General features: G+C 44.9%; 2 protein-coding genes across 4 annotated transcripts; one reads left to right on the top strand and one right to left on the bottom strand.

The window, feature by feature from the left end:
- Positions 1–29832: 29832 nt before the first annotated feature.
- LOC136940446 (phosphoribosyl pyrophosphate synthase-associated protein 1) lies at positions 29833–54113 on the bottom strand. Of its 3 annotated transcripts, none has more exons than XM_067232596.1 (10): positions 54007–54113; positions 47766–47818; positions 47602–47627; positions 46934–47106; positions 44020–44135; positions 42078–42133; positions 38232–38377; positions 33475–33545; positions 31541–31687; positions 29833–31158 (listed from the first exon to the last, which is right to left on the bottom strand). In XM_067232596.1, the coding sequence occupies exons 4-10, from the start codon at positions 47085–47087 to the stop codon at positions 31000–31002; spliced, it is 849 nt and encodes a 282-aa protein (XP_067088697.1). In that variant the 5' UTR covers positions 47088–47106; positions 47602–47627; positions 47766–47818; positions 54007–54113; the 3' UTR covers positions 29833–30999. The 3 variants fall into 3 exon arrangements, with proteins under 3 accessions (XP_067088697.1, XP_067088696.1, XP_067088695.1); XM_067232595.1 differs by having other exon boundaries at positions 47561–47627; positions 54007–54106; XM_067232594.1 differs by lacking the exon at positions 54007–54113 and adding an exon at positions 48490–48747 and having other exon boundaries at positions 47561–47627.
- Positions 51738–56144, top strand: LOC136940447 (cytoglobin-1-like). The gene is made up of 3 exons (XM_067232598.1): positions 51738–51865; positions 54754–54985; positions 55475–56144. The coding sequence occupies exons 1-3, from the start codon at positions 51738–51740 to the stop codon at positions 55619–55621; spliced, it is 507 nt and encodes a 168-aa protein (XP_067088699.1). The 3' UTR covers positions 55622–56144.
- Positions 56145–60948: the final 4804 nt, after the last annotated feature.

Consider the following 60948-nt stretch of genomic DNA (forward strand, 5'->3'; position numbering starts at 1 on the left):
ATCACAGTCCCCTCTACGGGAGTGTTTTGGACAGGATTTTGATATTTTTTACCATATTTTTTAAATGCACCCCCCTTTATTGTCTGTTCTGTATATCCCAGCATCAAATGATTCTTACTGTACACTGAGGGCACTAGTATGAGTGACCACAGTAAGTTTAAAGTATGTGACACTTTCCTAGTCAGAGTTAGCAGGGGGTGCATTTCATGGCAAGAAGGAATACAACAAGCCTGTCGTGAAATGCACCAAACTTGGTCTGGTCTGCTCATCAGAGTCCTCTCTACGGGCGTGTTTTGGATCGGATTTTAAGATTTTTGACCATATTTGTCTTCCCTTTTTGTCCGGCCCATAACTCTGCCTAGAAAGGCCCTACATGCCCCAAACTTGGTCTGGTCTGCTCATCAGAGTCCCCTCTACGGGAGTGTTTTGGACAGGATTTTGATATTTTTTACCATATTTTTTAAATGCACCCCCCTTTATTGTCTGTTCTGTATATCCCAGCATCAAATGATTCTTACTGTACACTGAGGGCACTAGTATGAGTGACCACAGTAAGTTTCAGGTATGTGACACTTTCCTAGTCAGAGTTAGCAGGGGGTGCATTTCATGGCAAGAAGGAATACAACAAGCCTGTCGTGAAATGCACCAAACTTGGTCTGGTCTGCTCATCAGAGTCCTCTCTACGGGCGTGTTTTGGATTGGATTTTAAGATTTTTGACCATATTTGTCTTCCCTTTTTGTCCGGCCCATAACTCTGCCTAGAAAGGCCCTACATGCCCCAAACTTGGTCTGGTCTCCTCATCAGAGTCCCCTGTACGGGAGTGTTTTGGATTGGATTTTAAGATTTTTGACCATATTTGACTTCCCTTTTTGTCCGGCCCATAACTCTGCCTAGAAAGGCCCTACATGCCCCAAACTTGGTCTGGTCTGCTCATCAGAGTCCCCTCTATGGGTGTGTTTTGGATTGGATTTCAAGATTTTTGACCATATTTGTCTTCCCTTTTTGTCCGGCCCATAACTCTGCCTAGAAAGGCCCTACATGCCCCAAACTTGGTCTGGTCTGCTCATCAGAGTCCCGTCTACGGGCGTGTTTTGGATTGGATTTTAAGATTTTTGACCATATTTGACTTCCCTTTTTGTCCGGCCCATAACTCTGCCTAGAAAGGCCCTACATGCCCCAAACTTGGTCTGGTCTGCTCATCACAGTCCCCTCTACGGGAGTGTTTTGGACAGGATTTTGATATTTTTTACCATATTTTTTAAATGCACCCCCCTTTATTGTCTGTTCTGTATATCCCAGCATCAAATGATTCTTACTGTACACTGAGGGCACTAGTATGAGTGACCACAGTAAGTTTAAGGTATGTGACACTTTCCTAGTCAGAGTTAGCAGGGGGTGCATTTCATGGCAAGAAGGAATACAACAAGCCTGTCGTGAAATGCACCAAACTTGGTCTGGTCTGCTCATCAGAGTCCTCTCTACGGGCGTGTTTTGGATTGGATTTTAAGATTTTTGACCATATTTGTCTTCCCTTTTTGTCCGGCCCATAACTCTGCCTAGAAAGGCCCTACATGCCCCAAACTTGGTCTGGTCTGCTCATCACAGTCCCCTCTACGGGAGTGTTTTGGATTTCAAGATTTTTGACCATATTTGTCTTCCCTTTTTGTCCGGCCCATAACTCTGCCTAGAAAGGCCCTACATGCCCCAAACTTGGTCTGGTCTGCTCATCAGAGTCCTCTCTACGGGCGTGTTTTGGACAGGATTTTGATATTTTTTACCATATTTTTTAAATGCACCCCCCTTTATTGTCTGTTCTGTATATCCCAGCATCAAATGATTCTTACTGTACACTGAGGGCACTAGTATGAGTGACCACAGTACGGGCGTGTTTTGGATTGGATTTCAAGATTTTTGACCATATTTGTCTTCCCTTTTTGTCCGGCCCATAACTCTTTCTAGAAAGGCCCTACATGCCCCAAACTTGGTCTGGTCTGCTCATCAGAGTCACCTCTACGGGCGTGTTTTGGATTGGATTTCAAGATTTTTGACCATATTTGTCTTCCCTTTTTGTCCGGCCCATAACTCTGCCTAAAAAGGCCCTACATGCCCCAAACTTGGTCTGGTCTGCTCATCAGAGTCCCCTCTACGGGAGTGTTTTGGACAGGATTTTGATATTTTTTACCATATTTTTTAAATGCACCCCCCTTTATTGTCTGTTCTGTATATCCCAGCATCAAATGATTCTTACTGTACACTGAAGGCACTAGTATGAGTGACCACAGTAAGTTTCAGGTATGTGACACTTTCCTAGTCAGAGTTAGCAGGGGGTGCATTTCATGGCAAGAAGGAATACAACAAGCCTGTCATGAAATGCACCAAACTTGGTCTGGTCTGCTCATCAGAGTCCTCTCTACGGGCGTGTTTTGGATTGGATTTTAAGATTTTTGACCATATTTGTCTTCCCTTATTGTCCGGCCCATAACTCTGCCTAGAAAGGCCCTACATGCCCCAAACTTGGTCTGGTCTGCTCATCAGAGTCCCCTGTACGGGAGTGTTTTGGATTGGATTTTAAGATTTTTGACCATATTTGTCTTCCCTTTTTGTCCGGCCCATAACTCTGCCTAGAAAGGCCCTACATGCCCCAAACTTGGTCTGGTCTGCTCATCAGAGTCCTGTCTACGGGCGTGTTTTGGATTGGATTTTAAGATTTTTGACCATATTTGACTTCCCTTTTTGTCCGGCCCATAACTCTGCCTAGAAAGGCCCTACATGCCCCAAACTTGGTCTGGTCTGCTCATCACAGTCCCCTCTACGGGAGTGTTTTGGACAGGATTTTGATATTTTTTACCATATTTTTTAAATGCACCCCCCTTTATTGTCTGTTCTGTATATCCCAGCATCAAATGATTCTTACTGTACACTGAGGGCACTAGTATGAGTGACCACAGTAAGTTTAAAGTATGTGACACTTTCCTAGTCAGAGTTAGCAGGGGGTGCATTTCATGGCAAGAAGGAATACAACAAGCCTGTCGTGAAATGCACCAAACTTGGTCTGGTCTGCTCATCAGAGTCCTCTCTACGGGCGTGTTTTGGATCGGATTTTAAGATTTTTGACCATATTTGTCTTCCCTTTTTGTCCGGCCCATAACTCTGCCTAGAAAGGCCCTACATGCCCCAAACTTGGTCTGGTCTGCTCATCAGAGTCCCCTCTACGGGAGTGTTTTGGACAGGATTTTGATATTTTTTACCATATTTTTTAAATGCACCCCCCTTTATTGTCTGTTCTGTATATCCCAGCATCAAATGATTCTTACTGTACACTGAGGGCACTAGTATGAGTGACCACAGTAAGTTTCAGGTATGTGACACTTTCCTAGTCAGAGTTAGCAGGGGGTGCATTTCATGGCAAGAAGGAATACAACAAGCCTGTCATGAAATGCACCAAAGTTGGTCTGGTCTGCTCATCAGAATCCCCTCTACGGGCGTGTTTTGGATTGGATTTCAAGATTTTTGACCATATTTGTCTTCCCTTTCTGTCCGGCCCATAACTCTGCCTAGAAAGGCCCTACATGCCCCAAACTTGGTCTGGTCTGCTCATCAGAGTCCTCTCTACGGGCGTGTTTTGGATTGGATTTTAAGATTTTCTACCATATTTGTCTTCCCTTTTTGTCCAGCCCATAACTCTGCCTAGAAAGGCCCTACATGCCCCAAAGTTGGTCTGGTCTGCTCATCAGAGTCCCCTCTACGGGCGTGTTTTGGATTGGATTTAAAGATTTTTTACCATATTTGTCTTCCCTTTTTGTCCGGCCCATAACTCTGCCTAGAAAGGCCCTACATGCCCCAAACTTGGTCTGGTCTGTTCATCAGAGTCCCCTCTACGGGCGTGTTTTGGATTGGATTTCAAGATTTTTGACCATATTTGTCTTCCCTTTTTGTCCGGCCCATAACTCTGCCTAGAAAGGCCCTACATGCCCCAAACTTGGTCTGGTCTGCTCATCAGAGTCCTCTCTACGGGAGTGTTTTGGACAGGATTTTGATATTTTTTACCATATTTTTTAAATGCACCCCCCTTTATTGTCTGTTCTGTATATCCCAGCATCAAATGATTCTTACTGTACACTGAGGGCACTAGTATGAGTGACCACAGTAAGTTTCAGGTATGTGACACTTTCCTAGTCAGAGTTAGCAGGGGGTGCATTTCATGGCAAGAAGGAATACAACAAGCCTGTCATGAAATGCACCAAAGTTGGTCTGGTCTGCTCATCAGAGTCCCCTCTACGGGCGTGTTTTGTATTGGATTTCAAGATTTTTGACCATATTTGTCTTCCCTTTTTGTCCGGCCCATAACTCTGCCTAGAAAGGCCCTACATGCCCCAAACTTGGTCTGGTCTGCTCATCAGAGTCCTCTCTACGGGCGTGTTTTGGATTGGATTTTAAGATTTTTGACCATATTTGTCTTCCCTTTTTGTCCGGCCCATAACTCTGCCTAGAAAGGCCCTACATGCCCCAAACTTGGTCTGGTCTGCTCATCAGAGTCCCCTCTACGGGCGTGTTTTGGATTGGATTTCAAGATTTTTGACCATATTTGTCTTCCCTTTTTGTCCGGCCCATAACTCTGCCTAGAAAGGCCCTACATGCCCCAAACTTGGTCTGGTCTGCTCATCAGAGTCCTCTCTACGGGAGTGTTTTGGACAGGATTTTGATATTTTTTACCATATTTTTTAAATGCACCCCCCTTTATTGTCTGTTCTGTATATCCCAGCATCAAATGATTCTTACTGTACACTGAGGGCACTAGTATGAGTGACCACAGTAAGTTTCAGGTATGTGACACTTTCCTAGTCAGAGTTAGCAGGGGGTGCATTTCATGGCAAGAAGGAATACAACAAGCCTGTCATGAAATGCACCAAAGTTGGTCTGGTCTGCTCATCAGAGTCCCCTCTACGGGCGTGTTTTGTATTGGATTTCAAGATTTTTGACCATATTTGTCTTCCCTTTTTGTCCGGCCCATAACTCTGCCTAGAAAGGCCCTACATGCCCCAAACTTGGTCTGGTCTGCTCATCAGAGTCCTCTCTACGGGCGTGTTTTGGATTGGATTTTAAGATTTTTGACCATATTTGTCTTCCCTTTTTGTCCGGCCCATAACTCTGCCTAGAAAGGCCCTACATGCCCCAAACTTGGTCTGGTCTGCTCATCAGAGTCCCCTCTACGGGCGTGTTTTGGATTGGATTTCAAGATTTTTGACCATATTTGTCTTCCCTTTTTGTCCGGCCCATAACTCTGCCTAGAAAGGCCCTACATGCCCCAAACTTGGTCTGGTCTGCTCATCAGAGTCCTCTCTACGGGAGTGTTTTGGACAGGATTTTGATATTTTTTACCATATTTTTTAAATGCACCCCCCTTTATTGTCTGTTCTGTATATCCCAGCATCAAATGATTCTTACTGTACACTGAGGGCACTAGTATGAGTGACCACAGTAAGTTTCAGGTATGTGACACTTTCCTAGTCAGAGTTAGCAGGGGGTGCATTTCATGGCAAGAAGGAATACAACAAGCCTGTCATGAAATGCACCAAAGTTGGTCTGGTCTGCTCATCAGAGTCCCCTCTACGGGCGTGTTTTGTATTGGATTTCAAGATTTTTGACCATATTTGTCTTCCCTTTTTGTCCGGCCCATAACTCTGCCTAGAAAGGCCCTACATGCCCCAAACTTGGTCTGGTCTGCTCATCAGAGTCCTCTCTACGGGCGTGTTTTGGATTGGATTTTAAGATTTTTGACCATATTTGTCTTCCCTTTTTGTCCGGCCCATAACTCTGCCTAGAAAGGCCCTACATGCCCCAAACTTGGTCTGGTCTGCTCATCAGAGTCCCCTCTACGGGCGTGTTTTGGATTGGATTTCAAGATTTTTGACCATATTTGTCTTCCCTTTTTGTCCGGCCCATAACTCTGCCTAGAAAGGCCCTACATGCCCCAAACTTGGTCTGGTCTGCTCATCAGAGTCCTCTCTACGGGAGTGTTTTGGACTGGATTTTGATATTTTTTACCATATTTTTTAAATGCACCCCCCTTTATTGTCTGTTCTGTATATCCCAGCATCAAATGATTCTTACTGTACACTGAGGGCACTAGTATGAGTGACCACAGTAAGTTTCAGGTATGTGACACTTTCCTAGTCAGAGTTAGCAGGGGGTGCATTTCATGGCAAGAAGGAATACAACAAGCCTGTCATGAAATGCACCAAAGTTGGTCTGGTCTGCTCATCAGAGTCCCCTCTACGGGCGTGTTTTGTATTGGATTTCAAGATTTTTGACCATATTTGTCTTCCCTTTTTGTCCGGCCCATAACTCTGCCTAGAAAGGCCCTACATGCCCCAAACTTGGTCTGGTCTGCTCATCAGAGTCCTCTCTACGGGCGTGTTTTGGATTGGATTTTAAGATTTTTGACCATATTTGTCTTCCCTTTTTGTCCGGCCCATAACTCTGCCTAGAAAGGCCCTACATGCCCCAAACTTGGTCTGGTCTGCTCATCAGAGTCCCCTCTACGGGCGTGTTTTGGATTGGATTTCAAGATTTTTGACCATATTTGTCTTCCCTTTTTGTCCGGCCCATAACTCTGCCTAGAAAGGCCCTACATGCCCCAAACTTGGTCTGGTCTGCTCATCAGAGTCCTCTCTACGGGAGTGTTTTGGACAGGATTTTGATATTTTTTACCATATTTTTTAAATGCACCCCCCTTTATTGTCTGTTCTGTATATCCCAGCATCAAATGATTCTTACTGTACACTGAGGGCACTAGTATGAGTGACCACAGTAAGTTTCAGGTATGTGACACTTTCCTAGTCAGAGTTAGCAGGGGGTGCATTTCATGGCAAGAAGGAATACAACAAGCCTGTCATGAAAAGCACCAAAGTTGGTCTGGTCTGCTCATCAGAGTCCCCTCTACGGGCGTGTTTTGGATTGGATTTCAAGATTTTTGACCATATTTGTCTTCCCTTTTTGTCCGGCCCATAACTCTGCCTAGAAAGGCCCTACATGCCACAAACTTGGTCTGGTCTGCTCATCAGAGTCCTCTCTACAGGCGTGTTTTGGATTGGATTTCAAGATTTTTGACCATATTTGTCTTCCCTTTTTGTCCGGCCCATAACTCTGCCTAGAAAGGCCCTACATGCCCCAAACTTGGTCTGGTCTGCTCATCAGAGTCCTCTCTACGGGAGTGTTTTGGACAGGATTTTGATATTTTTTACCATATTTTTTAAATGCACCCCCCTTTATTGTCTGTTCTGTATATCCCAGCATCAAATGATTCTTACTGTACACTGAGGGCACTAGTATGAGTGACCACAGTAAGTTTCAGGTATGTGACACTTTCCTAGTCAGAGTTAGCAGGGGGTGCATTTCATGGCAAGAAGGAATACAACAAGCCTGTCATGAAATGCACCAAAGTTGGTCTGGTCTGCTCATCAGAGTCCCCTCTACGGGCGTGTTTTGTATTGGATTTCAAGATTTTTGACCATATTTGTCTTCCCTTTTTGTCCGGCCCATAACTCTGCCTAGAAAGGCCCTACATGCCCCAAACTTGGTCTGGTCTGCTCATCAGAGTCCTCTCTACGGGCGTGTTTTGGATTGGATTTCAAGATTTTTGACCATATTTGTCTTCCCTTTTTGTCCGGCCCATAACTCTGCCTAGAAAGGCCCTACATGCCCCAAACTTGGTCTGGTCTCCTCATCAGAGTCCCCTGTATGGGAGTGTTTTGGATTGGATTTTAAGATTTTTGACCATATTTGACTTCCCTTTTTGTCCGGCCCATAACTCTGCCTAGAAAGGCCCTACATGCCCCAAACTTGGTCTGGTCTGCTCATCAGAGTCCTCTCTACGGGCGTGTTTTGGATTGGATTTTAAGATTTTTGACCATATTTGTCTTCCCTTTTTGTCCGGCCCATAACTCTGCCTAGAAAGGCCCTACATGCCCCAAACTTGGTCTGGTCTGCTCATCAGAGTCCCCTCTACGGGCGTGTTTTGGATTGGATTTCAAGATTTTTTACCATATTTGTCTTCCCTTTTTGTCCGGCCCATAACTCTGCCTAGAAAGGCCCTACATGCCCCAAACTTGGTCTGGTCTGCTCATCAGAGTCCTCTCTACGGGAGTGTTTTGGACAGGATTTTGATATTTTTTACCATATTTTTTAAATGCACCCCCCTTTATTGTCTGTTCTGTATATCCCAGCATCAAATGATTCTTACTGTACACTGAGGGCACTAGTATGAGTGACCACAGTAAGTTTCAGGTATGTGACACTTTCCTAGTCAGAGTTAGCAGGGGGTGCATTTCATGGCAAGAAGGAATACAACAAGCCTGTCATGAAATGCACCAAAGTTGGTCTGGTCTGCTCATCAGAGTCCCCTCTACGGGCGTGTTTTGGATTGGATTTCAAGATTTTTGACCATATTTGTCTTCCCTTTTTGTCCGGCCCATAACTCTGCCTAGAAAGGCCCTACATGCCCCAAACTTGGTCTGGTCTGCTCATCAGAGTCCTCTCTACGGGCGTGTTTTGGATTGGATTTCAAGATTTTTGACCATATTTGTCTTCCCTTTTTGTCCGGCCCATAACTCTGCCTAGAAAGGCCCTACATGCCCCAAACTTGGTCTGGTCTGCTCATCAGAGTCCTCTCTACGGGAGTGTTTTGGACAGGATTTTGATATTTTTTACCATATTTTTTAAATGCACCCCCCTTTATTGTCTGTTCTGTATATCCCAGCATCAAATGATTCTTACTGTACACTGAGGGCACTAGTATGAGTGACCACAGTAAGTTTCAGGTATGTGACACTTTCCTAGTCAGAGTTAGCAGGGGGTGCATTTCATGGCAAGAAGGAATACAACAAGCCTGTCATGAAATGCACCAAAGTTGGTCTGGTCTGCTCATCAGAGTCCCCTCTACGGGCGTGTTTTGTATTGGATTTCAAGATTTTTGACCATATTTGTCTTCCCTTTTTGTCCAGCCCATAACTCTGCCTAGAAAGGCCCTACATGCCCCAAACTTGGTCTGGTCTGCTCATCAGAGTCCCCTCTACGGGCGTGTTTTGGATTGGATTTCAAGATTTTTGACCATATTTGTCTTCCCTTTTTGTCCGGCCCATAACTCTGCCTAGAAAGGCCCTACATGCCCCAAACTTGGTCTGGTCTCCTCATCAGAGTCCCCTGTACGGGAGTGTTTTGGATTGGATTTTAAGATTTTTGACCATATTTGACTTCCCTTTTTGTCCGGCCCATAACTCTGCCTAGAAAGGCCCTACATGCCCCAAACTTGGTCTGGTCTGCTCATCAGAGTCCCCTCTACGGGAGTGTTTTGGACAGGATTTTGATATTTTTTACCATATTTTTTAAATGCACCCCCCTTTATTGTCTGTTCTGTATATCCCAGCATCAAATGATTCTTACTGTACACTGAGGGCACTAGTATGAGTGACCACAGTAAGTTTCAGGTATGTGACACTTTCCTAGTCAGAGTTAGCAGGGGGTGCATTTCATGGCAAGAAGGAATACAACAAGCCTGTCGTGAAATGCACCAAACTTGGTCTGGTCTGCTCATCAGAGTCCCCTCTACGGGCGTGTTTTGGATTGGATTTTAAGATTTTTGACCATATTTGACTTCCCTTTTTGTCCGGCCCATAACTCTGCCTAGAAAGGCCCTACATGCCCCAAACTTGGTCTGGTCTGCTCATCAGAGTCCTCTCTACGGGCGTGTTTTGGATTGGATTTTAAGATTTTTGACCATATTTGTCTTCCCTTTTTGTCCGGCCCATAACTCTGCCTAGAAAGGCCCTACATGCCCCAAACTTGGTCTGGTCTGCTCATCAGAGTCCCCTCTACGGGCGTGTTTTGGATTGGATTTCAAGATTTTTTACCATATTTGTCTTCCCTTTTTGTCCGGCCCATAACTCTGCCTAGAAAGGCCCTACATGCCCCAAACTTGGTCTGGTCTGCTCATCAGAGTCCTCTCTACGGGAGTGTTTTGGACAGGATTTTGATATTTTTTACCATATTTTTTAAATGCACCCCCCTTTATTGTCTGTTCTGTATATCCCAGCATCAAATGATTCTTACTGTACACTGAGGGCACTAGTATGAGTGACCACAGTAAGTTTCAGGTATGTGACACTTTCCTAGTCAGAGTTAGCAGGGGGTGCATTTCATGGCAAGAAGGAATACAACAAGCCTGTCATGAAATGCACCAAAGTTGGTCTGGTCTGCTCATCAGAGTCCCCTCTACGGGCGTGTTTTGGATTGGATTTCAAGATTTTTGACCATATTTGTCTTCCCTTTTTGTCCGGCCCATAACTCTGCCTAGAAAGGCCCTACATGCCCCAAACTTGGTCTGGTCTGCTCATCAGAGTCCTCTCTACGGGCGTGTTTTGGATTGGATTTCAAGATTTTTGACCATATTTGTCTTCCCTTTTTGTCCGGCCCATAACTCTGCCTAGAAAGGCCCTACATGCCCCAAACTTGGTCTGGTCTGCTCATCAGAGTCCTCTCTACGGGAGTGTTTTGGACAGGATTTTGATATTTTTTACCATATTTTTTAAATGCACCCCCCTTTATTGTCTGTTCTGTATATCCCAGCATCAAATGATTCTTACTGTACACTGAGGGCACTAGTATGAGTGACCACAGTAAGTTTCAGGTATGTGACACTTTCCTAGTCAGAGTTAGCAGGGGGTGCATTTCATGGCAAGAAGGAATACAACAAGCCTGTCATGAAATGCACCAAAGTTGGTCTGGTCTGCTCATCAGAGTCCCCTCTACGGGCGTGTTTTGTATTGGATTTCAAGATTTTTGACCATATTTGTCTTCCCTTTTTGTCCAGCCCATAACTCTGCCTAGAAAGGCCCTACATGCCCCAAACTTGGTCTGGTCTGCTCATCAGAGTCCCCTCTACGGGCGTGTTTTGGATTGGATTTCAAGATTTTTGACCATATTTGTCTTCCCTTTTTGTCCGGCCCATAACTCTGCCTAGAAAGGCCCTACATGCCCCAAACTTGGTCTGGTCTCCTCATCAGAGTCCCCTGTACGGGAGTGTTTTGGATTGGATTTTAAGATTTTTGACCATATTTGACTTCCCTTTTTGTCCGGCCCATAACTCTGCCTAGAAAGGCCCTACATGCCCCAAACTTGGTCTGGTCTGCTCATCAGAGTCCCCTCTACGGGAGTGTTTTGGACAGGATTTTGATATTTTTTACCATATTTTTTAAATGCACCCCCCTTTATTGTCTGTTCTGTATATCCCAGCATCAAATGATTCTTACTGTACACTGAGGGCACTAGTATGAGTGACCACAGTAAGTTTCAGGTATGTGACACTTTCCTAGTCAGAGTTAGCAGGGGGTGCATTTCATGGCAAGAAGGAATACAACAAGCCTGTCGTGAAATGCACCAAACTTGGTCTGGTCTGCTCATCAGAGTCCCCTCTACGGGCGTGTTTTGGATTGGATTTCAAGATTTTTGACCATATTTGTCTTCCCTTTTTGTCCGGCCCATAATTCTGCCTAGAAAGGCCCTACATGCCCCAAACTTGGTCTGGTCTGCTCATCAGAGTCCTCTCTACGGGCGTGTTTTGGATTGGATTTTAAGATTTTTGACCATATTTGTCTTCCCTTTTTGTCCGGCCCATAACTCTGCCTAGAAAGGCCCTACATGCCCCAAACTTGGTCTGGTCTGCTCATCAGAGTCCCCTCTACGGGCGTGTTTTGGATTGGATTTCAAGATTTTTTACCATATTTGTCTTCCCTTTTTGTCCGGCCCATAACTCTGCCTAGAAAGGCCCTACATGCCCCAAACTTGGTCTGGTCTGCTCATCAGAGTCCTCTCTACGGGAGTGTTTTGGACAGGATTTTGATATTTTTTACCATATTTTTTAAATGCACCCCCCTTTATTGTCTGTTCTGTATATCCCAGCATCAAATGATTCTTACTGTACACTGAGGGCACTAGTATGAGTGACCACAGTAAGTTTCAGGTATGTGACACTTTCCTAGTCAGAGTTAGCAGGGGGTGCATTTCATGGCAAGAAGGAATACAACAAGCCTGTCATGAAATGCACCAAAGTTGGTCTGGTCTGCTCATCAGAGTCCCCTCTACGGGCGTGTTTTGGATTGGATTTCAAGATTTTTGACCATATTTGTCTTCCCTTTTTGTCCGGCCCATAACTCTGCCTAGAAAGGCCCTACATGCACCAAACTTGGTCTGGTCTGCTCATCAGAGTCCTCTCTACGGGCATGTTTTGGATTGGATTTTAAGATTTTTGACCATATTTGTCTTCCCTTTTTGTCCAGCCCATAACTCTGCCTAGAAAGGCCCTACATGCCCCAAAGTTGGTCTGGTCTGCTCATCAGAGTCCCCTCTACGGGCGTGTTTTGGATTTGATTTCAAGATTTTTGACCATATTTGTCTTCCCTTTTTGTCCGGCCCATAACTCTGCCTAGAAAGGCCCTACATGCCCCAAACTTGGTCTGGTCTGCTCATCAGAGTCCTCTCTACGGGCGTGTTTTGGATTGGATTTCAAGATTTTTGACCATATTTGTCTTCCCTTTTTGTCCGGCCCATAACTCTGCCTAGAAAGGCCCTACATGCCCCAAACTTGGTCTGGTCTGCTCATCAGAGTCCTCTCTACGGGAGTGTTTTGGACAGGATTTTGATATTTTTTACCATATTTTTTAAATGCACCCCCCTTTATTGTCTGTTCTGTATATCCCAGCATCAAATGATTCTTACTGTACACTGAGGGCACTAGTATGAGTGACCACAGTAAGTTTCAGGTATGTGACACTTTCCTAGTCAGAGTTAGCAGGGGGTGCATTTCATGGCAAGAAGGAATACAACAAGCCTGTCGTGAAATGCACCAAACTTGGTCTGGTCTGCTCATCAGAGTCCCCTCTACCGGCATGTTTCGGATTGTATTATTTTTTTAATGACCATATTTGACTTCCCTTTTTGTCCGGCCCATAACTCTGCCTAGAAAGGCCCTACATGCCCCAAACTTGGTCTGGTCTGCTCATCAGAGTCCTCTCTACGGGCGTGTTTTGGATTGGATTAGAAGATTTTTGACCATATTTTTTAAATGCACCCCCCTTTATTGTCTGTTCTGTATATCCCAGCATCAAATGATTCTTACTGTACACTGAGGGCACTAGTATGAGTGACCACAGTAAGTTTCAGGTATGTGACACTTTCCTAGTCAGAGTTAGCAGGGGGTGCATTTCATGGCAAGAAGGAATACAACAAGCCTGTCGTGAAATGCACCAAACTTGGTCTGGTCTGCTCATCAGAGTCCCCTCTACCGGCGTGTTTCGGATTTTTTTTTTTTTTTAATTGACCATATTTGTCTTCCCTTTTTGTCCGGCCCATAACTCTGCCTAGAAAGGCCCTACATGCCCCAAACTTGGTCTGGTCTCCTCATCAGAGTCCCCTGTATGGGAGTGTTTTGGATTGGATTTCAAGATTTTTGACCATATTTGACTTCCCTTTTTGTCCGGCCCATAACTCTGCCTAGAAAGGCCCTACATGCCCCAACTTGGTCTGGTCTGCTCATCAGAGTCCTCTCTACGGGCGTGTTTTGGATTGGATTTGAAGATTTTTGACCATATTTTTTAAATGCACCCCCCTTTATTGTCTGTTCTGTATATCCCAGCATCAAATGATTCTTACTGTACACTGAGGGCACTAGTATGAGTGACCACAGTAAGTTTCAGGTATGTGACACTTTCGTAGTCAGAGTTAGCAGGGGGTGCATTTCACGGCAAGAAGGAATACAACAAGCCTGTCGTGAAATGCACCAAACTTGGTCTGGTCTGCTCATCAGAGTCCCCTCTACCGGCATGTTTCGGATTGTATTTTTTTTTTTACTGACCATATTTCACTTCCCTTTTTGTCAGGCCCATAACTATGCCTAGAAAGGCCCTACATGCCCCAAACTTGGTCTGGTCTCCTCATCAGAGTCCCCTGTATGGGAGTGTTTTGGATTGGATTAAAAGATTTTTGACCATATTTGACTTCCCTTTTTGTCCGGCCCATAACTCTGCCTAGAAAGGCCCTACATGCCCCAACTTGGTCTGGTCTGCTCATCAGATTCCTCTCTACGGGCGTGTTTTGGATTGGATTTGAAGATTTTTGACCATATTTTTTAAATGCACCCCCCTTTATTGTCTGTTCTGTATATCCCAGCATCAAATGATTCTTACTGTACACTGAGGGCACTAGTATGAGTGACCACAGTAAGTTTCAGGTATGTGACACTTTCCTAGTCAGAGTTAGCAGGGGGTGCAATTCATGGCAAGAAGGAATACAACAAGCCTGTCGTGAAATGCACCAATCTTGGTCTGGTCTCCTCATCAGAGTCCCCTGTATGGGAGTGTTTTGGATTGGATTAAAAGATTTTTGACCATATTTGACTTCCCTTTTTGTCCGGCCCATAACTCTGCCTAGAAAGGCCCTACATGCCCCAACTTGGTCTGGTCTGCTCATCAGATTCCTCTCTACGGGCGTGTTTTGGATTGGATTTGAAGATTTTTGACCATATTTTTTAAATGCACCCCCCTTTATTGTCTGTTCTGTATATCCCAGCATCAAATGATTCTTACTGTACACTGAGGGCACTAGTATGAGTGACCACAGTAAGTTTCAGGTATGTGACACTTTCCTAGTCAGAGTTAGCAGGGGGTGCAATTCATGGCAAGAAGGAATACAACAAGCCTGTCGTGAAATGCACCAAACTTGGTCTGGTCTGCTCATCAGAGTCCCCTCTACCGGCGTGTTTCGGATTGTATTTTTTTTTTTATTGACCAAATTTCACTTCCCTTTTTGTCCGGCCCATAACTCTGCCTAGAAAGGCCCTACATGCCCCAAACTTGGTCTGGTCTCCTCATCAGAGTCCCCTGTACGGGAGTGTTTTGGATTGGATTTTAAGATTTTTGACCATGTTTGACTTCCCTTTTTGTCCGGCCCATAACTCTGCCTAGAAAGGCCCTACATGCCCCAAAGTTGGTCTGGTCTGCTCATCAGAGTCCCCTCTACGGGCATGTTTTGGATTGGATTTCAAGATTTTTGACCATATTTGTCTTCCCTTTTTGTCCGGCCCATAACTCTGCCTAGAAAGGCCCTACATGCCCCAAAGTTGGTCTGGTCTGCTCATCAGAGTCCTCTCTACGGGCATGTTTTGGATTGGATTTTAAGATTTTTGACCATATTTGTCTTCCCTTTTTGTCCGGCCCATAACTCTGCCTAGAAAGGCCCTACATGCCCCAAACTTGGTCTGGTCTCCTCATCAGAGTCCCCTGTACGGGAGTGTTTTGGATTGGATTTTAAGATTTTTGACCATGTTTGACTTCCCTTTTTGTCCGGCCCATAACTCTGCCTAGAAAGGCCCTACATGCCCCAAACTTGGTCTGGTCTGCTCATCAGAGTCCTCTCTACGGACGTGTTTTGGATTGGATTTGAAGATTTTTGACCATATTTTTTAAATGCACCCCCCTTTATTGTCAGTTCTGTATATCCCAGCATCAAATGATTCTTACTGTACACTGAGGGCACTAGTATGAGTGACCACAGTAAGTTTCAGGTATGTGACACTTTCCTAGTCAGAGTTAGCAGGGGGTGCATTTCATGGCAAGAAGGAATACAACAAGCCTGTCGTGAAATGCACCAAACTTGGTCTGGTCTGCTCATCAGAGTCCCCTCTACCGGCGTGTTTCGGATGTTTTTTTTTTTTTAATTGACCATATTTGTCTTCCCTTTTTGTCCGGCCCATAACTCTGCCTAGAAAGGCCCTACATGCCCCAAACTTGGTCTGGTCTCCTCATCAGAGTCCCCTGTATGGGAGTGTTTTGGATTGGATTAAAAGATTTTTGACCATATTTGACTTCCCTTTTTGTCCGGCCCATAACTCTGCCTAGAAAGGCCCTACATGCCCCAACTTGGTCTGGTCTGCTCATCAGAGTCCTCTCTACGGGCGTGTTTTGGATTGGATTTGAAGATTTTTGACCATATTTTTTAAATGCACCCCCCTTTATTGTCTGTTCTGTATATCCCAGCATCAAATGATTCTTACTGTACACTGAGGGCACTAGTATGAGTGACCACAGTAAGTTTCAGGTATGTGACACTTTCGTAGTCAGAGTTAGCAGGGGGTGCATTTCACGGCAAGAAGGAATACAACAAGCCTGTCGTGAAATGCACCAAACTTGGTCTGGTCTGCTCATCAGAGTCCCCTCTACCGGCATGTTTCGGATTGTATTTTTTTTTTTACTGACCATATTTCACTTCCCTTTTTGTCCGGCCCATAACTATGCCTAGAAAGGCCCTACATGCCCCAAACTTGGTCTGGTCTGCTCATCAGAGTCCCCTCTACGGGCGTACTTTGGATTGGATTTCAAGATTTTTGACCATATTTGTCTTCCCTTTTTGTCCGGCCCATAACTCTGCCTAGAAAGCCCCTACATGCCCCAAACTTGGTCTGGTCTGCTCATCAGAGTCCTCTCTACGGGCGTGTTTTGGATTGGATTTGAAGATTTTTGACCATATTTTTTAAATGCACCCCCCTTTATTGTCTGTTCTGTATATCCCAGCATCAAATGATTCTTACTGTACACTGAGGGCACTAGTATGAGTGACCACAGTAAGTTTCAGGTATGTGACACTTTCCTAGTCAGAGTTAGCAGGGGGTGCAATTCATGGCAAGAAGGAATACAACAAGCCTGTCGTGAAATGCACCAAACTTGGTCTGGTCTGCTCATCAGAGTCCCCTCTACCGGCGTGTTTCGGATTGTATTTTTGTTTTTTATTGACCAAATTTCACTTCCCTTTTTGTCCGGCCCATAACTCTGCCTAGAAAGGCCCTACATGCCCCAAACTTGGTCTGGTCTCCTCATCAGAGTCCCCTGTACGGGAGTGTTTTGGATTTGATTTCAAGATTTTTGACCATATTTGTCTTCCCTTTTTGTCCGGCCCATAACTCTGCCTAGAAAGGCCCTACATGCCCCAAACTTGGTCTGGTCTGCTCATCAGAGTCCTCTCTACGGGCGTGTTTTGGATTGGATTTCAAGATTTTTGACCATATTTGTCTTCCCTTTTTGTCCGGCCCATAACTCTGCCTAGAAAGGCCCTACATGCCCCAAACTTGGTCTGGTCTGCTCATCAGAGTCCTCTCTACGGGAGTGTTTTGGACAGGATTTTGATATTTTTTACCATATTTTTTAAATGCACCCCCCTTTATTGTCTGTTCTGTATATCCCAGCATCAAATGATTCTTACTGTACACTGAGGGCACTAGTATGAGTGACCACAGTAAGTTTCAGGTATGTGACACTTTCCTAGTCAGAGTTAGCAGGGGGTGCATTTCATGGCAAGAAGGAATACAACAAGCCTGTCGTGAAATGCACCAAACTTGGTCTGGTCTGCTCATCAGAGTCCCCTCTACCGGCATGTTTCGGATTGTATTATTTTTTTAATGACCATATTTGACTTCCCTTTTTGTCCGGCCCATAACTCTGCCTAGAAAGGCCCTACATGCCCCAAACTTGGTCTGGTCTGCTCATCAGAGTCCTCTCTACGGGCGTGTTTTGGATTGGATTAGAAGATTTTTGACCATATTTTTTAAATGCACCCCCCTTTATTGTCTGTTCTGTATATCCCAGCATCAAATGATTCTTACTGTACACTGAGGGCACTAGTATGAGTGACCACAGTAAGTTTCAGGTATGTGACACTTTCCTAGTCAGAGTTAGCAGGGGGTGCATTTCATGGCAAGAAGGAATACAACAAGCCTGTCGTGAAATGCACCAAACTTGGTCTGGTCTGCTCATCAGAGTCCCCTCTACCGGCGTGTTTCGGATTTTTTTTTTTTTTTAATTGACCATATTTGTCTTCCCTTTTTGTCCGGCCCATAACTCTGCCTAGAAAGGCCCTACATGCCCCAAACTTGGTCTGGTCTCCTCATCAGAGTCCCCTGTATGGGAGTGTTTTGGATTGGATTTCAAGATTTTTGACCATATTTGACTTCCCTTTTTGTCCGGCCCATAACTCTGCCTAGAAAGGCCCTACATGCCCCAACTTGGTCTGGTCTGCTCATCAGAGTCCTCTCTACGGGCGTGTTTTGGATTGGATTTGAAGATTTTTGACCATATTTTTTAAATGCACCCCCCTTTATTGTCTGTTCTGTATATCCCAGCATCAAATGATTCTTACTGTACACTGAGGGCACTAGTATGAGTGACCACAGTAAGTTTCAGGTATGTGACACTTTCGTAGTCAGAGTTAGCAGGGGGTGCATTTCACGGCAAGAAGGAATACAACAAGCCTGTCGTGAAATGCACCAAACTTGGTCTGGTCTGCTCATCAGAGTCCCCTCTACCGGCATGTTTCGGATTGTATTTTTTTTTTTACTGACCATATTTCACTTCCCTTTTTGTCAGGCCCATAACTATGCCTAGAAAGGCCCTACATGCCCCAAACTTGGTCTGGTCTCCTCATCAGAGTCCCCTGTATGGGAGTGTTTTGGATTGGATTAAAAGATTTTTGACCATATTTGACTTCCCTTTTTGTCCGGCCCATAACTCTGCCTAGAAAGGCCCTACATGCCCCAACTTGGTCTGGTCTGCTCATCAGATTCCTCTCTACGGGCGTGTTTTGGATTGGATTTGAAGATTTTTGACCATATTTTTTAAATGCACCCCCCTTTATTGTCTGTTCTGTATATCCCAGCATCAAATGATTCTTACTGTACACTGAGGGCACTAGTATGAGTGACCACAGTAAGTTTCAGGTATGTGACACTTTCCTAGTCAGAGTTAGCAGGGGGTGCAATTCATGGCAAGAAGGAATACAACAAGCCTGTCGTGAAATGCACCAATCTTGGTCTGGTCTCCTCATCAGAGTCCCCTGTATGGGAGTGTTTTGGATTGGATTAAAAGATTTTTGACCATATTTGACTTCCCTTTTTGTCCGGCCCATAACTCTGCCTAGAAAGGCCCTACATGCCCCAACTTGGTCTGGTCTGCTCATCAGATTCCTCTCTACGGGCGTGTTTTGGATTGGATTTGAAGATTTTTGACCATATTTTTTAAATGCACCCCCCTTTATTGTCTGTTCTGTATATCCCAGCATCAAATGATTCTTACTGTACACTGAGGGCACTAGTATGAGTGACCACAGTAAGTTTCAGGTATGTGACACTTTCCTAGTCAGAGTTAGCAGGGGGTGCAATTCATGGCAAGAAGGAATACAACAAGCCTGTCGTGAAATGCACCAAACTTGGTCTGGTCTGCTCATCAGAGTCCCCTCTACCGGCGTGTTTCGGATTGTATTTTTTTTTTTATTGACCAAATTTCACTTCCCTTTTTGTCCGGCCCATAACTCTGCCTAGAAAGGCCCTACATGCCCCAAACTTGGTCTGGTCTCCTCATCAGAGTCCCCTGTACGGGAGTGTTTTGGATTGGATTTTAAGATTTTTGACCATGTTTGACTTCCCTTTTTGTCCGGCCCATAACTCTGCCTAGAAAGGCCCTACATGCCCCAAAGTTGGTCTGGTCTGCTCATCAGAGTCCCCTCTACGGGCATGTTTTGGATTGGATTTCAAGATTTTTGACCATATTTGTCTTCCCTTTTTGTCCGGCCCATAACTCTGCCTAGAAAGGCCCTACATGCCCCAAAGTTGGTCTGGTCTGCTCATCAGAGTCCTCTCTACGGGCATGTTTTGGATTGGATTTTAAGATTTTTGACCATATTTGTCTTCCCTTTTTGTCCGGCCCATAACTCTGCCTAGAAAGGCCCTACATGCCCCAAACTTGGTCTGGTCTCCTCATCAGAGTCCCCTGTACGGGAGTGTTTTGGATTGGATTTTAAGATTTTTGACCATGTTTGACTTCCCTTTTTGTCCGGCCCATAACTCTGCCTAGAAAGGCCCTACATGCCCCAAACTTGGTCTGGTCTGCTCATCAGAGTCCTCTCTACGGACGTGTTTTGGATTGGATTTGAAGATTTTTGACCATATTTTTTAAATGCACCCCCCTTTATTGTCAGTTCTGTATATCCCAGCATCAAATGATTCTTACTGTACACTGAGGGCACTAGTATGAGTGACCACAGTAAGTTTCAGGTATGTGACACTTTCCTAGTCAGAGTTAGCAGGGGGTGCATTTCATGGCAAGAAGGAATACAACAAGCCTGTCGTGAAATGCACCAAACTTGGTCTGGTCTGCTCATCAGAGTCCCCTCTACCGGCGTGTTTCGGATGTTTTTTTTTTTTTAATTGACCATATTTGTCTTCCCTTTTTGTCCGGCCCATAACTCTGCCTAGAAAGGCCCTACATGCCCCAAACTTGGTCTGGTCTCCTCATCAGAGTCCCCTGTATGGGAGTGTTTTGGATTGGATTAAAAGATTTTTGACCATATTTGACTTCCCTTTTTGTCCGGCCCATAACTCTGCCTAGAAAGGCCCTACATGCCCCAACTTGGTCTGGTCTGCTCATCAGAGTCCTCTCTACGGGCGTGTTTTGGATTGGATTTGAAGATTTTTGACCATATTTTTTAAATGCACCCCCCTTTATTGTCTGTTCTGTATATCCCAGCATCAAATGATTCTTACTGTACACTGAGGGCACTAGTATGAGTGACCACAGTAAGTTTCAGGTATGTGACACTTTCGTAGTCAGAGTTAGCAGGGGGTGCATTTCACGGCAAGAAGGAATACAACAAGCCTGTCGTGAAATGCACCAAACTTGGTCTGGTCTGCTCATCAGAGTCCCCTCTACCGGCATGTTTCGGATTGTATTTTTTTTTTTACTGACCATATTTCACTTCCCTTTTTGTCCGGCCCATAACTATGCCTAGAAAGGCCCTACATGCCCCAAACTTGGTCTGGTCTGCTCATCAGAGTCCCCTCTACGGGCGTACTTTGGATTGGATTTCAAGATTTTTGACCATATTTGTCTTCCCTTTTTGTCCGGCCCATAACTCTGCCTAGAAAGCCCCTACATGCCCCAAACTTGGTCTGGTCTGCTCATCAGAGTCCTCTCTACGGGCGTGTTTTGGATTGGATTTGAAGATTTTTGACCATATTTTTTAAATGCACCCCCCTTTATTGTCTGTTCTGTATATCCCAGCATCAAATGATTCTTACTGTACACTGAGGGCACTAGTATGAGTGACCACAGTAAGTTTCAGGTATGTGACACTTTCCTAGTCAGAGTTAGCAGGGGGTGCAATTCATGGCAAGAAGGAATACAACAAGCCTGTCGTGAAATGCACCAAACTTGGTCTGGTCTGCTCATCAGAGTCCCCTCTACCGGCGTGTTTCGGATTGTATTTTTGTTTTTTATTGACCAAATTTCACTTCCCTTTTTGTCCGGCCCATAACTCTGCCTAGAAAGGCCCTACATGCCCCAAACTTGGTCTGGTCTCCTCATCAGAGTCCCCTGTACGGGAGTGTTTTGGATTGGATTTTAAGATTTTTGACCATGTTTGACTTCCCTTTTTGTCCGGCCCATAACTCTGCCTAGAAAGGCCCTACATGACCCAAAGTTGGTCTGGTCTGCTCATCAGAGTCCCCTCTACGGGCATGTTTTGGATTGGATTTTAAGATTTTTGACCATATTTGACTTCCCTTTTTGTCCGGCCCATAACTCTGCCTAGAAAGGCCCTACATGCCCCAAAGTTGGTCTGGTCTGCTCATCAGAGTCCTCTCTACGGGCGTGTTTTGGATTGGATTTTAAGATTTTTGACCATATTTGTCTTCCCTTTTTGTCCGGCCCATAACTCTGCCTAGAAAGCCCCTACATGCCCCAAACTTGGTCTGGTCTCCTCATCAGAGTCCCCTGTACGGGAGTGTTTTGGATTGGATTTTAAGATTTTTGACCATGTTTGACTTCCCTTTTTGTCCGGCCCATAACTCTGCCTAGAAAGGCCCTACATGCCCCAAAGTTGGTCTGGTCTGCTCATCAGAGTCCCCTCTACGGGCATGTTTTGGATTGGATTTTAAGATTTTTTACCATATTTGACTTCCCTTTTTGTCCGGCCCATAACTCTGCCTAGAAAGGCCCTACATGCCCCAAAGTTGGTCTGGTCTGCTCATCAGAGTCCTCTCTACGGGCGTGTTTTGGATTGGATTTTAAGATTTTTGACCATATTTGTCTTCCCTTTTTGTCCGGCCCATAACTCTGCCTAGAAAGCCCCTACATGCCCCAAACTTGGTCTGGTCTGCTCATCAGAGTCCTCTCTACGGGCGTGTTTTGGGAGTGGATTTAAAAAAGAATTGACCATATTTGTCTTCCCTTTTTGTCCAGCCCATAACTCTGCCTAGAAACGCCCTACATGCCCCAAACTTGGTCTGGTCTGCTCATCAGAGTCCTCTCTACGGACGTGTTTTGGATTGGATTTGAAGATTTTTGACCATATTTTTTAAATGCACCCCCCTTTATTGTCAGTTCTGTATATCCCAGCATCAAATGATTCTTACTGTACACTGAGGGCACTAGTATGAGTGACCACAGTAAGTTTCAGGTATGTGACACTTTCCTAGTCAGAGTTAGCAGGGGGTGCATTTCATGGCAAGAAGGAATACAACAAGCCTGTCGTGAAATGCACCAAACTTGGTCTGGTCTGCTCATCAGAGTCCCCTCTACCGGCGTGTTTCGGATGTTTTTTTTTTTTTTTAATTGACCATATTTGTCTTCCCTTTTTGTCCGGCCCATAACTCTGCCTAGAAAGGCCCTACATGCCCCAAACTTGGTCTGGTCTCCTCATCAGAGTCCCCTGTATGGGAGTGTTTTGGATTGGATTAAAAGATTTTTGACCATATTTGACTTCCCTTTTTGTCCGGCCCATAACTCTGCCTAGAAAGGCCCTACATGCCCCAACTTGGTCTGGTCTGCTCATCAGAGTCCTCTCTACGGGCGTGTTTTGGATTGGATTTGAAGATTTTTGACCATATTTTTTAAATGCACCCCCCTTTATTGTCTGTTCTGTATATCCCAGCATCAAATGATTCTTACTGTACACTGAGGGCACTAGTATGAGTGACCACAGTAAGTTTCAGGTATGTGACACTTTCGTAGTCAGAGTTAGCAGGGGGTGCATTTCACGGCAAGAAGGAATACAACAAGCCTGTCGTGAAATGCACCAAACTTGGTCTGGTCTGCTCATCAGAGTCCCCTCTACCGGCATGTTTCGGATTGTATTTTTTTTTTTACTGACCATATTTCACTTCCCTTTTTGTCCGGCCCATAACTATGCCTAGAAAGGCCCTACATGCCCCAAACATGGTCTGGTCTGCTCATCAGAGTCCCCTCTACGGGCGTACTTTGGATTGGATTTCAAGATTTTTGACCATATTTGTCTTCCCTTTTTGTCCGGCCCATAACTCTGCCTAGAAAGCCCCTACATGCCCCAAACTTGGTCTGGTCTGCTCATCAGAGTCCTCTCTACGGGCGTGTTTTGGATTGGATTTGAAGATTTTTGACCATATTTTTTAAATGCACCCCCCTTTATTGTCTGTTCTGTATATCCCAGCATCAAATGATTCTTACTGTACACTGAGGGCACTAGTATGAGTGACCACAGTAAGTTTCAGGTATGTGACACTTTCCTAGTCAGAGTTAGCAGGGGGTGCAATTCATGGCAAGAAGGAATACAACAAGCCTGTCGTGAAATGCACCAAACTTGGTCTGGTCTGCTCATCAGAGTCCCCTCTACCGGCGTGTTTCGGATTGTATTTTTGTTTTTTATTGACCAAATTTCACTTCCCTTTTTGTCCGGCCCATAACTCTGCCTAGAAAGGCCCTACATGCCCCAAACTTGGTCTGGTCTCCTCATCAGAGTCCCCTGTACGGGAGTGTTTTGGATTGGATTTTAAGATTTTTGACCATGTTTGACTTCCCTTTTTGTCCGGCCCATAACTCTGCCTAGAAAGGCCCTACATGCCCCAAAGTTGGTCTGGTCTGCTCATCAGAGTCCCCTCTACGGGCATGTTTTGGATTGGATTTTAAGATTTTTGACCATATTTGACTTCCCTTTTTGTCCGGCCCATAACTCTGCCTAGAAAGGCCCTACATGCCCCAAAGTTGGTCTGGTCTGCTCATCAGAGTCCTCTCTACGGGCGTGTTTTGGATTGGATTTGAAGATTTTTGACCATATTTGTCTTCCCTTTTTGTCCGGCCCATAACTCTGCCTAGAAAGCCCCTACATGCCCCAAACTTGGTCTGGTCTGCTCATCAGAGTCCTCTCTACGGGCGTGTTTTGGGAGTGGATTTAAAAAAGAATTGACCATATTTGTCTTCCCTTTTTGTCCAGCCCATAACTCTGCCTAGAAACGCCCTACATGCCCCAAACTTGGTCTGGTCTGCTCATCAGAGTCCCCTCTACGGGCATGTTTTGTATTGGATTTTAAGATTTTTGACCATATTTGTCTTCCCTTTTTGTCCGGCCCATAACTCTGCCTAGAAAGGCCCTAAAAAATAAATATTTTTTGCAGTTATTGCTTAAGACATTTGCAAACAAATTTCTGGCTACACAAACAAATCGTCTTTTCACAACATGGTATAATCCCAGGCCCTTGAGTGGTCCGTACCATGATGCTTGGGAAGAGTGGGTTTACTGGATCACAGTAAACCCACTGCCATGCCATGCATTTCACCCCTAGGCCTTCAGTGACATTATAGTCCTACCTAAATAATACAACTCATAATACCATCAATATGACACCACGGCTCGAGAATCCATACAGACTCACACTTACACATTACATAACCTTAAAATAAGCTAGTCGAGCAACACTTAAATTCCGGAGCATTTAAATTCAATAAGCTTGCATTCACAATTAAGGGTAGGAAACTAAGATCACTGATACTGTCAAAACTCAAAAATAAAAGGAGATTTTAAGAGACGAGTCAAGAAGTTTGTCCACCAAAGTCCACCAAAAGTAAAATGTGCTTTGTCGCCGTTTCATATAAGTCATCAACGAGACGATAACAAAACAAACTGTTCATTGAAAATCTAAGTAAACTGATTATTTGCATTTGTTTCTGAGAATATGCAACAGCAAAACAATTGAACATGTTATGCACCACATTATTTACATTATAAATTGCAGACAATCCCAATATTAGTCGCCTAACTCTTGCTAACGGATTGCCCTCTTTCAGGCAGATTTCATAGAACCTGACAACACAAGCTAGCTGGATAAAAACTCTACCATAATATACAAGTAAGTAAGTAAGTAAAGTTTATTTGTACAGCACCTCTCGCAGATAAAATCACAAAGTGCTTCACAACAAAATGCAATATAACACTACAAATAAAGAATACAGAACATTTAAATAGAAACATAAGACAACCATAAAGACCCCTCAACTAACTAAAAGCCTGCTTGAATAGTAAAGTCTTGAGTTGCTTTTTAAAAGCTTCGACAGAATTTGCACACCGTAAAAAGGGACGCAAGGCATTCCACAACCTAGGGGCCACTGCTCGGAAAGATCGATCCCCTCTAGTTTTAAAATGGGTACAGGGAACCACTAAAAGCTTCTGACCCAATGATCTCAAATTACGGGTGGAGGTATGAAGCTGTATGAAATCAGAAATGTAGGGAGGAACTTCTCCATTCAGGGCTCTGAAGGTGAGGACCAGGATTTTAACAACAACACTGTCAGCAGCTCAAACAAGTGGATATAATATGACATGAAGAGAACAGACTATGGAGAATATTTTTTGTTATTTATGTCAGTGTATTTATTGAATGACATTAAGATGGGGGGGGGAATTATGAAGAAAAAATATATAACAAATATGTAACAATTGAACAACCTGCTTGACCCCAACCAATCGGGCTTCAAGACTGGCCACTCGATAATGTGTGCTTCATGTTTTGGCTACTCGCAATGTTTTTGTGGCTATCTTGTTGTTATGATCAGTGACCTATGCACTTTGTAAAGCTCTCTCTTGGAAGGCGCTTTGGATAAAAGCGTCTGCTAAATGAATAAATGTAAATGTCCATAGAAACTGCCCTCCTGTCAGTCACCACGGCCCTCCAGTCTGCCAGACCGGCTTCAAGGTCATCCGTCATCATTCTGCTGGACCTTTCTGCAGCATTTGATACTGTTAAACATCAAATCCTACTCGGCAGACTTTCTGAGATGGGCATCACTGGCACTGCACTTCAGTGGATCTCATCCTACCTGTCGGGAAGATCCTACCAGGTCTCCTGGGGAGGCAAAGTGTCAGGCCCCCGCCAGCTCTCCACTGGTGTCCCACAGGGCTCCGTCCTTGGACCCCTCATCTTCTCCCTGTACACCACCTCACTTGGACCGATCATCACCTCCCATGGCTTCTCCTACCACTGCTACGCTAACGACACCCAGCTGTACCTGTAGTTCCCCCAGACTGATCCAGGGACCTCAGCTAGGATCGAGGCCTGCCTCACAGACATCTCCGCCTGGATGACCAAGCACCACCTCCAGCTGAACCTTGCCAAAACAGAACTCCTCATCATCCCGGCCAAACCCTCCCATCTCCCACGATCTCTCAATCACCCTGGTATCTGCGACGGTGTCCCCTTCATCCTCTGCCAGGAACCTTGGGGTTACCATGGATGACGAGCTCTCCCTCACAGCCCACATTGCTGCAGTTTCCAGGTCATGTAGATTCACCCTCTACAACATCCGGAAGATCAGGAGATAACTGTCTGAGCATTCCACCCAGCTGCTAGTCCAAGCACTTGTCCTCTCCAAGTTGGACTACTGCAACTCGCTGCTCGCCAGTCTCCCAGCAGGCGCAACCCACCCTCTCCAGAGGATTCAGAACGCAGCGGCCCGCCTGGTCTTCAATCTACCCAGACGCTCCCATGTTACCCCGCTCCTCATCTCCCTCCACTGGCTCCCCATCATGGCCGGTATCAGATTCAAGACCCTGGTACTGACCTTCCGAGCGGTGAACAGGACTGCACCCGAATACATCAAGTCTCTCCTCCAGCCTTACACCCCCACCCGCCACCTACGGTCCTCTTCTGACAACCGTCTGGTGGTCCCACCACTCAAGAGTGCCCGGTCCCAACACAAGCTCTTCTCCTGTCTGCCCCCCCCTATGGTGGAATCAACTCCCCACCTCCATCAGAGACACTGACTGTCTCCCCACCTTCAAGAAAAGGCTCAAGACGCACATGTTCCGGGAGTACAACGGTATTTAGGAGCGGCGTCAGCGGCGCCCCCAAACCCCATTGAGCCTAATCAAACTGGAACATTTCTGGAAAATGTTCCAAGTCCACCAAACAGTCAGCCCCAAAGGATCATGGGAACTCAAAATGATTGAGAAACCAAAGGTAGGAATGGTAGTCCCGAAGGGGGGTATTGTCCTGAGTATTAGTGAAGATGAAATTGATCTGCTTGTCTGATAGACACAGCCATTGGTTGACTGGCACCAAAGGTGTCAGACAACCAGGACCACCCCCCAGAAATGGGGAGGGGCCCCTGTGAAATAAAATGGGTCCCCCAACCTGTCAGTCCAGAGGACATGGCAGTGTAGGGAGGACCCAGGCACCTGAGGGTGTCAGGGTCACCCCCCCCAGAAGCGGGGAGAGGCCCAGTGCCACACCCCCCAGAAACGGGGAGAGGCCCAGGGCCACACCCCAGAAACGGGGAGGGGCCCCTGTGAAACAAAGGTTACAGAGGGGATACACATTATATCAAGTAAAAAAATGGCCTGATAATGTGTATCCCCTCTCTAACTTTTTCTAAAAAAGAGCAGACATCTCCATATTATCTCCATATTATAATTTGACAGATGCTTAAAATGCTAGTGCAGTGATACACATTTGTTTTGTAATGGTGGGATAAATAAACAAGGTGACTGAAGTTCTTTTGCACAAAAAAACTCAGTCATGATATGTAATAAATAACAAACCAGGCCACTTTCAGCCAAACCAGGCTACTTTCACCCCAAAAACCCAGGCCACTTTCACCCCAAAAACCCAGGCCACTTTCAACCAAAAAAACACCTCACTGGCCCTCTCAAGAATTCATAGAAATGTTGTAAGTATCCCACGAGCAGCACAAAAGAAACGCGGTTTTGAAACCAAGTTTTGAAACTGTAAGGCTGGGTGTCACCCTGGCCTGCCCCCACCGCTCATATGCTAAAATCTGAAGTGGCTGGACGGAGTCTCTACTTGATGGCTCTCACATCTCATTGCGTAACTGACTGCTAGTCATATGTTGATCCTCAGCTCTGGCTTTTCATCCTTCCTAACCTCTTGCTTTCTCTCTCCATCCATCCATCATCTGCCGCTTTCATTGGGTGTGCTCAAGAGCTTGAGCACAACCTTTGTTCTCTCACATATATTTTTCTTCTTATTTTTATTTCTTTTCCCACCCCTAAGGATCTGTCAATATTTGGACTACCTAGACAACGTCGGTGTCAAAAGTTTCGTCTTGTTAGCGATTGAGTTGCTTGTATTTATTCAAGTTCCGTTGCAGGGTTTAGGAGGTTACAACGTTTTTGTGGCAAAAAGTGCCTTTTGTCAACAAAGGGAACTCAGTGCTAGCCTACGTCACAACGTCAGCACACGTTAGCAACGACACATGGATACAACGTGCATAGATGTGCTGTTGCACAGCGATTATCGTATCGTGCTGTGGTGAACTAGCAGCAAATGTACATTTAAGCAAATCAAGACTTGCATGTACAGTAAGTAATGTCACATTAAATAATGTATTTAAACTCAAGCTTGTGTGGTGCGTCGCTGTCTTCAATGCCACAGCCTAAACTTTATGTCAAAAGAAACTTTCTCATTTCCGGCGCTTTAGCCATTTCCCCCTCATTAATGTCAAGCTTATTTACGTTTTTGGGGGTATATTTTCAGTTAGCAGATGGTACTGTTTGAATTGCGATTCCATCTGAAATACTGCCGGTGACAACGTTGTTACAGTAGCTTGTTTCAAATGGGGTTCTTAATCATGCAATATGAGTAGGCTAAATGCTTGAAAAATTTCACTAGAAGGGAAAAGCGTAAGGGGACGGACCCACCTGCAACCGACACAAGCGAGCACACCCTACAATTTCCCCAGAGATTGAACCTTCTCTAGTTTGCAATGTTATTAAATGTATATTTAATTTAACCTTACTTTGACCCTTCTTTCTCTGATTTAACCCATAGTCAATTAACTGTAATTCCATTGGTATTGGCATTATTTGGTTCATTTTAATACAGTACATTCAGTTTCCCATCTTCCTTCAAACATAGGGGATTTAGTTTTGGTTGTTTGGACAGTATTTAATGCCCTACAGGGGTAAATGTGTGAAAAATCTACATGACCCCCCATGCACCCCTGATCACCGTACTCCACAACCATCCACTCTTGATCTGTACTCCTCAGCCATCCACTCTTGAGATGACGGCATGACGCTATTTCTTATGAAAAATCATTCACTGTTCACAATGGGTTACTTGAAAAGCTTTTTGAGAAACCTGACAAAGTATGGCGTTTCAACAACCATATGAGGTCAAATATGGGAGGTGACGGGGTGTGGACAAGCTCTCAACAAGACAAAAGTATGATATCGGTCGTGTACGCAATCGGAGAAAAACGTTTCTTACAGAGGATTCCCGTTTTCTCCGTATGCATACTTTCACAGGTTAATTTACTCAGAGTTTGATATGTCTGGCCCCTGATCACCAACCTTACCTGTATCCCCATGTTTGGGATGTGCATTTTAATGCTGGTAGAAATACTGTAGAGAGAATAAAACATTGTAGTAGGGGATACAAGAGTGAACTATAACAGTTTTGATACAAGATCCATTTAATGGAACACATTAAATCCATTCAGAAATACACAGACAGCTTATTGCATGAAGTATATTTACATAAAGACTTTCACAAGTGACAATTGACTGACTGCAATAAGTGACAAGGATAATGAAGTTGCTGGGATACTAAGATTATGATAAATTCATTGGTGGGCAGAAACAAGGGCTTGTTTCCCAACAGGACATCGGTGGATTACATTGAAATGTTTTACAATAGGGAAACATTATTATTAAACAACATGGCTGAATATTCATTCATTCTTAACCCTCTGTCTGGCCTCTCCGATTTATACAGGAGAGTTAAGAGGGGAGGAAAGGAGGGAAAGAGTTAAGGAGGAGGGTTAGGGAGGAGGACAAAGGGGTGAGGAGTATGGGAGGAGGGTTAGGGAGGAGGACAAAGGGGTGAGGAGTATGGGAGGAGGGTTAGGGAGGAGGACAAAGGGGTGAGGAGTATGGGAGGAGGGTTAGGGAGGAGGACAAAGGGGTGAGGAGTATGGGAAGAGGGTTAGGGAGGAGGACAAAGGGATGAGGAGTATGGGAGGAGGGTTAGGGAGGAGGACAAAGGGGTGAGGAGTATGGGAGGAGGGTTAGGAGGAGGACAAAGGGGTGAGGAGTATGGGAGGAGGGTTAGGGAGGAGGACAAAGGGGTGAGGAGTATGGGAGGAGGGTTAGGGAGGAGGACAAAGGGGTGAGGAGTATGGGAGGAGGGTTAGGGAGGAGGACAAAGGGGTGAGGAGTATGGGAGGAGGGTTAGGAGGAAAGAAGGGTTGGGGGGGCAGAAGATAAGAGTAGAGGATGTACAAGGCATCACAACTATGAAGATGACAGGGAGGGTTAAAGAACAACATTTACCTGATTGCATTCAAATACTGAAGTTTTCAATCAGGAGTGCTAACACTTTTTTGTTTCATCCCATCAACTCAAAGTTCCATTTCTGTCGGAATGGATGGAGAGAGCAGGGAGAGGTGGAAGGAGGGAGGGAGCAGAGAGAGAATGTCTATAGTCCTAACTTAAATCAAAACCTTTTTGTTTTCATTCTTTTCACCTTTCTATTCTTCTAAACCAGAGAAGCTGTGAGGTTCTTCCTCCAGTGCATTCAGCCTGAGCCCAAACAGGAGACCAGAAGAGACCACTGAGATGAGTCCATGAGTGTGCGAGGTCTAGTCATCTACGGTGATGTTCCTGAACAGGTAGGCCATGGACTCTCCATTGTGGATGCGCCTGATGGCCTCTGCAAGGATCATGCTCACATCTACTGTCTTGATCTTAGGACACTGAAGCTTCTGCACCTCATGGGGCACAGTGTTAGTCACCACCACCTGGGAGGAAAGGAGGAGGGTTAGGGTTAGAGTACAGTGCAGTAGAAAAGAGTAAAGCAGAGAACACAGTAGAGAGGAAAGGAGAGGATAGCACAATAGCAGACAGTAGAGAACAGTAGAGTAAACCGGAGCGCAGTGCTGTAGAACAGGGAATAGAGGACAGCATAGAAGAGTATAGTAGAGCATCAGGCGAATATACAAGAGTAGAGCATCAGGCCAATAGAGAATAAGGGAGTTGAGAAGAGGATAGCAGAGAGGAATAAGGGACCCACACATTCTACTAAACACACACATACATATTATACTGAAAATATTCTACCAAAATCACACACATTGCAGTGAACTCATACACATACTGTGACTCAAAGGCCCCTCCAGGTACCTCGTCTATCGCAGACTCCTCTATGAGCCTGGGCGCGTCGGCAGACAGCAGGCCATGTGTGGCCATGATGTAAATTTTGTAGGCTCCTCTCTCCTTCAGGATCTCTGCTGCTGCCACAAAGTCCTCCACATCATCGATGATGTCATCCTGAGGAACACAGCATCAGCTTATGAATCAGCTCTTTGGGCTGATGTAGGGAGCCATACTCTTATATAATAATGTAGGGAGCCATACTGCTATATACTGATCAGTGGCGGCTGCTGGTCTTTCAAACAGGGGAAGCTAATTTTCGGCCTACATCATATACATTTTCAGTTCACTGGCTAGTTCACCCCTACGACACTAGCCTAGCCTACTGTATGAATGAATGAACAATCTAACCAAAAAATAGTTAAACCCGAAGGAAATATGGGAATTAGGTTAAACTGAAACAAGGAATCAGAATCAGAATCAGAATCAGAAAGGGATTTATTCGCCATGAAAGTTTGCACAGACAAGGAATTTGCAAGGAATTTGCTTTGGCAATTTGCTTTGAATGTGATGTATAATTGTATTAAATGTATGATGAAAATTGGCTTGCAATTTCGCCAAGCAAATACCAAGAAATAGGTTGCAGCAGTTTGTCTTTCAACTACAGTTGCAAAATCCGTGATGGGACTGAGCTTGAATAGCTTCGGCGACTTTTTATAGTACAAAATCGCTGTCAATCAAAAGGAGATGCAGTCTTTGGACAGACCCTCCAATCATCTGCTCATCTACACTGCTATACTGCTAATTTACACTGCTATACTGCTCATTTACACTGCTCTTCTACACTGCTATACTGCTCTTCTACACTGCTATACTGCTCTTCTACACTGCTATACTGCTCTTCTACACTGCTATACTGCTCTTCTACACTGCTACACTGCTAGGGAGTCAGGTGGCTGAGCGGTGAGAGAATCGGGCTAGTAATCCGAAGGTTGCCAGTTCGATTCCCGGTCATGCCAACTGACGTTGTGTCCTTGGGCAAGGCACTTCACCCTACTTGCCTCGGGGGAATGTCCCTGTACTTACTGTAAGTCGCTCTGGATAAGAGCGTCTGCTAAATGACTAAATGTAAATGCTATACTGCTCTTCTACACTGCTATACTGCTCATCTACACTGCTATACTGCTCATTTACATTTAGCCATTTTAGCAGACGCTCTTATCCAGAGCGACTTACACTGCTCATCTACACTGCTATACTGCTCATCTACACTGCTCATTTACACAGCTATACTGCTCTTCTACACTGCTATACTGCTCTTCTTCACTGCTATACTGCTCATCTACACTGCTATACTGCTAATCTACACTGCTCATCTACACAGCTCATCTACACAGCTCATCTACACTGCTATACTGGTACTTCTACACTGCTACACTGCTCATCTACACTGCTATACTGCTCTTCTACACTGCTATACTGCTCATCTACACTGCTCATCTACACTGCTATACTGCTCATCTACACAGCTCATCTACACTGCTATACTGCTCATCTACACTGCTCATCTACACTGCTATACTGCTCTTCTACACTGCTCATCTACACTGCTATACTGCTCTTCTACACTGCTCATCTACACTGCTATTACATTACATTTACATTTAGTCATTTAGCAGACGCTCTTATCCAGAGCGACTTACAGTAAGTACAGGGACATTCCCCCGAGGCAAGTAGGGTGAAGTGCCTTGCCCAAGGACACAACGTCAGTAGGCATGACTGGGAATCGAACTGGCAACCTTCGGATTACTAGCCCGATTCCCTCACCACTCAGCCACCTGACCCCCCAGTGCTATACTGCTCTTCTGACTCACTGACCTGACCCTGACTCGTGTGTCCCTGACTCTTACTGACCCTGGCCTGAAGACAGGTGAACAGCAGGTGAACCATCCAGAGTTACTCACCACGATGATGGCGATTCTGCCTCCCACGTCTCCCACCACTGTGATGGGGGGCTTCTCCTTGGCCATCATCACTGCAGAGGAAGGGGAGGGTTACTGCTGGGACTGACAGCACAGCGACACAGAGACTGCACTGAGAGCCATGAGGTGAGACACACACACGCCTCAGCAGGGTAAAATGGGTTCATTTGAGTTGCATCCAAATAGTTTTTTGATCTCCTTTTCACTGTTGAATCCTGACCAGTATAACAGCTAACAGATGTGAGGAATCCCCATACCTCTTCTACACCGTAAAACATGCTTACTATTTCAAGTCACTAAACACATCTGTCTAGATGTTTTATTAGATCTAGACATTTTCCACCATTCTATCCTACTACCTGTACAAGACGACAGGTCTACTGGAAGGCTTATCTCATGACAGTACATGCCATGCAAACTCAAAATGACATATCCAATCAAAAGACTGGACTTTCATCACAGCAACACAATGATCGCCTGGAGGGCTGGGCCAGGGAAGAGATATAACCATTCCAGAAAGACAGGTTACACAAACTGTGGGTCAGTGTCCATGGTCACTGACTCTGTGAACCTGCTCGCTAGCTCGCGGTTTTCCTTAACAAACTCTGCATTTCTACCTGAGCCTGATACAGTTGGCAGGCATGGGGTGTCCTTTCCTGGTTCAGCTGACCAATCTCGAACTAAATTAAATTTGCTTAGCCTTAAGTAAGGAGAGGATTATAAGACAGCGATTAGATGTGCTTAATTCCCAGATGAATACCTAAGTGAATTATAATAATTATTTAATTTATGTTTGCAACATTCTCAGCCATTACATCACTAATATTACACACGGTGGACGTGCACTCAGAGGGCACCAAATGCTGAGAGTAACCCTAACCCTACACTGCTATACTGCTCATTTACACGGGTTAGGGTGCACTCAGGGCACCAAATGATGAGTAACCCTAACCCTACACTGCTATACTGCTCATTTACACGGGTTAGGGTGCACTCAGTGCACCAAATGATGAGAGTAACCCTAACCCTACACTGCTATACTGCTCATTTACACGGGTTAGGGTGCACTCAGGGCACCAAATGATGAGAGTAACCCTAACCCTACCAAATGCTGAGAGTAACCCCAACCCTACAGTGCTATATTGCTCATCTACACAGCTATACTGCTCATCTACACTGCTATACTGCTCATCTACACTGCTATACTGCTCATCTACACTGCTATACTGCTCATCTACACTGCTATACTGCTCATCTACACTGCTATACTGCTCATCTACACAGCTATACTGCTCATCTACACTGCTATACCGCTCATCTACACAGCTATACCGCTCATCTACACTGCTATACTGCTCAGCTACACTGCTATACTGCTCATCTACACTGCTATACTGCTCATCTACACAGCTATACTGCTCATCTACACTGCTATACCGCTCATCTACACTGCTATACTGCTCATCTACACAGCTATACTGCTCATCTACACTGCTATACTGCTCATCTACACAGCTATACTGCTCATCTACACTGCTATACTGCTCATCTACACAGCTATACTGCTCATCTACACTGCTATACTGCTCATGTCTCTTCTTCATCATCATAATCATCATCATCCTGTGATGAAAAGCATTCTGTTCAGGGTTATTGCTACTACAAGTTGAAACAGGCACTTACTGATATTTATTTTGGATCATGTCAAATATAATTTAAACCAAGGTGAAGTAGGCTACAATCACTAGATATATGCCTAAGCAAAATATGCCTTACCTGTTCATAGTATGTTTTTATATTTTATTTTAAGATTCTGCCCTGTGGGATGCACTTATGTGAACATGCTATTTTATTCAATTACATTCCACCACTTTTTCAACTGTAATATTAACGGACAGCGTGGTTTAATGTTGAACGTATGGACTGGCTAATGCATTCAAATGTATGCATTGTATGTATTGGAGACAATTGTCTCCAACGCAAATTGTCTCTCATTCACTGCTACAGTGAAATGTTGCTTTTTTCCGCAATATGTGCTCAGATTCACCATAAACATGTATTAACACTTCTAACTGAAGTGGGGTGAAGTAAGAGGACGCTTTTTGTCGCCGGGTGCCATGGTGAATCCTAGTATTGGAGTTGCATTGATGTTGGCTTTTTATAGTCCTCATGTCCGCGCTTAACTCAGAGTGGAAATACTCCGAGTTGATTTAAGCAATTCAAAATGGCTGTTATGGAACCGAAAAGTCAGTGTTTCCCATGTTATGGTAAATCAACTCAGAGTTCAGGGTTAGGCTTACAGTTTGTTAAACCCGCTTTCTGGAAACCCCCAAGGAGATAGTGTCACAACAAAAATTAATATGAATAAACTGATGTAAATAATAAATAATACCATGGTTTTCAAGTTGTTACTTTATAACCATCCTTTCTATCCTACAATGTCAAGCCTGAGTGTTTCAGTCACCAGTAACAAGATCTGAGATGGTCAGTGGTAGAACTGCAGGTTCAAATCTCCCCCTGAATGTTGCACTTTGTAGGCCTGATACATAATCTGGTCTGAGATGCCCCTTGGTGGCGGTTTTGGAAATGTTCACCCCATCACGCCAAATCCGTTACACAACTCATCGTGCTGCATTGATCCAGCCGCTCCAATGCAGCAATAATATTAATTGAGTATCCTACCCTAATCCTACCCTTTCTGATTTTCCTGGTTTCAAACATTTCAACTTGACTTAAGTCACAGAATATGGCCGGTCAAAAACTAAGAGTAAACAAACCCGTCTACTACACTAACCCTAACCTACCTAGTACACCAACTCATACTCACATAGTAAACTAACCCACACCTAACCATCCCAACTAACACACCCTCTACCAATGATTCTCAAATCAGTCAGTTGTAAGTATCCTATTCAGGTTAATCTGTCACTTAACTATCCTAAGATAGGTATTGAACTGTATGCTTTACAATGCTATCGTGACATGCAACAGGTCAGGACAGGTCCATAGGGCTGTGTGACATGTTGATGGCCAAGATGAGTCCAGAACACTACAGAAGCATGTGTCTATACTGTGATGGTTCCTTTAGGCAGATGATCAGAACAGAAAGCCAGTAAAGGAGGTGTTGGACCAGCTTAGAAAGCAGCCTGAGAGCTCAGTCGGAAAGCTTTGAGTCAGGAATCTGTGTCTTTTCACTAACATTAAATTAGTTCATTTAAATTCAGTTTAGTTTAAGATGCAGTCTAAAGAGAGTTTGACCAGACTAGGACTGCTGCTGTATCTCACACTAACCCAACCCCTTGCTCACACTAACCCTAAACACTCCAGACTACTACTAGATTTTTCCAACCCTTCCATCACTTCATGCAGGTGTAGAGAAACCATCAGAAGGTACCAGTCTGGTTAAAGAGCAGTTATAACAGGGAATCAGTCTGGTTATAACAAGGGACCAGTCTGGATAAAGAGCAGGTATAACAGGGAATCAGTCTGGTTATAACAGGGGACCAGTCTGGATAAAGTGGAGGTATAACAGGGAATCAGTCTGGTTATAACAGGGGACCAGTGTGTTCATAATTAGGGAGCAGTCTGGTTAAACAGCAGTTAAAACCATATAGCAGTTATAAAGGGGAATCAGACTGGTTAAAGATCCATTATAACAGGAAATCAAACTGGTTAAAGATCCATTATAACAGGGGAATCAGACTGGTTATAGAGCAGTATAAGGGGCTGTAGTAGAACAGCAGTCATACTTGGGAGCTCTATGCCAGGGAATGGAGCCTGCTGTTTGCCTGCTATTACCAACAGATAAAACACCACTTTAACTACAGACTGTGCAAATACACACACACACACACACACAACCACAGTACACAGCAAAACATGCTTCCCAGACACAGAGATGAGGTCCAGACCAGGAGATTGTTCTGAGCTTCGAGAGAGGGTTAGTCTGGCTGAGAACCGAGTTAGACTGGGTAACCTAGAGGTGAATCAGGATTCACCCTTTGATGGTTCCAGTACAGGATGACAAATCAAAAGGTTACTGATACCATCCACACTAAAGTCTGCCTGTAGTCTGCTTGACTTCAGTCCGTCAGTCCCAGAGATCCAGAGCGCTCCCAGCACAAGGGATCCAGTGTTCCAAGCCCTCCCAGCACCAGGGATCCAGTGTTCCAAGCCCTCCCAGCACCAGGGATCCAGTGTTCCAAGCCCTCCCAGCACCAGTGATCCAGTGTTCCAAGCCCTCCCAGCACCAGGGATCCAGTGTTCCAAGCCCTCCCAGCACCAGTTATCCAGTGTTCCAAGCCCTCCCAGCACCAGTGATCCAGTGTTCCAAGCCCTCCCAGCACCAGTGATCCAGTGTTCCAAGCCCTCCCAGCACCAGGGATCCAGTGTTCCAAGCCCTCCCAGCACCAGTTATCCAGTGTTCCAAGCCCTCCCAGCACCAGTGATCCAGTGTTCCAAGCCCTCCCAGCACCAGTGATCCAGTGTTCCAAGCCCACCCAGCACCAGGGATCCAGTGTTCTGGGAGGGCTTGGAACACTGGATCCCTGGTGCTGGGAGGGGGATTAGTGTCAGGATCTGAAAAATTCTTGTAAGCTCACCACACTCACACATTCATGTTGCTCAGTCAGACATTGTGGTTGTTACAATGTAGCTAAAACACTTACAGGCGTACGCCCACTGCTGAAATATACACACGAATACATACATATACACACACACTCTGCTAAAACACTTACGGGGCAGGTCGAGACCTGGATGACCAGAGGTGTTACGAACACAGGGAGGGGAGTGTCGGCCGTCAGCCATGTCAGACTCAGAACACTGAGCCTCTCCATGCATCACAGCCAAACCCAGACGCAGACGCTCCGCATACGACTGAGCCCTGGGGGAGAGAGAACGTGAGGGGAGAGGACGGGAGGGGGAGAGAGGACGGGGAGAGAGGACGGGAGGGGAGAAGACGAAGGGGGAGAGAGGACGGGAGGGGAGAAGACGAAGGGGGAGAGAGAACGTGAGGGGAGAGGACGGGAGGGGGAGAGAGGACGGGAGGGGAGGGAGAGAGGACGGGAGGGGGAGAGAGGAGAGAGGACGGGAGGGGGAGAGAGGACGGGAGGGGAGGGAGAGAGGACGGGAGGGGGAGAGAGGAGAGAGGACGGGAGGGGGAGAGAGGACGGGAGGGGGGGAGAGAGGACGGGAGGGGAGAAGACGAAGGGGGAGAGAGGAGAGAGGACGGGAGGGGAGAGAACGGGAGGGGAGAGGACGGGAGGGGGGAGAGAGGAGAGGGGGGGAGAGAGGGCGGGAGGGGACAGGACGGGAGGGGAGAGGACGGGAGGGGGGAGAGAGGAGAGGGGGGGAGAGAGGACGGGAGGGGACAGGACGGGAGGGGAGAGAACGGGAGGGGAGAGAACGGGAGGGGAGAGAGAGGAGAGAGGGGGGGAGAGAGAACGGGAGGGGACAGGACAGGAGGGGACGGGAGGGGAGGGGGGGGAGAGAGGACGGGAGGGGATGAGAGAAGGAGAGGCGTGGTTGGTTATATATTTAATTATTAAACCTGCACAGGCCATCTTTATCTATACTAACCCTAAGCCTTCATTTGCACAGGCCAGGACAATATAGATTATGTTCTAGATGACTTACCCTAACGCTCTCATCTGAGTTGCAGATACACAACTGCAAATACACAGCTGGTCTACATGTCCCCCTCCTAGAGGTCTGTAGTCTGGTCTACATGTCCCCCTCCTAGAGGTCTGTAGTCTGGTCTACATGTCCCCCTCCTAGAGGTCTGTAGTCTGGTCTACATGTCACCCTCCTAGAGGTCTGTAGTCTGGTCTACATGTCACCCTCCTAGAGGTCTGTAGTCTGGTCTACCTGTCACCCTCCTAGAGGTCTGTAGTCTGGTCTACATGTCACCCTCCTAGAGGTCTGTAGTCTGTTCTACCTGTCACCCTCCTAGAGGTCTGTAGTCTGGTCTACATGTTCCCCTCCTAGAGGTCTGTAGTCTGGTCTACATGTTCCCCTCCTAGAGGTCTGTAGTCTGGTCTACATGTTCCCCTCCTAGAGGTCTGTAGTCTGGTCTACATGTCCCCCTCCTAGAGGTCTGTAGTCTGGTCTACATGTCACCCTCCTAGAGGCCTGTAGTCTGGTCTACATGTTCCCCTCCTAGAGGTCTGTAGTCTGGTCTACATGTTCCCCTCCTAGAGGTCTGTAGTCTGGTCTACATGTTCCCCTCCTAGAGGTCTGTAGTCTGGTCTACATGTCCCCCTCCTAGAGGTCTGTAGTCTGGTCTACATGTCCCCCTCCTAGAGGTCTGTAGTCTGGTCTACATGTCACCCTCCTAGAGGTCTGTAGTCTGGTCTACATGTCACCCTCCTAGAGGTCTGTAGTAGGGTTGCACGATATTGACAAAATGTCATACTGCGATATTGAGCATGAATATTGTGATATCGATATTAAATTTTGATATTCTTAAACATATATAAAAACACAAAAGTTATGGGAAAACACATCAAAATAGAATATCAAAACAACAAGTTTTCATACAACACAAGGGTTTATTTAAACTGACAGTACAACCTGAATAAATAAAGACCATGTCTACAACACAGGACATGTTTTGCTGGTGGTACAGTATAACAAATAATATAACAAATAATGATAAATAAATAGCATGTCTACAGAACAGGACATGTCTAAAAATAATAAATAAAGACCATGTCCACAGAATAGGACATGTTTAACAAGTAATAAGAAAATGGTATCATAAACACAAGTGTAGCCTTTAGAAGGCAGGGGGCACTTTCCACATCAATTCACTGGTAGAGGCTACAGATTACGATTCAAGAAAACTAGCATGTCAACCATAGCTGGTTTAACACCTAACTGACACCAGAGAGAACTAGAAGGACATAACTGGTTTAAATGTTCAATTTGTCCGATTTCAAACTGTGCCTGCTCCGGCTTTCTGCACTGTTTGTATAGCTGCGGGATAGCTACCTGTGAGAAATACGTGCGGGACGGGATTTGGTATCTTTTATCCAGTTCATTCATAAGCTTCTTGAGCCTTATTTATCGACTGTATAAATGGGCATCATATCTTTGGCCAAATAGTATGTGACAGCATTAGTGATTTTGTTATGTCTCTTGGAGCTCTTGTCGTAGTTAGTACCACTAGCAAAAGCACTCGCTAGCGATGTTTGCTTTGCTAGCTCAGGTGTAACTGTGGCAGATTTTTATTCGGATATTACTGTGCACTCATCGCAGTGTCTTGTGGTTTTTTGAGGTGAGAAAAAAGGCTGGTTGTATTGCCTCTTACGCGCTGTACCACCACACCGCACGTTTTACATGTGCATTAGCCTGAGCAACATCTGTTGGTTTAAAGCCAAAGTACTTCCACGCTGGTCGAGGAACCCTTTGGCTACTAATGTTTCCTCTTCAATCTCCATGATTTCATCGTCTCCCTGAGCCACACTCATATTCGTACTTTTCTGTCTCTTCTGTCCTTTCGCTCACAATATTGAGTCAATATATAGTCTGTAGTCTGGTCTACATGTCACCCTCCTAGAGGTCTGTAGTAATGTTGCACGGTATACCGGTACAGTACCGGGGTACTGGCTTTTTAGAAATTGTACAATACTGGCATTAAGAAAAACTGGAACTTTCATGAGCTGAAACAGGCGTGATGTCACGGACCAGCCTGGATGTCATGGACCAGCGTGTGATGTCATGGACCAGTGTGTGATGTCATGGACCAGTGTGTGGTGTCATGGACCGCATGTTGCAGGTGCTCTGCAACATGCGGCTGGTGTTTGCATAATTCAGTTCCCCTGTTCCCTCTTGAGGGCGAGTGCGCGAAACCATGATGTTTTCTACTGTTGCTAGGTTGAGCTGTATGTGATTTATAACATTGAGTGTGTTAGCTTATCGTACTTTCCATCAGTATTAGGTACATTTCTTGTTACTTGTTAGTGAATTTGGCTTAAATACAAATACAGGTTTAAAGGTATAGACAGTTTTTTCCCCCAGAAGTTTTATTGCTCAGTCAGATGTACGCTAATTCTTGTGTCGTTGTTTTCAGAGTCTGAAACACAACTAATTCTAATGCGTCTAGTGTAACCTACTGTAATTTACAGTACTAACGCCTAGCTTTTCAGGAGCATTCTCTTGTTCGGACGGTCGTTTATGTTTTAGTTTATTGTTATTAATGTTATTATTGTGTGTGTGTGTGTGTGTGTCGTTTTTAACAACCGTACGTTTTGTTGCAGGCACAAATAAACTAAAGCCAATTGCACAACACGATAAGCAGGCTAGTCGGTGTTATTTCGGTTACTCATCTCAGTTACGCACTAAGATTTACTCCTGAGAAGCGCACCTAGAAAAGTTGTTTAATTCATTATTTTATGTTTATCATTATGGATAACAAGTTTAATCTTCACAACAGTCTCTTACACTGAGAGCACAGGGGGAACAGGGGTTCCGGGTTTCAACCACCTGGTCGAACACTGGTATTGTGACAACACTAGTCTGTAGTCTGGTAGAGGTATAGTCTGTCACTCTCAGGTACCGAGCGTGTGTGAATGCTGTGGTACCTCTTAGCTGCTGAGGGAGACTTGGCAACAATGATGGCATTTCTGTAATCAGGAACCTGACAAGAAGAAAGAAAACAAAGAGTTCATATCGTTATTCCACTGCTACCTTTCTTTTCAAGAACAATTGAACGAGCTGTATCTAATCAACTTTCCAACTTTATCAGAACAACCTACTAGACCCCAACCAATCAGGCTTCAAGACTGGCCACTCCACAGAAACTGCCTTCCTGTCAATCACTACTGCCCTCCAGTCTGCCAGAGCTCCTTCAAGGTCATCCGTCATCATTCTGATGGACCTATTTGCAGCATTTGACACGGTCAACCACCAGATCCTGCTCACTAGACTTGCCAGAGATGGGCATCTCTGGCACTGCACTTCAGTGGATCTCATCCTACCTGTTGGGAAGATCCTACAAGATCACCTGGGGAGGTAAAGTGTCAGGACCCCACCACCTCTCCACCGGTGTCCCACAGGGCTCTGTCCTAGGACCCCTCCTCTTCTCCCTGTACACCATCTCACTTGGACCAATCATCCCCTCCCATGGCTTCTCCTAACACTGCTACGCTGACAACACGCAGCTGTACCTGTCGTTCCCCCCGACTGATCCATGGGATCTCAGCTAGAATCAAGGCCGGCCTCACAGACATCTCTGCCACGATGACCAAGCACCACCTCCAGCTGAACCTCGCCAAAACTGAACTTCTCATCATCCCAGCCAAACCCTCCATCTCCCACGATCTCTCAATCATCCTGGGATCCGCGACGTTGACCCCTTCATCCTCTGCCAGGAACCTCAGGGTTACCATAAATGACAAGCTCACCCTCACGGCCCACATTGCTGCAGTCTCCCGGTCGTGTAAATTCACCCTCTACAACATCCAGAAGATCAGGAGATACCTGTCTGAGCATTCCACCCAGCTGCTAGTCCAAAAACTTGTCCTCTCCAAGTTGGACTACTGTAACTTGCTGCTCGCCGGTCTCCCAGCATGCGCAACAGCACACCTTGTCTTCAACCTACCCAGACGCTCCCATGTCACCCCGCTCTTAATCTCCCTCCACTGGCTACCCATCACGGGCCGCATCAGATTCAAGACCCTGGTACTGACGTTCCGAGCGGTGAACGGGACTTCACCTGACTACATAAAGTCTCTCGTCCAGCCTTACACCCCCACCCGCCACCTACGGTCTTCTTCTGACAACCGTCTGGTGGCCCCACCTCTCAAGAGCGCCCGCTCCCAACCCAAGCTCTTCTCTTGTTTGGCCCCCCAATGGTGGAATCATCTCGCCACCTCCATCAGAGATACTGACTGTCTCTCTCCACCTTCAAGAAAAGGTTAAAGACATACTTGTTCCGGGAGTACACCAGCACTTAAGGAAGATATGTTGGATCAAATGTTAGCTTCCTCCAGGAACACAATGACAATTATTGAGGGACGTGTTGCTCTTGATGGTTAGTTGTAACTGAGTTAACTACTTGTACTCGCTGTGAATTATATTATTGTTGCTTGCTTTCCTGCAGGTACAGTCTAGCACATTCGAGGATCATGCTGTTTAATTCTAATTTGTTTAACTACATGCTCTTCTGGTTCTACCCATTGCTTTTTCACAATGTATGCTTCATGTTTTGGCTACACGCAATGTTGGGGCCATCTCGTTTTTTATGATCATTGACCTTTTTGTAAAGCTCTCTCTTGGAAGTGTGCCATGTGTGGTGTGTGTGCCATGTGTGGTGTGTGTGTGTCATGTGTGGTGTGTGTGCCATGTGTGGTGTGTGTGCCATGTGTGTGTGTGTGTGCCATGTGTGTGTGTGTGTGCCATGTGTGGTGTGTGTGTGCCATGTGTGGTGTGTGTGCCATGTGTGGTGTGTGTGCCATGTGTGGTGTGTGGTGTGTGTATGCCATGTGTGGTGTCTGTATGTGTGTGTTTGGTGTGTGTGAATACCTCCTCTTGTATATATTGAAGCAGAAAGGGTGAGGCTCGCAGGTTGTCGACAGGAAAGCTGAAGAACCCCTGAATCTCCTTCTGGTGTAGGTCCATGGTGATGATGTGGGTGAGACCTGCTCAAACAACAGAGAAGAGAACAGGAGACAGAAGGAGACAGAAGGAGACAGAAGGAGACAGAAGGAGACAGAGGCAAAATATTGACGACATTGTTACGTCAAACTTGGTCACATAACATAGGCAATGTGTCTGTTTTTCCTGAGAAGCAAATCCTGCTTATCTGCCCCAAAGTGTTTGATAGACTTCTTGCATGGGTGGAAGTTGAACAAGCATGGGGAATCATCTTCTGAAAGTTCAAAAGCCTCCAAAAAGTCCCTTACGAAAAAGAAGTATACTTCAAGTTTAATTTGTAAGTATAATTAAGTATAAAAAGTATATTATCATGGTACCATGGTAACCCATGGTACTTATTTATATACTATTTTTGTACTAAGTAAACTGAATTGGCCCACTTTTTAGGTCATTTTGTACACTTTAAAGTACACTTTAAACACTAGTGTATTTGAGGTTTACTTTTGAATACTGTAAAGTAGCCTGTGTAGTGCACTTTCAGTTCATGAAGTACAGTTAGGTCCATAAGTATTTGGACATTGACACAATTTTCGCTTTGGTTGCTTTCGCAGTATGCTTCGGGTCATTGTCCATCTGCACTGTGAAGCGCCGTCCTATGAGTTCTGAAGCATTTGGCTGAATCTGAGCAGATAATATTGCCCGAAACACTTCAGAATTCATCCTACTGCTTTTGTCAGCAGTCACATCCTTGAGGGTTTAGGTTGGTTGAGGGGCAGTTCTATGGGCATATGTGAAGCCCTCTGTGACATGCTTGCGTGTAAAAAGGGCTATACAAATAAATTTGATTTGATTTGATGACATCATCGATAAATACAAGGGAACCAGTTCCATTGGCAGCCATACATGCCCACGCCATAACACTACCTCCACCATGCTTCACTGATGAGGTGGTATGCTTTGGATCGTGAGCAGTTCCTTCCCTTCTCCATACTCTTCTCTTCCCATCATTCTGGTACAAGTTGATCTTGGTCTCATCTGTCCATAGGATGTTGTTCCAGAACTGTACAGGCTCTTTTAGATGTTTTTTGGCAAACTCTAATCTGGTCTTCCTGTTTTTGAGACTCACCAATGGTTTACATCTTGTGGTGAACCCTCTGTATTTACTCTGGTGAAGTCTTCTCTTAATTGTTGACTTTGACACAGATACTACTACCTCCTGGAGAGTGTTCTTGATCTGGCCAACTGTTGTGAAGGGGTTTTTCTTCACCAGGGAAAGAATTCTTCTGTCTTCCACCACAGTTGTTTTCCGTGGTCTTCCGGGTCTTTTGGTGTTGCTGAGCTCACCAGTGCGTTCTTTCTTTTTAAGAATGTACCAAACAGTTGATTTGGCCACACCTAATGTTTTTGCTATCTCTCTGATAGGTTTGTTTTGATTTTTCAGCCTAACGATGGCTTGCTTCACTGATGGTGACAGCTCTTTGGACTTCATATTGAGAGTTGACAGCAACAGCGTCCAAACACAAATACCATACTTGAAATGAACTCTAGACCTTTTATCTGCTCTTTGTCAATGAAATAACGAACTCCCTTTATGAGGGAATAACATACACCTGGCCATGGAACAGCTGAGCAGCCAATTGTCCAATTACATTTACATTTAGTCATTTAGCAGACGCTCTTATCCAGAGCGACTTACAGTAAGTACAGGGACATACCCCCCGAGGCAAGTAGGGTGAAGTGCCTTGCCCAAGGACACAACGTCATTTGGCACGGCCGGGAATCGAACTGGCAACCTTCTGATTACTAGCCCGCTTCCCTAACCGCTCAGCCACCTGACTCCCCAATTACTTTTGGTCCCTTAAAAAGGGGGGGGCCACATATAAAATGTATTGTAATTCCTACACCGTTCACCTGATTTGGATGTAAATACCCTGAAATTAAAGCTGAAAGTCTGCACTTAAAGCACATCTTGATTGTTTCATTTCAAATCCATTGTGGTGGTATACAGAGCCAAAATGATGAAAATTGTGTCAATGTCCAAATACTTATGGACCAAACTGTATACTTCTTAAAGTACCTCAAAGTATACTTTGGAATACTTTCAAGTGAACTTTCAATTAATGTAAGTAGCCTACTTCAAGAAGTAAACTTAATAAATGTCCATTACTATGATTTACTAATATATTTAAATGTTTAGGGACCCCTCCAATGCCGCCGATCTTGCGTCACAGAAGGAATCTTGCGTTAAATGTGTCTGCTTAGAATGTAGTGTTTTGTTGTGTGGTAATTGTCATTGTTGTGCTGGTTTACCATTGTAACCATGAGTTAAATGACTGTTACGTTTGATCAGAAGAGCTGGATTTTACGACATGAGTGCATACGCAGTAATTAGCGTCTTTCAGCTAATAATCTGCAGTGTCACTTGGCGAGGGCCTCCGTTCTCGTCAAGTGACGCAAGATCAGCGGCGTTTGAGGGGCCCCTAAACATTTAAATATATTAGTAAATTATAGTAAATGGACATTTATTAAGTTGACTTCTTGAAGAACCTACATTAATTGAAAATGCACTTGAAAGATATACTTTGAAGTACTTTAAGAAGTATACTTCATGAACTGAAAGTGCACTACACAGGTTACTTTAGAGTATTCAAATGTATACTTTGAAGTACTTTAGGAAGTATAGTTCATAAACTAAAAGTGCACTACACAGGCTACTTTTAGCCTGTGTATTTTATACTTTTTATACTTAAAAATTAAACTTGAAGTAAACATCTTTTTTGTAAGTGTTAACCCTAACACCTAGCTTAACACCCGGACACCTAGCTCCACAAGCTATCTTTACCTGCTTTGGCTAGCATGGAAGCTAGCAGTTTGCAAACAATGGAGCCCCTCTTCCTCATTTTACACTGTTTGCTGTAGGGAAAGTAGGGGATGACTCCAATGATGTTCTTAGCACAGGAGGTCTTTAGGGCGTACGCCATGACCAGCAGCTCCATGATGGCGGTGTTTACATCTCTGCTCAGGAAAACACAACAATTAAACAACTCCCCACTCTGTAATATCATTCTGAGCAGCTGCAGGGAGCACCAGCGTCCCTGCAGCTGGTCAGGTAATAAAAACGATATTAGTATTCATAAAATGTTTATAAGATGTCTGTGCTACTGTCTGTCTGTGCTGCTGTCTGTACTGCTGTCTGTGCTGCTGTCTGTCTGTACTGCTGTATGTCTGTCTGTGCTGCTGTCTGTCTGTATGTAGTGCTGTCTGTCTGTGCTGCTGTCTGTAGTGATGTCTGTCTGTGCTGCTCTCTGTCTGTCTGTAGTGATGTCTGTCTGTGCTGTTCTCTGTCTGTCTGTAGTGATGTCTGTCTGGCGCCTTTTCTGTGTGCTGTCGGTCTGGCGTCTGTAGCCTCCGCCCTGCTCCGACCCAGCAGCAGTCAGATCATAGCAGGCTGAGGCGAGCGAGCCCTGACCTGGGAATGGTCTGAATGATGAAGATGGTCTGGCCACGTACAGACTCTTTTACATCCACTCTTGTCTCTGTAATGGGAGGGGGGTTATAAGGTTATAAGGCAATAACCCTTACTGTTGCTCCTGAAGATGCAGGCACATGTCTGTATCAGACATTATAAAAGGGTTGGGTTTTCAGGTGTGTGTGACCAGACTGCTTAAACACACCTCTGTTGGACTCCTGGAACACCACAGATTTGCCCAACTCCACTCCCAGACGTCTGAAAACATGTAAACACATAAATCATTAAATAAGCCTCCAACATAACTTATCTTCATCAGGAAGGATTTGGTCAGAAAAAGCTACTACCAGCTAAGAGTGTGTGTCCGTTTGTGAATGTAATGTTTCCATGCTCAAGCTGTGTGACCATGTAAAGACACCACACTCCACCACAGGGCTGCGTGGTAAACATGCCCCGCACAGGGCTGCGTGGTAAACATGCACCATATTCTGCCTCTCTCTGGCACTCATACTTCCCAGCTTTCCACGGAACAGGCACATAATATCTTACACTGCCAGTTAGTTACATAGCTAGTTTAACTCTCACGCTGAAGCGCTTTCCATTACGCTGGCTAGTGCTAGCTGATAAGTTTTGCTCCCTGCTAGCCCATGTAGATAGCTAGCTAGGTAATTTTGCTTGTATACAATTGGTGCCGAAAATAAATAAATAATAACTCGTTTCTGTTTCAACTCCCCAAAACTTTTGTCCTAGCTAGCTTATAAAGCTAGTCTATACATACTAGCATAGATAGGTTAGCCTAGCCAAAAGGGTTAGCTGATACCACACAGATGGCAACTCCCCCGCTAGCCAGCAACGTTAGACTAGCTGGTTATTTATCAGTACCATATTTCTAGATACGGTAGTATATCTAAGAAACATACAATACATACTCTGTAATCCTTTTGGCTAGTTCTGTGCATGCGGCGGTGGAGTTTGCAGAGAAGACCCGGTATCCAGTTTTAGAGACATTCATCTTCGCTAGCCACCTGTTTAGCGCTAACTTTGAATGACAGCTACAGTAGCTAGTTAGTTACACAGCCAAGGGAAACTGGCGTCGTGATCCAGTCAGCCTAAAAATTGAATGTGCTACATAAAAAGCAACATGCGATCTATCTATCGGGAAAACATTGGCTAAAGTGGGTTTTTCGGACATTAGATTCTTTAACACTTGTGGTTAAACTCATTTTTTTATTATTAAATTGCCATCATTACTTAATTGGTAGAGCTATGTGGAATCGGAATTGACGCAAAAATGTGGATTAATCAGATCTTCACGGACATTCAATCAATCAAAGCTTTCTCTGCACGTTATCAGCTATACGGCCAAATAGCAGGACTGTACACCATTTATATGGGCTATATTAATATATTTCATCAGTGATTATGTCAAAGAGATTCAGGATTTATAATTTTCCTCCATGCTCAAAGACTCCGCATGGTGTCACCTTATTTATAAGCTTTACATCTTCGCCTTGTAATCAGACGGCTGTGAACGTGAAGATGATGAAAACATCTTTTCAAACAGAAATGTGTTTATAGTTTAAATTGTGAGGGAAACTGAAGTCATTGTAAAGGCATTTTGTTACTCCAATATATCACCATGACACGCAAATTCGTGAAGCGTTCCTCTCGTCCTGTCTAAACCCTTGTCATGTTTGTGTATTAGAAACTGCAAGTGGCAGCTCGGATCTAAGATGGATTCGAGAGACCGCATAGAGTGCGGCTAGTTTGGTTTGTTAAACGTTTTAGATCAACACTTGTATTATTGTTTTTGTTGATTTTATGTAAAGCACTTTGAGCTGCAATTCTTGTATGAAAAGTGCTGTATAAATAAAGTCTTACTTACTTACTTACTTACCAGAACACGGAGACCTGCCAATTGCAACCCCTCTGACTGAACATTTTTGCTGAGCCCTCCCCTCGTCCTGGGTTCAGAATGCAAACAACTCATATCAGGTAGATGCTCCAGTTAAATACAGGAAAATATACCTATAAAGGCATATGAAAAAAAATACCTCTTTCATCCCTCATCACTAAACTCAGGATATAAGCAGGGTGTGAAATGATGGGTTGTGTCCAAGAAAAATGTCCCTAGGGACAAATAAAGAAGTTAACAGACTAACCTCCCATTCCCATACCCCTGGGAGGAAGTTCTGTGCTGTGGTTGCAAAAACTTGACCAAATGCGTCAAATGTGAGAAACACTGTCTCAGGATCTGGCCTTGTGGTACTGTGGGTGAAACTGGAATTAGCATTTGCATGAATCAATCCCAAACAGTTTTGAATTATTGTTGTTGTATTACGTTACTCATTGTACTATTTAATTGATTGCATACATTTACATTTAGTCATTTAGCAGATGCTCTTATCCAGAGCGACTTACAGTAAGTATAGGGACATTCCCCCTGAGGCAAGTAGGGTGAAGTGCCTTGACCAAGGACACAATGTCATTTGACACGGCCTTGAATCGATCCGGCAACAGTCTGATTAATAGCCCGATTCCCTAACCGCTCAGCCATCCGACTCCCCTTATATGTATACTTATATGTTATGTTATGCCAGGTTGCTTGCGTTGTCTTGTCTTAAGAATTTTAGTGCCCAGTCTGACCTTGTGTTGTTCTGTGCATCTGACAATAAAAGATTTGAACTTGAACTGTCAGAACGGTTTCAGACAGCTCAGCAAATTATGCTAATTATCAGTAGGCCTAAATGCATATAGTTATGCTAAGTAGATTTGGTAGGCCTACAATTTACGCATTTTAACGGTCGTAATGGTTTGACAAGTTGTCTCCCTTGCCGTGTTAATTGTGGCAACATTGCCCTTTTTGGGGACAACTCAACAACTCAACAAATCAATTTACGCTGCTGAAACAACACCACACTGCTGGTTTATGCTTTGCTTTTTGCAACATAACTCCTCTTTTCGACGATTGCCTAATCTGGGCTGCACAGTCTAAGCTTATTGAGGTCTAGCTTGAATTAGCGTTGCCTGTTAGTGAAACAGAACGTTAGTGGAACAGCTTGAGGCTTAAGTATAAGTTGACGTTTACCCAAGTGAGACTTATTCGTGTAAGCGCAACTTGCGTTAGCGACGTTGATGGAACACCCCCCAAGTTACCTGAGGGGTCAACAGATCAATATTGCACTTTGGGACTGTGGGTTAGAACTGACTGTGCTACTGGATAGAACCCTCAGGATCTAGTTCAAGGTTGAGTTTCATTCCCTTTTTAGGGAGTTTTGAAAGAGCACGAGATATGAACAGATACCCTTGTGAGAAATGATGCTAAATGGAGATCTGATAATTATCTGATAATCACCAGTCTAGAACACCATGTTTTGGCAAATACAATGTCTCCATTCAGTCAACCTATGGGTTGTCTATGGACCATGACAAATAAATATGCTAAGATTTCTCTGTCTCTTGACGGAACAGAATGGACCCAAACTCATAAAGACTTCTCTTTCAGCAGTTCCAGGAGGTCTGTTCCCAGATTTGTAACCTAATTACGTAGTTACATTTACAGACTCAGTTCCTTCCAGATAAACATCTACATTCCATAGGATCATTGAATATCCTGCTGATTTACTCTTGGTTTGAACAATACTGAAGACAAGGTTAAATATTTTGTACTTTTGACTTTTGACACTAAAACATATGAATACAATGAGTATCATGTTGCTGGTTAACCCTTGAATCGTTTACCTTTGTATGTGTTCATGCAGTGTAGACAATAGACAGGGTGTCAGGGAAGAACTGGAAGAGAGAGAGGGAGCAAGAGAGAGAATAAAAGGAAGGGAGAGGTAGAGGGAAAGAGAGGAAGAGAACTAGATGGATAGAGGGAAAGGGAGTGAGCAGGAAAGAGTGATAGGATGGAAGTCAGCAAGAAAGAGAAGGAGCTAGAGGGAGGGACCTAGAGAGGGAGGGAACAAGAGTATAACAACAAAGAGTATAATTTGAAATATGTGGGAGGGAGGCTCCTCCTCATTCAGTGTTTTCCTGAGGTGTTCCCCCTTCCAGCAAACACACACTCAGAGGAGCAGAGAGTCCAGCACACACACACCCTCTTTCAGAGGATTGAACTAGGGACGGCAGGCTGGGTTGCTGGGATCCTTTGAGCTCATCTCTACTGGCGGCCAGGATGAACAGAGAGCAGGCAGCTGTGGAGCTGCCAGACCAACTCTCAGAGACGGAGAGGGGGCTGGTCCAAGAGTCCTGGAGCAAAGTCTACCAGCACTGTGAGGACGCGGGGGTGGCCATACTAGTCAGGTATTGGTGCCCTAGGACTCTTTACCGGTCCTAAATCCTCCTGTCTCCTCCTTCTCCCGTCTTACCACCCTTCCTGTCTCACCACCCTCTCTGTCTCCTCCTTCTCTTCTGCTAACACTAACCCATGCTCAACCCTACATAACCCTGACCTTAACCTTGACCCTGACTCCAACCTTGACCCTGACTCTGACTCTGTCTGGCTGTAGTAGCAGCCCAATTTATTTTTAACCTGGGTTAGTTATTTTTAACCTGGGTTAGAGTTATTTTTAACCTGGGTTAGAGTTTACCCTAATTATAACCCTACTTAATTTAACCACCAACATTTTATGGATCCTCTTGAAGCTTCACCTAGACTAACTACTCCTGACCTAAGGGCACCGAAAGCAAAACTTAGAAGTTTTGAGTTTGTCACATCTCTGCATGTTATTTTTTGAGATCCTGTTGCACCACTCTGTGGCAAGAAACTACATCTACGAAAGTGCTATTTCACTTAAGTTGATGTTTTCAGCACCGTCCAATGCATTTCAATTGAGATGTTGTTGTTGTACTGTAGTTCCGATAGCATTTCTGCCTTTATTTCTAAGAGAGATAGTGTTTGGAGAAGAAAGGAAATGTGGGGAAAGAGGGGGGATGGCCTGGGCCGGATTCGAGGACTATGTACTTCTGATCCTTGATGTTCTGCTGTACTATCTACGGTATATGCGCCATTTGTTTTACTTTGGATAAAAGCTTCTGGAAAATGAAAACAATTGAACTGTATTTCTCTAGCCAAACTAAAGGCATAATGAATTGTATCAATGGTTAATGGAATGGAATGTTATGATTATCTGCATGACACAGAACTTCACCCAGCCAGTAAATTCATCGGGTGTGGTTTTAGGATTGTTCGCAGGTTAAAGTTGAAGGAAAAGCTAAAGGGTAAATCCCGGAAACAAATATACCTGCAGCACAGCAGTTGATACACAAATGTGTGCATGTGGACTGTGTGTGTTGGACTATGTGTGCTGACTCTTTCATAACCAAAATGATATATAAAATATTATTGTTTCTACAGTCACCAATGCCTTACTCTGTAACAATCACCATGCCTTATACCCTAACAGTCACCATGCCTGAACCCGACCCACAGTCTAATGACATCAATCAATGAAAACAGAAACAGAAACAGTGTCATATCCAGGGGCGTGACAATATCATTTTGTTGCTTTACTGTATATAGTTACCTAGCTTGCTACCCTTCATCATGTCAGAATGTCACCTTCAGAATGTGGCTGTAACATTAGCTCTGCAGCTAACAGCTAACAGCTCAGTTACTGTTGCTAATGTAAAGGTAAATAGCATCAAGTATGTGTGTGAATACACACACTGTAACGCGAGTGTTGTACACTTCTTTGTTATTTGGATAATGGTTCTGCTGTTGGTGTTATAGCGCATGCGATATCCGCCTTTCCCCTCATTGAAATGACTATGAGTGTGCACCTCTGCAAACCAGGGTGATCAGATGAGAATGGGCAAATTTGAGGCATCTTACAGCAACGGGGCTACAAGCCATTGAGATACATCCACTGTAAACATTAGCGCATGGTGCCGCCTCTCTCCTCCTCATTAGCATTTAAAGCTACCAACACAGAAACAGCTCGTTCTGAGGAAAGCTCCTTGTGGGACTGCTAGTAGTGGCTGTAATTCAGCACCAAGGCAGAATTTGGGGAAAGAGACTTCAGATACAGTATTAGGGGACCACTAAGGCCTATATAAAAGCATCCAAAAACAGCATGTCATGGGACCTCTAAGACATGGATCATAAAGCCATACTGTCCATAATCCCACCCTCTCCATTAAAGACCTACACTGTCCATAATTCCCACCTCTTCGATAAACATGCATTCAATCAGTGCTGTCAACATTAACTACATTAGAATAACATTTGTATAACTGCTCCCAAAGTTATTTGTTTGATAGAGATAAAGCTACGTTTCAACTGCTGTTTGATTGTTTATTTTCTTTGCACGTTCCTTTCTTTTTCAGCAAACACCGTCAAACACGGTGAAAAACTAAAGTCAAAAACATACAACATATCAGTCATCAAAACAATTAATCACATCAACATAAACATCCATACAAAATGTAACACATAAACATACCGTGTGCGACTTCTGATCAAATATTTAGCAGTTGTTAGAGTCTAATTATAATATATTTTCTTGTATTAGTCGATGAGCATGTTCCTCAGTGCCTAAGCGTTCTCTGCAGCATCCGGAAGCACATGAGCCAAATAGGGACCATTTGGCCAAAATGCTAAACTTGGTAGGTGAATACGCGTAAAAGTCCTTACCAGAAAAGCATATAGTCAAAATGTTGACATAACTTAACTAACCTAACATGAAAAGACAATCTTAAAATGAATGTGTATCTGTCAGAAAAGATAGCAGCGCCATGGGACAGAGGCACGGTTTGACTAAACCACATTATAAGGTAACCTTGTGCTGTCTGCAATTACAGAGATCTCAGCCTGTATGTGGTAAAACATGTCTGGCATAGTACTGCTTTCACGGAATCCTAACCCTTGGCTTTGGTCAACAGTCACCTGGGGGAAGTTAGGTATGCATGTCTGTGGGGTCAGAAGTATAGCTCCTTCTTGTTTTCAGAGAACAACACAGAGAACACCTGTTAAACATTACAAGAGGGTAAAGGGTCAAATATGCAGCCGTGTCGCTAAATCGTCTCTTTCGCATAATATTTACTCATGATACATGCTGCTCTGTCCCAGAAACATACTTGGGTGTTGGTGGGTACTATTTATATTTGTATGTGTGACCTAACCCTGCCCCTACTTTGCCCTCCTCCCTACTGCTCCCTCCAACACCCGCCTCTACCCTACCACCCTCCAGACTCTTCCAGAACTACCCAGACTCCAAGCAGTACTTCCCCCAGTTTCAGCACATGCAGGAGGCTGGTGAGTTGCAGACAAGCGCCCTGCTGAGGAGGCACGCTCGGAGGGTTATGAGTGCCATCAACACCCTGGTGGAGAACATCCATAATGGAGACAAGATGGCATCAGTGCTGCTGCTGGTGGGCAGGTCTCATGCACTCAAACACAAGGTGGAGCCTGTGTACTTCAAGGTGAAGAATCTGTACACACTCACATACTCATACATCACACACATCTCACACTTCTCTGACAGAATCTAAATATTATAGATTCACATGATATCACATTTACATTTACATTTATTCATTTAGCAGACTCTTTTATCCAAAGCGACTTCCAAGAGAGATCTTTACAAAGTGCATAGGTCACTGATCATAACAACAAGATAGCCACAAAACATTGCGAGTAGCCAAAACATGAAGCACACATTGTGAACAACCAAAGTAAGTGCCAAAGGGAAGAACCATAAGAGCATGTAGTTAAACAAGTTACAATTAAACAACATGAACTGCTATAAGTGCAAGTGTACCAGTGGAAAAAACAATCACCCACACAATATCCTCATCCCCATCCCACTCCTACTCTCCCACCTTTATCTCTCCACTCTCTACCCCCTGACTCCCCTCGCTCCTCTCCCCCTTCCCCTCTCTTCCCTCCCTCCCTCTCCTCCCCAACCTCAGTATCTAAACAGTGTAATCTTGGAGGTTCTGGGGGAGGAGTATCCTGATTACATCACACCAGAGGTGGGTGGGGCCTGGACCAAGCTGCTGGCATCCATCTACTGGCATGTGACGTGTGTGTATGAGGAGCTGGCTGGAGGTGTGTGACATGCGTGTGGGAGGAGCACATAAAGATACTACAAACAAGACTGCTTCCCTAACCTTAACACTGCCAAGCTATTAATCCTGGATGAACCAAGTCTGGCTGGAATAACTACATTATGATACTCAATTCTGGTCTGTCTTTCTCCTGGCCATGACAACCCTGGCCTCTCTCTCTCTACTGGCCATAACAACCCTGGTCTCTACTAGCCATTACAACACTGGTCTCTACTAGCCATTACAACCCTGGTCTCTCTTTCTCCTGGCCATGAAAACCTTGATCTCTCTCTCCTGGCCATGACAACCCTGGTCTTTCTCTCTCTCCTGGCCATGACAACCCTGGTCTCTCTCTCTCTCCTGGCCATGTCAACCCTGGTCTTTCTCTCTCTCCTGGCCATGTCAACCCTGGTCTCTCTCTCTCTGCTGGCCATGACAACCCTGGTCTCTCTCTCTCTCTTCTGACCATAACAACCCTAGTCTTTCTCTCCTGGCCATGACAACCCTGGTCTCTCTCTGCTGGATATAACAACCCTGGTCTCTCTACAGGGAGTCAGGTGGCTGAGCGGTGAGGGAGTCAGACTAGTAATCCGAAGGTTGCCAGTTCGATTCCCGGTCATGCCAACTGACGTTGTGTCCTTGGGCAAGGCACTTCACCCTACTTGCCTCTGGGGAATGTCCCTGTACTTACTGTAAGTCGCTCTGGATAAGAGCGTCTGCTAAATGACTAAATGTAAATGTAATGTACTGGCCACATAAAACCCTGGTTTCTACTGGACTCTACCCAGATGGACATCCCGAAGAACACAGAGATGGTTGAACAGCCGTCAGGAATCTACATTCATCTTATCTTTCTAGCTGAGGTTTCCTACAGAGAATAGATAGTCCTACATTTTTGAGGGATGTTTTGTAAATCATGAATAACTTTGTAGGTATTAGTAATATAGCAATGACACCTAATTTTTTGAATTGTAAATGTTTGGTAAAATATTCATTATGCTTCATATGTCTTTTTATATATAATGCTGTATCAACCATATTAAACAAAACAAACGATCAGTCAATCAGTGTTGCTTGATCTCATTTTACCCACCACCCTGCACCCACCATCCTAAATCCACTTTACATTTCTACAAAATACAATCCAGCATTAGTGCTGTGGCTTACTGGTCATTAGTGCTGTGGCCTACTGGTCATTAGTGCTGTGGCCTACTGGTCATTAATGCTGTGGCCTACTGGTCATTAGTGATGTGGTCTACTGGTCATTAGTGCTGTGGTCTACTGGTCATTAGTGCTGTGGCTTACTGGTCATTAGTGCTGTGGTCTACTGGTCATTAGTGCTGTGGCCTACTGGTCATTAGTGCTGTGGTCTACTGGTCATTAGTGCTGTGGCCTACTGGTCATTAGTGCTGTGGTCTACTGGTCATTAGTGCTGTGGTCTACTGGTCATTAGTGCTGTGGCTTACTGGTCATTAGTGCTGTGGTCTACTGGTCATTAGTGCTGTGGCCTACTGGTCATTAGTGCTGTGGTCTACTGGTCATTAGTGCTGTGGCCTACTGGTCATTAGTGCTGTGGTCTACTGGTCATTAGTGCTGTGGCCTACTGGTCATTAGTGCTGTGGTCTACTGGTCATTAGTGCTGTGGTCTACTGGTCATTAGTGATGTGGTCTACTGGTTATTAGTGCTGTGGTCTACTGGTCATTAGTGCTGTGGTCTACTGGTCATTAGTGATGTGGTCTACTGGTTATTAGTGCTGTGGTCTACTGGTCATTAGTGCTGTGGTCTACTGGTTATTAGTGCTGTGGTCTACTGGTCATTAGTGCTGTGGCCTACTGGTCATTAGTGCTGTGGTCTACTGGTCATTAGTGCTGTGGTCTACTGGTCATTAGTGATGTGGTCTACTGGTCATTAGTGATGTGGTCTACTGGTCATTAGTGATGTGGTCTACTGGTTATTAGTGCTGTGGTCTACTGGTCATTAGTGCTGTGGTCTACTGGTCATTAGTGATGTGGTCTACTGGTTATTAGTGCTGTGGTCTACTGGTCATTAGTGCTGTGGTCTACTGGTTATTAGTGCTGTGGTCTACTGGTCATTAGTGCTGTGGCCTACTGGTCATTAGTGCTGTGGTCTACTGGTCATTAGTGCTGTGGTCTACTGGTCATTAGTGATGTGGTCTACTGGTCATTAGTGATGTGGTCTACTGGTCATTAGTGATGTGGTCTACTGGTTATTAGTGCTGTGGTCTACTGGTCATTAGTGCTGTGGTCTACTGGTTATTAGTGCTGTGGTCTACTGGTTATTAGTGCTGTGGTCTACTGGTCTCAGCAGGACTCAGCAGTCCCAGGGAAGCAGGAGTGTCTCTGTCAACTGGTCACGAGAGAGACACATGCCACAAGAGCAGCCACACAGGGCTCCGTGTTGGACTGCATGGGCTTGTGGGAAGGTTTCTGCAGCATAATGATCAAAGTGAGCTTAGTGTCCGAACCTCCCCTGCACTGGCTGATGAAGTGTGCTTGAATTAGCCTGCACACGGCCTCTGCTGCAGCCTCAGTCCTAAATCTAGATTGCATCATCGGCCCAAACCCAGAGATGAACCTAATCACTGTATGCCAATTAATCCAATTTAAATAAGGGAGAACCATAACTCTAGCCTTCACTCAGCAAGCCTTTCCTAAAGATGCCTTGGTTAGTTGGACTCCCCTCCTCAGGTATCTGGGCTGAAGTGCACTATTAAGAAAATGTTTGGCTTGTGAGCACCAGCATGGAACCAGAACTTGTTATATAAATCACTGAGCCATATCTCTTTCGCAGCAAAACTAAAGAACCTGTTGCACAACTTCAAGGGGTACAATGTAGGGGAGGGCTGGACTTACATACACAAGCACACTTACACTCTGACAAACACACATCCTGAGGCTGCCTCAGAAAGAGGTCCTCATCCTGAGGCTCAGAGAGAGGAGGTCATCATCCTGAGACTGCCTCAGAGAGAGGAGGTCCTCATTCTGAAGGCCGAATTATACTTCTCCGACTCCGTTACAGACAGACGGACGGACGGAGTCGGACGGATTGGTTGAATTTATAGTACTCCAAAGGCTGTGGGTGCTGAAAACAATTCACCGCCAGAAGAGTAGGTGGCGCAAAGTTTTTTTGTAAGTCGTCGTCGAGTGTTTATTTACCTAGGTTATCGAGAAGTCGGAGCAAATGTACAAATTAGCCGTTTCATCAATAAAATACGCACATTTTCAGCAACTACACTGCCCATTTCTCGTCACATTTTAATTCATTTACATGTACTGTTTAGCTGAAATATGAATTGTAAAAACTTACAGCAATGGCGGTCAAAGGATTCTGTTCGTCCTGTTTATCACGGCAACCCCGCCCCTGACGCAAGCGGTTCTTAATACGGACCAATCACAGCCAAGGGGTATCCGTAAAATGACGGACGGACAGACGGATAGTCAGGAAAACCAGGAGGTGCACGTAGAGCTCTCTGAGGGGCTCGGAGAGGGCACGGAGAGGGAATTCCTCGTCGGAGAGGGCGTTCCCTGTGTCCGTCTCCGTAAAAACGGAGAAGTATAAATCGGCCTTGAGACTGCCTCAGAGAGAGGGGGTCCTCATCCTGAGGCTCAGAGAGAGGAGGTCCTCATCCTGAGGCTCAGAGAGAGGAGGTCCTCATCCTGAGGCTCAGAGAGAGGAGGTCCTCATCTTCAGAGGAGGTTCTCCCAGCACCAGGGACAGCATCCTAGGCTGTCTCACGCCCAGGCTGTGAGCCTCAGGCCCAGGCTGTGCGCCTCAGGCCCAGGCTGTGCGCCTCACGCCCAGGCTGTGCAACCACCCTTTAAGCGGGTGGAGTCAGACAGGGCCATCACAAGAGGGTCACAAACACAAGTATCCCCGGCTCACATAATTATCAGTTGACCTGGGTGGGTCAGCTAGGAAGATTTACATTTTTGTTTGAAAATGTTTATTTTGTTAATCAAACACTTGAATACATATTTACCATCCTTTGTCTCCAATCTCCTGAGTTGTATGTGTGTCAGCCCTATGTGACACATTGACTTGCCACAACACACACACATTTACATTTGCATTTAGTCATTTAGCAGATGCTCTATCCAGAGCGACAGGTACAGGGACATTCCCCCCGAGGCAAGTAGGGCAAAGTGCCTTGCCCAAGGACACAACGTCATTTTGCACACCGGGAATCGAACCGGCAACCTTCTGATTAACAGCTCAATTACCTAACCGCTCAGCCATATGACCCCCCTCACACACTCACACAAACACACACGCATGCACACAGTGTGCTGTGTTTACCTCCTGGCCCTGCCAGTAAAGTCTGGTCCACCAATCCTCCTCCTGATCTCAGCTAATCCTCACAGCTAAGCTCCTACAGAAGTGAGAGAGAGAGCAGGGCAGGAATTGTTCCATTCTGGCAACACACCTCTCCCTGACTGGAACCTGCTCAATGTGAGAGAAGGCTTCGGCTTAGGCGTGCTTGCGTTCCAGGGGCAACAGGGAAGAGGACGGAGGACCATGTGTACCACAATGATGGTGCTCACCACCATCGCTCTGCTGCTGAGGAGGAGGTTCTCCAACAGGGTCAAACCGTGAGTACACTCTTATCTCTCCCATTATATTTCTCTCTTTCCCTCTCTCACTCTCTCTCTCTCTCTCTCTCTTTCTCTCTCTCTTCAAAATAAAAAGTAATTATAAGAGTGTGGTTCTAAGATTGTGGAGGTCTAAGATGGTGGAGGTCTAAGAGGGTGGAGGTCTTTAAGAGGGTGGAGGTCTATAGGAGGGTGGAGGCTTCAGATTGTGGAGGTCTAAGATGGTGGAGGTCTATAAGAAGGTGGAGGTCTATAAGATGGTGGAGATCTATAAAATGGTGGAGGTTTAAGATTGTGGAGGTCTAAGATGGTGGAAGTCTATAAGAAGGTGGAGGTCTATAAGATGGTGGAGGTGTAACTTCTCTCACGTTTTAGAGTTAGTGAATTAGTCATCTCTCAGTATCCCTGTAGTGAACCCAGACTCTGCTAATCCAAGGGAGTTACCATGGCAACAGAAGGTCAAAGTCAGCATGGCAACAGTAGGTTAAGGTTAGCATGGCAATGGGATGAATGGGTTAAGACTCCACTAGAAAAAAATCTTAAATTTTTTGCAAAACTATTTGAAAAAAATACATTTCCAATAAATCTTAAAATCTGACAGTACTCATCAAGAACTGTGATGTTGTGGTGATTAGTCATAGGAGTGGTACAATATTTTTGTCTGTGTGTCCCAGGCACACAGATAACGCCTGTGAGAAGGATGCGCCCTACATGAAGAGCAATGG

Source organism: Osmerus mordax, chromosome 3 (genome assembly GCF_038355195.1).
Source record: "Osmerus mordax isolate fOsmMor3 chromosome 3, fOsmMor3.pri, whole genome shotgun sequence".
In the NCBI taxonomy this organism is placed as follows: domain Eukaryota; kingdom Metazoa; phylum Chordata; class Actinopteri; order Osmeriformes; family Osmeridae; genus Osmerus; species Osmerus mordax.

What these genes read in the sequence shown, in the direction of transcription:
- LOC136940446 (XM_067232594.1), bottom strand. Translation starts at nt 48,572, where the DNA reads ATGAATGTCTCTAAAACTGGATACCGGGTCTTCTCTGCAAACTCCACC. An exon ending in ATCATTCAGACCATTCCCAG is followed by an intron (nt 47,107 to 47,560) that starts GTCAGGGCTCGC and finishes TTTCCTGAGCAG; the next exon opens with AGATGTAAACACCGCCATCA. An exon ending in TCTCCCTCAGCAGCTAAGAG is followed by an intron (nt 38,378 to 42,077) that starts GTACCACAGCAT and finishes TCTCTCCCCCAG; the next exon opens with GGCTCAGTCGTATGCGGAGC.
- LOC136940447 (XM_067232598.1), top strand. Translation starts at nt 51,738, where the DNA reads ATGAACAGAGAGCAGGCAGCTGTGGAGCTGCCAGACCAACTCTCAGAG. An exon ending in GGGGTGGCCATACTAGTCAG is followed by an intron (nt 51,866 to 54,753) that starts GTATTGGTGCCC and finishes ACCACCCTCCAG; the next exon opens with ACTCTTCCAGAACTACCCAG. An exon ending in TGGAGCCTGTGTACTTCAAG is followed by an intron (nt 54,986 to 55,474) that starts GTGAAGAATCTG and finishes CCCCAACCTCAG; the next exon opens with TATCTAAACAGTGTAATCTT.